We start from the raw sequence: 69,216 nt of genomic DNA, 5'->3' as shown, positions 1-69,216 counted from the left end.
ATAAAAAAACTCAAGGTACCAGGGGTACCAAAAAGAAGTACAGTAACAGCAGCAGAAGAGAAAAAGCAAACAAAGCAAAGCAAAAAAAACAGAAAGGGAAATAGCCCAGCAGATCCAACTTCCAGTTCCGATAAGTCCCAAAACTCCAAAACCTTGAAACAAGTCAGAAAAAAAGGAAGGCCACTCGACAGGAAGCCTAGCTCAAGCAGCGTCTAGATGATCAAAACATCAGCAAACACCACAGCAAGATTCATGTAAAAAATACTATATTTGTCTTATAAGAGCATATCCATAGCGGGGCACTTTGCGCCGCATTGAGCCCTGCTGCTAGAGCCTCACTCCCGCGAAGGCTCGTACCGAGCTCCTTTCTTCACGCCGCTTGAGTAGAAAGAAAGAAGAAGAAATATGGTGGGTTAGGCAAAATTTTCAGAGAAGAAGACAAAGAAGAAGAAATAAAATGAAAGAAGGAAGAAGATGATGAGATGGGATTTGGGGGCGATAGGGAGTTCAAAATTTTTAATTAGTCCATTAGTCACTGTCATCACTTTTTCTACCATCATCTTTTATAATTTGTGGGATCATCAAATGTACAACTAACTTTTATAAAAAATTATCCACTGCCGTCGAACTCCATTTCTAGTTCTTAAGTGGCCCCCCCACTCGCTCCGAGCCACCGGGCTTTGCAGCGGTAAGGGGAACCTCCGTGCCCGACTCGCTATTGCTTATTCGGCGGTGTATGCACGCACATGAGAGTTGGAAACCTTCGCACCCAGCTCTTTTTTGCGAGCTCCTCCTCGAGCCTGGGGCCTCTGCAATGCATGGGGTCTTGCTGGCTCGGGCTCGTGCCAGCTATTCGAGCTTCGATGTGGATGGAAGATGTTTGAGGGATGGAGGGAATAAAATAAATTCATTGACCAGAGATATACATTATTCTTTTGCACTTTTCATCTCCCCCGCGGCCCGCGCCCTTTCTCTTCACTGACGCATTCTTCATTGTCCAATTCATCTCTCTTTCTCTCTATTTTCTCTGTCTCACTCTCACACAAATACTTTTGTCATCTTCCAAACCATTTGATTTCATCATTAAACATTGAAAAGTTTGATCATCAGCAATGGCTTTTGCTGCTCTTGTTTCAGTAGCACAAGTCGTAGACCAAATTCTGAATCATGATCAATAATATCCCATTTCTATTCCTTCGATTTAAGAAACTAGCAGTAAGAACGTGCGATGCACGTTTAACACTTGTGATTTTATATTATGAAAATAAAATACATATATAGATATTATTATATAGTTTTGAATATTAATATTATTAATTGTATTTATTAAATTGATTTATTCATTTGATTATAATTGTAATTTAAAAAAAGAATCAATGAAACTAATAATGAATTAATTTTAATATAAGAAAGTAATATTCATAATATACCTTTAAATAAAAATGCAAAAAGATCTATGAAAAAAATCCTAAATTATCTAAGTACGGAACAAGATAAATTTTAAATATTTTCTTGTTTGATTTTGACGATTGGGGATCTTACTTCTTGTTTTTAGTTTGCGACAGAATGTTGTTTAGCGCCAAATCGTTGTCACTGGTAATTTCAAGCATTATCTCTGCGTTAATGACATTGCCCTTGAAGTCTTTGCACATCATTCTTGTGCCATTACACAGATCATTTGATGGATCGATCTAAATTCTTTAAAAGAATTATTGGACAATTTTTCTTCAAGACCAACTTATGTAGAGGTAATCCATTTGGAGTTAAAGAGTTTTAAAAATTGACTTCATAGTTTACGTTTGTATGGTCAATAGCTTCATCAAAACTGTTGAAAATTTGTTCTTCTCCAAGAAATATGGATATCAACTTATCATTCAGCTTATCCACATGCTCATTTTTTGGCATTAATATTGCTCGATTCGTACTCTACCGAAATTGCATTCCTTCCTAAACTCGGAAAAATGATTGTGATAAGTCTTTTCAAATAATTTTCTTCATTGTCATACTCAATTACCATATAATCTGAAAATATTGATACACTATCATGTCCCTCAGGGGCGTAGCCGGGGAGCTGAAGCCCCCTCCCAAATTTTGAGTTTTTTTTAAAAATATATATAGATATATGTTTATATTATAAAAGAAATTTGTTTTATAGAAAAGTTGATTAGCTTGTTATATTCTTCCATTTATAATTAATTTAAGGATAATTGTGTTATTTAAAACTATATATAATCTATAAAAATATTATACATTATTCCTGGTACCATTGAGTTTTTTGAATAAAATTCTATTGATCAAAAAAAATATATATATATTATACATTATTATCACTATTATGCTTGTCTTTTAATAGAAAATTCCTAAAATGGATGGAATGCCCAAAAAAAATTTGTTTGCTATTATTACTATGCTTGTCTTTTATTATTATTGATTCTAGCTTGTAATTTATTGAAAATATATAATTTATAAAAATATTGTTCGTTATTATTGTTATTATGCTTGTCTATTAATAAAAAATGCCTAAAATGTACGAAATGACAAAAAAAAAAAAAAAGTTTGTAATGTATTGAAATTAATTTGTAATATATTAAAACTATATAGGATATGAAAATGTTGTTCTTTATAATTACTATTATGCTCGTCTTTTAATAAAAAATGCTTTAAAAATACAGAATGTCCCAAAAAAATTGTAATGTATTGAAACTAATTTGTTATATATTTAAATTATATAATCTATGAAAATGTTGTTCTTTATTATTACTATTATGCTTGTCTTTTAATAAAATAATGCCTTAAATATACGGAATGTCCAAAAAAAAAATTCTCCGGGGCCGTGTAAGTTCAGCCCCCTTCCAAATTAATTCCTGGCTCCGCCACTGATGTCCCTTATAGATATATTTGTACAAATACTTAACAGCGCTCTGATCCAGAGCATACCTCGACATTAATATGACAATTGTATCTGAACAATTACATGGTCTAAGTCTGCATTCCGAACACGTACAATTGATCCATTTTTTCTTCTTCTACAAATTGGATATCCATCTTTACCTTGTTGTGTGCTTTTCACAATATGGTCGTGGATAATGACATTTGCATTTTCCTTTCACCATATAAGGATTATTTAGATTTTTCTCTCCACAAGGTCCATGCATCATATGTTTTTTCATAAATTCAAATAATTCGGAACTATTTTCTTGATCGGGAAGTTCGATACTTACAAAACTTATCTATTTCACTTGTCGTATTCAACTTATACTCAGACTTGAAATTATCAGCACGTGCACATGTGGTAACTGATGTGTGTATTTTAGTTACTTAGTTTAGTATGTGTTTTGCCATGATTTTATATGATTTTACATGGTTTGTGATATTTTGGATGTAGGAATTGAGCGAAAAGTGGAGATGGATGCTCGTGGATGGAAGAAGCTGGTGGAAGTCGAGTATTTGTTGAAGATGGCGTGTTTTTTGAAGAGGAATTAAAGATTGGGCTTAGAATTAATTATTCTAGATTTAATGAAGCCTTAAACTCTTGTTTTATTATTTACTAGTATTTTCCCTCGTGCGAAGCACGAAAATAATTTTGTATATATATATAATAAGATATATATATATACTATATATATATATATATATTAAATAGTAAATCAATTATAATAGTTATAAATATTTGAAAAATTACAAGTACAAATACTTTTTATAATTAAAATATTTGTAGTAGAATATATGATAAAATATGTAATTTTCACAACGCTAGTTTTTATATTTTGTAGAGTATTTTCATATAAATGTTAAACCAAACATTAAAAGAATAAAAATTAATTGTAAGCTAATAAACATACCACCTAGATTTTGCATACCGAAAAAGTTTATTTCCCCATCAACTATTATACAAAAATACATTCAATTGCATGTTATAAAAAAAAGAGCAATTAAAAAATAAATATCATACTGATTTTGATATTTATGTCGAAGAACAAATTACTCTCCTACGACTCCTCCAATGTTGAATCAACATTTCGGTCGATATAATTTATTTCTTTAAAAATGAGTGGGCAAATTGTGCATCTAACATTACTATGTATAGTGTATCCAACTAACCATCATTACATTTTTTTTTAATATAATATGTATGTCAGTTAATGCATCAGCTAGCATCTAAAACATGCAGATTAATTACTCATTTCCCATTAATTTTCAAGATTAGTGTTAAAAATGGATTAACAAATTCAAGTAAAAATATATAAAAAAAGAATTTTTGTAATGTTTATGCAATACCTTTGCTAGGCATTTCTTCAATATTTAAATCAATAAGTCCACCATCTTCGAACAATTCACCATTTGTTGAAGAAAAGTTTTTATCCACTAATTCGGCATTTGCTTGAATTAATATCAAATAATTGTGTTCATTTAATCTCACAGAGCAAATTATGATGATAATTGATAATTGATTAATTAAAAAATATCATGGCCAACAAACTTATGAATAAAATTATCATCTCAGTTACAATATAATAAATTTTATATGAAACAAATCATATATAAAAATCAATAAATTAACATAAGAACTAAAGCAAATAAATTATTTCAAATTATTTGTGTAATCACCTGCCAACTAAGAATAGTGTCCATAATCATTTCTTTGATCTAATTTACCATTCCATTTAAATTCGTTTGATTTTTTTCTTGGTAGAAAAATATTTCAAATTTCATATAATACACATTAAATTTATAATTATGGTAATAAAAAAAATGAAATACATTTGAATTGTCTTTTATGCATAAACTTATGATGAATGAGGTTATTCCGAGAAAAATGAATGTTCTAAGTTAGATCGTCAAATTCTAATATGAATTATGTGATAATTTTCACCATAAAAAATATTATATCTAAAGCATTTTCATTGAATATGCATTATATATATATATATATATATATATATATATATAAGTGAATTACGGTAATACAAGTGCCCATCTTTTTGATATACAGTAAAATACTTCTTCGAATATACAATCTAATTTTTCTACCTAATTATCTATAGCATGTGCATTATTTAGAGTATCAATTTGAATTTATAATTTGTGAATATGGATATACATATAAAATTAAATAAAAGACCATTCAAATATAGTTTTAGTAATTGATCGTTAGTTTTTATAATATATTAGTGGATTTATTTGAATTTTTTGAATGGGTTAATGTGTAAGTGAGATAGTGGGGTGAGTGGGATATAATTTATTTGTAACCTTCATGTTGAATATATTTTCAAAATTGCCATTCAAATCAATTTCAAATTGATTTGAAATCAATTTCTAATTGAAAACTGCTGTTTTAATATAGTATAGATTTTGGGCTTAAGTTTTGATAAGGGCCGAAACCCATTTATGGGAGAGGATTCGGTCACTTAAGGGAATATTTAATCCCTTGGTTTTGTAATTCCTCCATATAGCCGCATAGATAGGATAGATATATGAGGTTTTAATTTCTAATTACAAGGAGCCGCAAGTTTCTTTTTGGTTTTATGAGAGTTGACTTTTGAATGGGACATTTGCAAAAATGCCCACATCCTTATAAAAACTTGTAAAATTGCCTACTTTCATAAATAAAAGTGGGCAATTTTACAAGTTTTTATAAGAAGGGGGCATTTTTCCCTATTAACACCTTTTGAATTATACAATTCCTTTAGCTTAGAATTAATTAGTTGCTTTTTGCTTTGGATTTGTGGGAGGTTGGCGGCTGGAGTTTATTTGTGGCAGAAGTTGCAATTCAATTGTGGTTTTATTTTACTATAATTTTCGTTATTTTCTTTACGTGCAATTATTTCATTTATTTTATGTTTGCTTCAATTCCTTTGCTTGTTCTGAATTTTATTATGAGTAGCTAATTTCTTAATTCGGCGAGAATAAAGAAGCACTAATTTATTAATCTGTGAGACCTAATTGAGCATAAAATTGGTTCCTATTGATTTCGATTTATTCCTAGGGTTTAAAGATAATTCTGATTTTATTTAAGCCTGATCAACTTAGATTAAATTGGATTACAGTCAATTAGCACCTCCAATCCGTAATTGTTGGAATAAGGCTGATTAGTGATAAAACTATCATGTTCGTAGTATGAATAAATTGATGGGTTAATTATTACTAGCATATCTAGGATAATTGGTCTAAATTGGGTTCCTTCATCTTAATGCTATTAGAATATTAAATCTAGGTCTGGCGTCTCCAGCTACGTTATATTTTAATAAGAGAAATAAGCAGGTCTGGCGTCTCCAGCAGTTTATCGACACAGTAAGTAGGAATTGGAGTACGTCCGTTGCGTTTCACGGTATCCTATAACTGGTTGGTTGATAGGGATTAATTAATTATTGCGTCAATGATCAGAGTTTGAATTAGAGTGGATTTATTTGAGCCGAATTACCCTTTTTATTGATTTAATTCAAGAGTATTTTATTTGATTAATTTTGTTTCCTTAGTTTAATTAATATTTTCTCCCAAGTTAAGGCGTGGTGGCATCACCAAAATTTTATAGATTTAGGGAATTGAATGATTTTATCTGCTCTCTGTGGGATCGACCCTGCTTATCACGATACTAATTTATTTTGATAATTCTGCAGGAATTATTTGGTGGTATACGACGTCCACCAGTAACCCTCTTTTTTGAAATTCAACTACATCAACATGTGCAGTTACATGTCCAAAAATTTCCCTCTTAAATAATTGATCTTAGTTACATGTCCAAAAATTTCCCTCTTAAATAATTGATCTTTCAAGTCTTGCAATTTTGCTCGAAATACTCGTGTAGTTAAAGTTTGGACGATTTTGAGTTGTTTGACCATCATATAATGCTTCTTGTATTTCTTTCCACTCTAGATTGCAAGTCATTGTAATGAATAGATCAGGTTTCTCAAATTTTTGTGCTAATGTCAATGCATCAAGATATCTACGACGCATATCTCTTGGTTCTCCTATAAATGTTACTGGTAGAACAATTATTTTGCCAACTTCATTCCCTCTTAATTCTCCATCAAAGACATTATCCACAATTTCTTGATACAATTATGCTCTCATACTTGATTGGTTTTGACGAAAAAAATCAAGTATTGTTGTCTCCAATTTTATATACATATCCATGATATATTACTGGAATAATCTTCCAACTAATAAGAGTATGGATTGTCTTGCATTTTTTATTTGTATCTTATAGAAAATATATTCTTTGTACGATACATTCTTAACGTTTTGTCTTCTAACACCTATAAATATAGAAAAATACAACATAAAAATAATAAAAGTTATATTATAGTGATTAGTGAAATAAAATAAAATATAGCAATATAAAAAATAAATAATTGTGTCAACAATTCCTTAATTATATAAAAGAATCTCAAACCAATTAACAACCAAAAGATTTTCCATTCAAATTATGTTTAGAAATTTAATTAAATGTATTCATTATCACTTAAACACTCTAAATACAAATCAACGTTTTATCAATTCAGGTCATTCATGTACCGATAGTTAGTGGTAAGAGCAGGAAGACTTCAAAGTATATTTTTATTTTTTTCACATGCTTAAATCCTAAAGTTTAATACTACAATTTATCAAATTATTAAAATAAATTATAAACATTATAAAACTATAAAATATGATAACTATTTAACTAATTTAATCATCAATCAATTATAAAAAGTTAATAGAGATACCTTGTTCTTCATTGGAGATAATATCGCAGTTATGGTTCTTGCTAATAAAGTAGAAGTAGAAACAAAATTTCTGTTACGATTTGAAGAACATGGGATCAATCTTTTTAATGTTTTGATATGTCAACCTATTTCGCCAATTGGAAAAAAAAGTGGATATTGCAATGGATCATAACAATCTCTTTCAATATTTATTCAGTTCTTGATACATATATGAGGTGTGCACCATTAAATAAATTCTCTATGTAAGGAGAGCTATGAAACTCAAAATCTACAATAATTGTATAGTTGAAAGAGAAAAAACAGAAAACAATAAAAAAAAATATAAAAATGCAAACGAAAATTAAAACATGAAAGTAATTATCAAAAATGTGAAAAAATATAGACAATACAAATCAGCTTACATAAAAAAATAAAAAAATAATAAATAAATAAAACATCTTATTTACTTGATTGACTTAATGACAGCTGATGCATTTAAACATAATTGAATATTTCGAATTTTCAATGCAATAAATTTTCTCTCTATCATATCATTCTAAGCCACGATCTCATGCAATTCTATTTTGTTTTGTCCTCGTTACCTCCATTCTTCTTCAATTTAATCGAAAATTTCATTCTAATCCAGCTCGTTGTTTGTGTTTCTTATGTTCAAAATCGTTCAGGTTTGAGACATCGATATGAATCCGAATAATATTTTATTTTAAATTAAATTGTAATATTATAAAGAGAAAAAAGGGATTAGAAGTCTAGTAATTCTTGTGTCTTGTGTCCATATGTCATGAAACATCTTTCTTTTAATTAGAAAATAGATTATAACTATATATAATATAAAATATGTAGAGGGGTAAAATAGGCAATCAACAAGTTGTCCCATAGAATCCTTAGGCTCTTTTTCTATTAGTATAGATTGTATCAATCCATTTCCACACTATTTTATTTCAATAGCTGCTCGATCATTTTTCAACAGATTGGAATACTATCGAGCTGAAAACTTTCCATCAATTTTGGGATCGATCGCGTCAACTGTCAGACTGCCAAAATTAAGTTGAGTTGAGTCAAGTCAAGTGTTGGACAGTCATGCGATCGAGTGGTTCTCCCGCTGCTACTACAACATCAATACTTGCTCCGACGGGAAGAATTGATGCGGTTGGTCTTGATCGCGATGTTGAGGCAATATCGCCTCTGTCGACATGTGGCAATCTTAAAGGTTCAAGATTGCCCAACTTTAGGGTATATATTTTCATTAAATAAACCCTAACATATCAATCATCTATAAATGTAAGATGTGATCACATTATAATGCAAAAAAAGATCTGAATTGATTGTTGAGAGGCCTACTTTGCCACAATGACATCCACACATACACTCAACTTTGAGAAATACATGATAACATAGTATACGGCATTCAGATTTATTTTAAACTAGCTAGCTTGCAAAAAAGGAGCTTATCAACTACTCATGGTTAAACAAACATCACCAACCATTTCACTTTTAACTCCCTGCTTCTTTCATCAGTCGAGAATATCTGATAAGTTGGCTAGCTCCATCAATACTCTGCACTTGAAAACGAAAAACATGGCTGCTAAAAATGGTGTCAAATCATTCAACTTTTATAAATTTCTTTTACATCATACGAAGCACGGAGTCAAGTTTGAAAGATCATATCAAAAATGCTTCAAACTAACTTGTAGGCAATCCCGTTTCGCTTTTATATCTGTGGCCGAGTACAAAAGAGATTGGTTATGATCATGGATCTCAATCAGTTCAAGTGTTGGAATCTTTCCAATATCAACTGGGATCTCAGGCAAATATGGACAGCGATGAAGCATTAGGCGCTGGAGCCTCGGAAAGTGGCTACTTTCAGTTGTCCAGTTCTGCAGATTTGATTCATCAATATGCAAAAGTCTCAGTTTCACAAATCCTCCCTCGATAGTTTTCCAGAGTTCCCCACTGCAAGCATAGTTCTTTAGTTTCAACACCTGAAGAGAAGGCAACCGGCCAAAAACCATCATATATGTCCAAGGAAGCCGCCATCCACTCAATTCCAACTTTTTCAGCGATCCAGGAAAATTAAATTTGGGACACGGTTGAAATGAACAATGCGTCTCCAATTTCAACTTCTCCAGTCGACTTAGCAAACCAAGACTACCAAAATCAAAGTAGTTTGGACGAAACTTCTCCTCTAACGAGTAGCATATTTCCAACTTTCCGCACCATACTAGAACTAAATACAAAGTTTGTTGCCAGAGAAAGTGTTTGGAAGTTTCTTAGAGAAGACTTTGCTGGATCTTTTGGATCGGGTAAAGGAAGAAATGAAAAGGCGATAAGATGCCTTAATTGCTCCAGCTTCCAAATCTCCTCAGGCAACCTAACCTCCGATCTATAAATAATTAAAGTCTGAAGATTATGAAGCTTTGATATAGCTGGAGGAACAATATTGCTAGGAATTTTGGAAGCAAGGTAAGTGAGATGAATCAAATCAAACACTTGACCTAACTCCTAAATTGCATGATCATTTCTACGTAAAACATGAAGGACTTTAAGTGACTTAAAATTCTCTATAGAGCCTTTGGGCCTATACCCTCTCTGTGAAATACATATAATAGAATGGGTGCATGGGCTATGCGTAGAGTCCTTAAGATGAAGATCATACCAACTAACACTTATGCGTTGATGATTTTGTAGCACTTGTGGAAGAAAATGCCTTCTCACGATAGGATTAGGAAAGTAATCCATAATAGGTAGAAGGAACTTCTCTTCCCCAGCCTGTCTTGAACAAAAGTCCCGAACCACACTATGAAGCTTGCACCTTTTGATTTTGCCATCACTCTTCTTGCTAGTAACCAAAACTAGACTTTGCTTGACCAGCACCTCCAAAACATCTTCCGCCACCTCTTCCAACGTTTTAGATTCATCTCGACCTTCCAAAAAGCCCTCAGCTACCCAAAGTTTGATGAGTTCTGAGACACGGATCTCATAATCTTCAGGGAAGCCTGCCATATACAAGAAACACTCCCTCAAATGTCGGGGCAAGTGTTTGTAACTCAAAGATAATAATATTGTTTCCAACTGTCCATCATTTGCCCCAATTCGCTTCCACAACTTTGGAGTTCTATCAATCTTGGATAAAAGTCCTGCCACAGTAACAATTGAAAGGGGCAGTCCTTCGCAACGTTTTACATATTTTTTCCCAATATCTTGTAGCTCAACAGGACAATCTTGATCTCCGAAGACCTTCTTCTGGAACAAACGCCAACTTTGTTGGTCATCCAAGAAACGCATCATATGGATTGGGCTCGAAGAGTTAGCATAAGCAGCCACATTCTTTAGCCTTGTGGTTAATATGATTCGGCTTCCATTATTATCATCAGGTAATAGCCTCTGTATGTGATCCCAAGCTTCCGAACTCCAAATGTCGTCCACTACTATGAGATACCTCCTACCTTTTAAGTATTTGTAAATTTCAGACTCCTTCTTCTTGCATTGTAAATCATTCTCTGCTTGGATTCCCTTTCCTTTCATCCAAGCAAGCAGATTTGAAAGAATGATTTCTACATTGTAATCTTTCGATATTGTGACCCAAGCGTGAAAATCAAAATGATAGGTAATGAATGTATCATCATAAACAATTTTAGCGAGTGTGGACTTACCAATGCCTCCCATTCCCACAATAGGGAGGACTTGCAGCTCGGATGAATAGCTTGTAAGCCATGACATTATCTGCAACCTATCTTCATCAAAACCAACCACGACATCCTTGCTTGTCGGTAAAGATCTTGATGATGAACCAACAGCAGTCCACTTAATTCTCTCCGCTAATCTCCCCAACCGGTTTGGAATGCTGACAGTCCACTCTGTTGCTACAGAGAGATCTTCATCAAAATCTTCACTCTTGAGTGCAGATCTTGATGATGAACCAACAGCTGGAGAATCACTCAGCCGTCTTACGTTGCTAACTGAGTCTTCAGCAGCTGACATAATTCTCTCCGCTAATCTCTCCAACCGGTTTGAAATGCTGTCAATCAGCTCTGTTGCAACAGCTGGAGAATCATTCAGTCGTCCTACGCTGTCAACTGAGTCTTTAGCAGTTGACATATATCTCTTGGCTAATCTCCCCAACCGGTGTGAAATGTCGAAAGTCTGCAGTCTCACTGAATTCAGATCTTCATTAAAACCATCAAAATCTTCACTCTTGAAACCAACACCGGCAGAATCAACTGAGGACCTAATTCTCTCCGCTAAACTCAGCAACCGGATTGAAATGCTGACAGTCAGCTCTGTCGCTACTCTCAGATCTTTTACATCAAAATCCTCCAGATCATCAACACGGAGAGAATAGTCGACTAAATCTCTAGCAGTCGACAAAATTCTCTCCACTCTCACCAACAGGTATAAAAGGCTGACATCCAGCTTTATTGCAGATCTTGATGATGAGTCACTCCGCCTTGGTACGTTGTTGACTAGTTCGTCGAGACTCTTGCAGTAAACCACCACATCTCCGGCAGTTGAGGCGAGCTCCTCTACCAATTCCCCCAACTGATTTGAAAGTCTCACACTCGCCTCTATCGACCCACAATCTGAAACATTCTCTGGGGAGAAAATATACTCAATAATCTCTTGTGTTGTATTTACTGCCTCCGTAATTGCTTCCTTTTTTGGGAAATGTTTGAGGTTCAATTGCAAGAGCACAGCTTTGTCGTGGATGGATATAATTCGTAGTTTTACACGAAGAGTGGTGAGATCATCCTTACGTCTAAGGATTTGGCGTAAAATTTGTAGCAGGGAATCGAGAGCTTCAGAAGCCATATCAGGTGTACGCAAACAATAATTGTCAAACTGAATGCTTATCGGTTTGGATTGGAATTGCCAATCCTTCCTCTGATTTGCATACAAAACGTCCAAATTTTTAAAATGGCGGAGAAAGAGTGAAGAATGTTTCAATTGAGGGGCCCGCGGAAGGAGTCTCTCTTTGTTTTGATTTTGGCTTCTCTCATCTGAATCCGTTGGTTATATAGTTCTTTTTAGCCGTTTTTCTTGTAGTTGTCTATTTTGTCAAAACCTTTGCTTGTTGGTTTGTTTTTTATTTTATTTTTTGTTATTTTGCTTTTTTTTTTTTTTCCTTCTGAGTATTTTTTTCTCCTTTTATTGTTGTTTATTTTCGTCTCTCAAAGATTTTATGTTTTTTTTTTCTTTTATAAAATCTCTATTTCACATAAGAATGAGTCACTCTGGATATTTTTCATTTTCGCTTAATTTTTATTTTTTTATTTAATTGTAGTTTGTTATAATGTTCAGATAATTAAAAAAGTACTCACTCTGTGTCTCTGTGCCGATGAGGCCTAGCTCAAGTAGTAAAGTTGAGGCACCTAGAGACTCTCCTTTGTGAGAGATCTTAGGTTCAATCTCGTCTGCGTGCGGATAGTTTTCCAACTGTTGTGTGGGTAGTGTTTTCCATATTTGTGTGTGAGTAGTGTTCCGTATGCGTGCGGTTGTTTTTCTACCTTTGTGTATTGTAAAGATCCTGCCTGCGTGCGAGTTGCTTATTTGATTATATATTAGATACCTGTTGTAATTCTTAACTTAGTGTTTTCCACATTTGTATGTGGGTAGTGTTCCGCCTGCGTGCGGATGTTTTCTCGCCTTTAAAAGAGTACTCACCCCTAGTGATAATCTTGCGTTCATAGTGACTGAGGGGCTCGAAGACCAAGAAGTGAGTTATTTATACCAAGCATTCTTCTTACGGCTAGATCCAATCTCCTGGTCCCTACGGAATGGAAAAAGAATTTCACGCTCTTCCTTTCGGGAAGGGAGGATTAGGGAAATCCTATTGATTGTTGTTTTTTCCAGACCTCCGGGAATAACATGTTAAAAAAACGGCTCGAATGGTACGATCCCTCCATCACCCCAAATGAAGGGGTGATCTCGTAATTCTTAGTCTGTGAAGATGCGTTGTAGGTGCTACATTTTCTTTTTCCATCGAGGCCAAACCTAAACATGTGCTCGAGAGATAGCTGTCCATACACTGATAAGGGATGTATGGATTCTTGAGAAAAAAAGAGTCGTGGTGATCCCCCCCAAACCGCCCAGATCCCACAAGTGAATCAAAAGTTGGATCTACATTGTATCTCACCCGAATCGCCCCATCTATCCTGGGGGAGTATTAAATTAATTCAATTAAAATTTTATATTTGTTTTTAAAATAATAAACTATTAAGGTTAATTAATTTTAAGTTAGAATATATAAAATTTTAAGATTTTAATTTTTTACTATAGATATTAATTAAATTTAATTATACTCCACATGTCCCACATATTTATGCATATCTTCCATTTTTGGTATGTCTTTCAAATTTATGCATATTCTATTTTTGGACACTACCCCACACATAATTTTTACAATTTACCCTTCTAACTTATACTATTTACCCACAATTTATTTAACAATACCCTCAATATGAGACAATTTCTCCACTATCAATAATTTAAACAACTTTTATTAAAACCCGTGTCATGATCAACCATGCATATTTATAGGGGATGAAGGGAGTATAATACTAATATTTTTATTTTTATTATAATTATTAATAAAATAGTAAAATTAATAATGTCACACACACTTTGACACAATAAATTTTAATTGTTGTGGAGTGTGTGTGTTGGCCTAGGGGTAGGAGATTAATTTCAGACACTCCCTTCATCAACAAAAAAGAATTTCACTTGCCTTTTTTTTTGCCTAAAAGGAGTTGTATTTCAATTTTTAAACTATCACATCTCACCTTCTCCCCTATATATATTTAACTATAAATTATATTTTATTTTATTTTTAACTAATAATATAGCTTTATTTTACTCCCTCCGTCCCGCGAAGCGTGACCCACTTTCCTTTTTGGGTTGTCCCACGAAGCTTGACCTGTTTCTAAAAATAGTAAAAAATTTACTCTTTATTCACCTTTTCACTTTTTCACCTACCACACTTAATACACAAAATACCAATTTCTTAATTCTCGTGCCGAAAAGAAATGGATCACACTTCATGGGACGGAGGGAGTATTTTTTATATTAATAATATCCCTATAAATTGTACTTTTATTTAATTGCAACCATTTTATTAAAAGTGTGTTCAACATGATGTTTTTCGTGGACAGAGCGATTAAAATAAGTTAATTGATCACATATACATTATTCTTTTGCTCAGGACCTCAGCTCACTATTTGCTCTTTTCGTCTCCCCCTATGCCTTTTCTCTTCACATAGACACATTTTTCATCGTCCAATTCATCTCTCTCTCTCACACACACAGTACTTTTGTCATCTTCCAAACCATTTGATTTCATCATTAAACCTTGGTCGAAAAGTTTGATCTTCAGCAATGGCTTTTGCTGCTCTTGTTTCGGTAGCACAAGTCAGAGACCAAATTCTGACTCATGACCAAAAATATCCCATTCCTATTCCTTCAGTTTAAGAAATTGTATCAATCCATTTCCACACTACTTTCTCTCAATCACTGCTCTATCGTTTTTCAACAGATTGGAACACTATCGAGCTGAAAACTTTCCATCAATTTTGGGATCGATCGAGTCAACTGTGTTGAGTCCAATCATCAAGTCAACTGTTGGACAATCATGCGATCGAATGATTCTCCAGCTGCTGCTCCAACATCAACACTTGCACCGACGGGAAGAATTGATGCGGTTGGTCTTGATCGCGATGTTGAGGCAATACTCAGTCGCCTCCGTCGAGATGCTGACGAACTCCAAATCATTCCGATAGCTGGCGCAGGAGGAATCGGTAAAACAACTCTGGCTCGAAATGTTTATCATGATCCATATCTCATAGACAAGTTTGACATTCGTGCTTGGGTTACAGTATCTCAGGATTATAATTTTGGTAACATTTTCAAAAATTTGCTTGTTTCCATGAAAGTCTTTGTCAAAGAAGATATAACTGGATTGAGCAAAGAGGAAATGGCTTTAAAAGTGCACCAAACCTTAACCGATAGGATGTATTTGATCGTAATAGATGATATGTGGAGTACCAAGGCTTGGGATGAAATAAGGTCCTATTTTCCCAACAACTCCAATAGAAGCAGGATCATATTGGCGACGAGGCTAAAGGATGTGGCTGCTTACGTTGATTCTTCGGAGAAATTCCATGAGATGCAATACTTGGATGATGTTCAAAGTTTGAATCTACTTAAGAAGGAATTATGCAAAGGAGAATGCCGCCTTCCTATGTTGGAAGCGATGGAGAATATAGCAACAAAGATTGCGAGAAGCTGTGGAGGGCTGCCCCTTGCAATTGTGGTGACTGCAGGGCTTCTCTCTGAAGTCAGCGAGACTGAAGCCGACTGGGAGCAGATCGCGGACAACATAAATTTGGTCATCACAGCAGATGAGGAGAAGTATGCTGCAATATTAGATTTGAGTTATACCAATTTGCCTCATCATTTGAGGCCCTGTTTCTTATACATGGGAGCCTTTCCAGAAGATTATGAGATTCGAGCCTCAAAATTGGTGAAATTTTGGATAGCTGAGGATTTGGTTGAATCAACTGCAACCAAAACCCCTGAGGAAGTAGCAGAAGGGTGTCTGGAGGATCTGGTCAAGAGAAATCTTGTTTTGGTTACTAAGAGGAAGTCTAATGGCCGAATCAAGAGCTGTGGCCTTCATGATCTGCTGCGCGACTTGTGCCTAATGAGATCATTGGAAGAGAATTTTCTTCTAACTTTTATGGGTTCGTTTTTTCTTCCTGAAATCTTCGCAATGCAGCTCCGTATTAGTATATCTCATTCCATTATTCTTGCACACATTGATGGCTCAACCATCCATACTATTATATGCTACAGTCATAGTTCAGTAGACTCTTTGGAAAAATTTAGGAAGCTCAAGATATTGGATATGCTAAACACCAGTGTCCCAGCTCAAGTGTTTGAGCTTCGTGATCTTAGATTTCTTGCTTTCAGCTACCCCAATGCAATTCTTGAATCCACATTAAACCTTCGGAATCTCCAAACCTTGATTATTTATCCAGACGGCCCATCTATATTGGTTCATTTTCCAGTTGAAATATGGAAGATGCCACGGTTAAGACATCTCATCTCCCCCTCCGTTCATCCCTTACCCCATCCCGATGGAGCAACTTCTCCTTTAGAAAACTTACAAACACTTTCACTTGCAACCAACTTCGAATGTAGTGAAAGGATGTTGAAAATGATACCTAATGTTAAGAAGTTGGGCATATGTTACTCTGAAGAGAAGGTTGATGGGGACTATCATCTAGAAAACCTTCAACGTTTGTTAAAACTTGAGAAATTGAAAATGGAGATATGTGGTGATTTCTGTCTGAGGCCAAGTCTGAATCCTGTTTTTCCTAAGTCGTTGAAAAAGTTAACCTTGAGTGGTGGGCGGCGTCCTTGGGAAGATTTGAGTATTGTTGGTTCATTGCCTAATCTTCAAGTGCTCAAACTGAGAAACTATGTTTGTGATGGCAGCATTTGGGAAACAAGTGATGGAGAATTCGAGGAATTGGAATTTCTTCTAATTGATGAATCAAATCTTGAGAAATGGTGGACGGATAGCAGCCACTTTCCGAAGCTCAGGAGTCTAGTACTTCAACGCTGTCCTTCTCTTATGGAGATTCCAGATGATATTGGATACATTCCGACACTTGAACTGATTGAGATTGATGGACGGAACAAATCTCTCGTGGAGTCGGCCAAAAGCATACAAAAGGAACAAGAAACTGACTATGACAATTACACCATTCAAGTTCGTTATTGATATGCTCTTTCGACTGATGAGGTTAGCGATTATGTTTGTCTTTCTTTCCTATCTTAATTCAATTAAAAATTAGTGCTCTGCTATTGATTTTATTTATTGTAGATTTTACCATTCGATCTTACATTTACTCTCTGCGTCCCATAAGAATGTACATGATTGTTGGTGCCACCGATTTGAATAAATATTAGGTGAGTGTGTTATTAGTGGAAAAAGAAGTCCAGGGAGTATTTATTTTATTTTGTTTTATTTGGAGAAATAAAAAAGTTGCCTTAATAATTTTTTTTGATATTTTGTTGCCTAATCTTCAAGTTGCCTTAATAACACAACATTTATTCTAGTTAATAACTCATACATCACGAATGTATTACATAAAAATAAATTTTTTATTTCAATACACCTCCTTAATTTGAAATTTAGTTCATGACGTCAAGCAAATTTCTCAATCTTCGAAAGTTTACAAATTTCAATGACTGAAAATATCTGCATCTTGATCATGAGTCTTCAAATAATTAAGTTTCATTTCTTTATTGGATATGAGATCTGAAATAAAATGATAGTTGTATGAATGTATTTGCATCTATCACGGAACATTAATTCTTGGCCAATGTTATGGCGGACTTATTATCAATGTATATCCGTTGAACCTTCTTATGGCAAGTTGAGTTCTTGGAACAAATTTGTTAACCACGTAGCATAACATACACAAGAGGTAGCTGCAATAAGCTCCGCTTCACATGTAGACAATCACAATATGTTGTATTTCTTTGAATTCCAAGTAAACGTCGAATTTTCCCTAAAAAATATGAATCTGAAAGTACTCTTTCGACTTTTAATATCACCGACTCAATCACTATTAGGGGTGGAATGAATACTCGATATCTGAATATTCTATTCGAACCAAATCAAAATTTCTTTGATTCGGAAAGATATATACTTCATTCAACCCTCTTCTACCTCTCAGATAAATAGTCAATCATCAAAGAACTTATAACTCGTGAAACACCCAATAGCAAAGAGTTAGCCGTCGAGCCTTTAGCACATGCCTTAATTAGAGCATCTCCAATGCATTGGATCTTAGAGTGGGTCTTAGATCCCTATTTCCACAAAATTCACATTTCTACATTTTTATTTTTAAATTCTAAATTTCATTAAAATTAAAATTCAACATTACAATAATTAAACTAAAATTAAAGACATAATTAAAATACGATAATTAAAAATTACATAATTTAAACTAAAGAAAAAAAAAACTACATAAATTAAAATCCTACTCTAGATAAGTCCACGACGCTTGAACACTTCTTGGACCACGTGGTTGTGCAATATCCTTTGTGCATCCGTCATGTGCGTAGTATCAGTGCTGAGGAGCTTCATATCGAACTCCTCCCTTTTCAACTCGGCTTGCTTGTTTCTGGCTTCGACGATTTGCCCCGTTTGGAGAGCATGCTCCTTCATGCTTTCAGCGACCTTCTCAAGGGCGTCGGAGTACGCCGAGTTTCCCGAAGACTCTTCTCCCTTCTTCCTCTTGCTCTTGTCTCGCTTTGCCGCTTTTTGGCCTTAGGGCCTCGTTGTGATACTCGGCTCCGAAGAAGTGGTGGTTGCTTGGCCATCGGAGCCCTTCGACTTCTTTGCGGAGTGGACATCCCCGACTTGCGACATGAATCTTTCACACTCGCGCAGGACTTTCCAAGCTTTGATGTAGGAGAATTGCTTCTTGAAATTCGTCTCGAACATCGTCTGGGCTTGTTGGGTGATTTGGTCGTCACTCATACCGCTGCCCCAATTGTCCTTGGAAGTGTTGTAGAAGCCCTCGAAATATTTCGTGTCCTTTTGGACACGTGCGAAGTGGGATTTGAGATGATCCGGCTTACGCTTCGGCGCTCCTGGCGGTTTAAGCGCGTTGAACTTCTCCGCGATTGCTCCTTAATATTGGAGCAACTTTAGGAAGGTTCCCAAAATAGGATTGTGGGTAGCCTCCGCCCACAAGATTGCCACGAGCTTGATAGCGAATATTGGGCGCGGGTTCCCTTGGCTTTCGACTTCTCCACCTCCGGCACTTCTTGGACGTTGGTGGGCGTGAGAAGATTTCTCGTAGCCAAGACATTGGAGGCTTGCGAAAACGGAGCAAACCCCATCATCGGGAGATGAGGAGGGACGCTTTCACCTCCGGCGTGCTGTTGAAGATATTCGTCGAACTCGCAATCCATTGCAAAAAAAAATTTGAAGGGAGAACTGTAGTTGAGATAATGAAAAAGTAGTGAATTTGAGATTGGGGAAGTGTGGAATTTATAGAAGGGAAAGAAAAGAAAAGAAAATTAAAATTCAAACTAGCCGTTTGAATTAGAAACGGTCGAATTTAAAAGAAAAAAAAATCAAACGGTAAAAATTTGAAAAAAATCGAATTTTACATTTTTTTTTTTAATATGGCGCGTCCCGCGGACGCGCCAAACACCTCCCCCCATCGCCCCGATTCTCCCCTTCGCCATGGCTTCGAATCAAGCCGTGTCTCCAGCACGGCCGACGCGTCTCCAGCGACCAACGCTGGAGATGCTCTTACAATCACAAATAGAAAGTACAAATCTGTCCCCTGTGACCAAACAAGAAAAGAGAAACGAAAGAGTTGACACACTTAGAGCACTCCCAGCAGAAATCTCAAAATTATGCTCCTATAATCCTCCCTAAAGCTTCCCTATTTAATTTTAGGATCTCGATTTTATAAATGCATACACCAGATCTCCTATTTTCTACATAAAAATAATAATTATATGTGGGCCCTACTAATTATAAGCTTAAAATAAATTTAGGGTGGGTGTAAATTTAAGATTGAATTTAGGTGGGTGTAAAATTTTTTGTGGGCCCCATCCAATTTAGGGGATCTGCTGGATGCATTTTTTATCTCATTTTCAATTGTTTTAGCCTAAATTTAGAGTTAGTGATGCATTTAGGTGATCTGCTGGGAGTGCTCTTACAAGGTCCGGCATGCTACCAACTAACAAATGTTTCAAAAGATGCTTAGCTATTAGGCCAAGTGTGCATTTCATGCTACTGACATTGATATATAAAACTACGGCTGCTATATGAAAAGAAGATATCAAATCATTCAACTTTTATAAATTCCTCACCTGATATGAGGCACAAAGTCGAATTTGAAAGAGTATATCAAGAACGCTTCGTACGAACATGAAGGCCATCACCAAAATTCGATTCATGTTTCCCTTGTATGTTTCTGGCACAGTATAAAAGAGATTTGTTACTATCATCAACCTCTATCAGTTCAAGCGTTGGAATGTATCCAAGAGCAACTGGAATCTCAGACAAATCTGGACAACGAAGAAGCATTAGGCACTTGAGCCGTGGGAAGTGGCGACTTTTAGGTCTCCAATGCTGCAAATTTGATTCATCAATGAGCAAAAGCCTCAGATTAACAAATTCTCTCTTAGAAGTTTCCCAGCGTTTCCCATTGCAAGCATACTTCCTTAGTTTCAACTCTTGAAGATTAGGCAACAAACCAACAATCTTCATATCTCTCCAAGGAAGCTTCCAGCCACTCAGTGTTAACTTCTTCAGCGATAGAGGAAAAGCAAGATTCAGGCTCCCGGAAAATGACCTATGTCTCTCCAATTTCAATTTCTCAAGTCGAAAGAGATTGCGAAGATGATAGCCTTCACCAAACTTCTCTTCAGAGTAGCATAATCCCAACTTTCGAATGTTTGGAATCATTTCAACACATACAAAGTTTGTTGCCAGCGAAAATGTTTGTAAGTTTGCTAGAGGAATAGCTTCTACTTCAGGATGGGGTAAAGGATGAAATGAAAAGGCAATAAGATGTCTCAATTGGCTCAGCCTCCAAATCTCCACTGGTAAACGAACCTCAGATCTATAAATAATCAAAGTCTGAAGATTATGAAGCTTTGATATGGTTGGAGGAACTATACTAGAGGGAATGTTGGCAGCAAGGTAAGTTAGATGAATCAGATCAAACACTTGACTCGGCTCCCATTCCCAGTAATCATTTCTACGTAGAACATGAAGAACCTTAAGCAAACTAAAATTCAATAAAGAACCTTTAGGCCTATACCCCTTCTGCGGGATGCATATAATAGAATGTGTGCATGAGCTATGCATAGAGTCCTTGAGATCTAGATCATACCAACTAACACTTATACGCTTATAATTCTTCATGACCAGTGGAAGAAAATGCCTTCTAAGAATAGGACTTGGTAAGTAATCCATAGCAGGAAGAAGTAAGTTTTCTTGTCGGCCCTGTCTTATGCAAAATTCCCGCATGATATCCAGGGCCGGCCCTTGTGTGTATCAAGTGGGGCAATGGCCTAGGGCCCCAAATTTTTGGGGGCCCCAAAATATAGATCCAATACTAATGTTATACCTTAATTAAAAAAAAAAAAGTCTTTCACTACCTATAGGTCAGCAATCAACAGCAAGATAAAAAAAAAAATTATATTCCAAATTCCTATCATGCTAGTGACCAAAACCAGACCTCTATCAACTAGATCCTCCAAACAATCTTCCGCCTCATCTTCTAGGCTTTTAGATCCGTTTGGATGTAAAAAGCCTTCAGCTGCCCAAAGCTTGATAAGTTCTGAGACACGGATCTGGTGATCTTCTGGGAAACCTCCCATATATAAGAAACACGACTTTAGATGACGAGGCAAGTGGATGTAATTCAAGGAAATTATGTTTTCAAGCTGCCCATCATTCTCCTCCGCTATTTGCCTCCAAGCATCAACAGTTTGGTCAATCTTGGATAGAAGTCCTGCCACTACTACAATGTAAAAAGGCAATCCTCTACATTGTGCTGCAATTTCTCTTCCAACACTTTCCAATTTGCACCATCCATAATAACCAAACAACCTTTTTTGAAGCAATTCCCAACTAGCTTCTTGACTCAAGGGACGCATCATATGAAAGGAATTAGAAGGATCAGCATATGCAGCCACATCTTGTAGGCTTGTGGTTAGAATAATCCTACTTCCGTTATAGTAGTCATCAGGAAATAGGTTTTTCATATCATCCCAAGCTTTCTTACTCCACACGTCGTCCACTACAATAAGATACCTTTTATTCCTTAAGCATTTGTGAATTTCGTCCTCCCCGGAGATCTTGCTCTGTACATCTCTCCCTGCTTGTATTCCTTTCATCGAAGCTAGCAGATTTGAAACAATATTACTTACACTATAATCTTGCGATATTGTCACCCAACCTCGAATTTCAAAATGCTCCATAATCAATTTATCACTATAAACAAGTTTAGCAAGTGTAGTTTTACCAATCCCTCCTATTCCGACAATTGGGAGGACTTGTAGTCCGAGTGAAGGACGAGTAAGCAGTCCCTTTAGTTTGGACAGATCTCGTTGAATACCAACCACGTCATCTCTGCTTGTGAGTTCACGTCTTGATGATGAACCAACAGCAGTTGAAGAATCAGTCAGTCGTTGTACGCTGTTGACTGGATGGTTGCAGTCTACAGCTCCAGCAGTTGACTTTAACTTCTGAGCTATTTTCAACGAGCGCTCCCACCAAAAATTGGACTCTCCGAGCTGGTTTTTAAGAGAGAGAATATATTCGATAACATCTTCTGATGTATAGATTTGGCGTTTCAAACCGTTGTGTATATATGGGAAGCCCTCGAGAAGTGATTTGACATGAACGACCTGGTGGGCGAGTGATCTGATAAATTCTTGATTTACAAGAGGAGTGTAATGAAAGATATTATGGACTAGATTAGGATATATTTGATATATTCTAATACTAATTAAGACAATTCAAGTGTGAATTCCTTAGTCGTAATTGTTGACTCAAGTGTGAATTCCTTAGTCGTAATTGTTGACTAAGGAAGACAAGACAATTTAGAATTGTCTTCTTCGCTTATAAATAAGGGAGCTTGGTCTTACGAATCGATATATGAAAATATACGAAAACATTAGAAGCTTTTGCTTGTGAAACACCTAGAGAGTACTATGGTTTCAATCGGAGATTTCCTAGCTGTCGAAGATTGAAACATGCACTGGGAATTGTTCCTGCATCGAATCGACATACACGTGGATACCTCTAGTGGTGGATTCAATTCGCAGGAATCGAGATGCACGTTTACCACATAACAAGTAAGTTATTCTTATTGTTGTGTGCCTATCTCTACACATGATGCATTTGTAAATCTAGATCTAATCCTTGACTGTTATTTCCGCTGCGTATCATTAGATGATGTCAAGGATATCCAACAGTGGTATCAGAGCCCGGGGCTCGATTTATAATTGTAATTGTGTTCTAATTAATTATGGGTTAATTAAAATTTTGATTTTAGAAATCTGTTTACAAAAATTAAATTGAGAATTTGATTTTGGAATTGAATTTTGGAATTGGGACTTTTGTTGCTGGGTCCTTCACCGGATCTTGGCCGACCGCCTTCTTGGACAGAACGGCGACGGTGGCTCGGGGCTCGCCGGTGTGCAGCGCCCGACCACCAGCCGGCAGCTGCGTCGTGGCTTCAAACCGACGCGCCGCTGCATCTCTATGGCAGTCCCGCCATTTCGGGCTTGGAGTCCGGCGGTGGAAGGCGAAAGCGTGATGGTGGTGTTGGCGGCGAGACAAACGACGTCCGGCCGTCATGTTTCCTCAGACGAGGCGGTGACAGACGGATCGAGGCTTGCCGTCGTGCTGTGCTCGACTGTTTGCTGCCGTTGGTGTCGCGTCGCGGCTTCGAGCCGGCGCACCTCTGTTCCTTCGAAACTATACCTCACCGCAAAAGCTTGAATGCCGGGGTGTGGGGAATGGTGGCTGAATGGCAGCGGCGCGCGACGGGAGGACGATTGCCGATGGAGTTCTTGCGAGGCGGAGCTGCTCTGCCGCGGCGAGAACTCTTCTGCTTCCTCCTGTGCAGACGTCTTTCCTCGACGCTAGCTTGGACGCCAACGCATCGGCGACCGGTGGAAACCATCCGGTAGGACGCGATGTAGTCGGCGTCGCAGATGCAAGCAGCGGCGGCGTGGCTCCGGGGCTCCGGGCGTGGCGACGGGAAGGAGAAGGAGGCAGCCGCTGTTGCTGCAAACTCCTTTTTCCAAACCCTAGCTACTAAGATTGGGTTTTGGGCCGCTGGATGTTTGGGCCCGATCTGGGCCTGATTTCTGGTGGGCTGCGAAATGCTTTGATAAAAGGGGCTGGGCTTTCTTTTATTCTAATGTCCTAATTGGGCTTTAACTAAAAAAAAAAAAAACTGTTATTAATTTAGAATTAATAATATTAATCCCAATTTCAGAATTAAGTTTATTAATTAGATTAATAAATCTTGATTACTATTATTTTAGAAATAATAATAATCATTGTGTGTTTATATTAATTTGGAATTAATATAAATTAGGTTAATGAATTTTATTTAGTATTATTATTTTGAAATAATAATATTGAATGTATATTTATATTAATTTGGAATTGATATAAATTGACTAATTCATTAATTTGATTTATAAATCATGAATTATTATTATTTTTGAAATAATAATATTTGATGAGTTTTTATATTAATTTTGAATTAATATATGAAATTATTGTTTTTGAAATAATAATGTTGGAGTATTAATTTGGAATTAATACAAACTAATTAACCCATATTTTAATTGGAGAATAAAATTTTAATTAGATTAATGGATTTTATTCGTAGAGATTCTATGTTGTTTTGTGATAAGCATGCTATTTGATTTTATGCTTATTTTTAACTATAGTAGTTAGAGACCGCTTTAATGCTTGGGTAGGCGGCACCCTATATATGTAGTCCGCGTTACTATGTATGGGTAGGCGGCACCCAATACGTGTGGTCCGCATTTCGTATGCCTGGGTAGGCGGCACCCAGTAATTGTTTTGCTATTTAATATTGGATATTAAATATAAGCAATTAATATCACATGCTAAATCCCCATTAAATATAAGTCTTTGTGTGAGCACAAAACGCGTCGTCCATCATAATTGTCTGAGCAACCCATCCTTTTCGATCAAAGAGTATTTACATAAAATTGTATGCTCTAATCTACAAGGCCAAGGCTCATTCATAGGTTGGCACCGTGTGATGGGGTTGACTTACTTAAATTATTTTGGAACGCAAAGCGACCAAGAATGATTTAAGGACGCAGATTAATTGGATTAATCAACCAAGAGTTGCAAAATTGTTGTTGCAATTGGCTTAGAGGCCTACTATGTGATATTATTGTAGTCATCAGCAAAGCAGAGGCTGCATAATATTGACTTGGATCTTGGACCACTAAGATTTATATTGATTATAAATCCGTATTTTATGTTGGGGGCATAAGATATGTTAAAATTAGTGGGAGCTAATCAAAACAAAATGCCTTGTTTGATTAGTAAAATAAATGTGACTTTTTGATTTGATTCATTTTACTGTTTTCTTTTATCTCTGTTTTATCTGCAACTGTTTTGTTATGTTTGTTGGATACGGTAAATTGACTAGGTCAAACTTTCTGGATTGACCGCGTAATTTGCGTTTGGTGCTAAGGCTAGATAGGATTGATTATGTCTTAGAGAAATCAATCCACATCATCTTGAATGTGACTTTAGAAACTTTCAAAATGTTTGACATTGAAAGTTATAAGAAACATATGGATGATGTAACTTCTGCTAAATGTGTCATGTTTGTGTCAATGAGTTTAGAACTACATAAACAACATAATCACATGTTACGATTGAGATGTTGATGCACCTGAAGAGTGTTAATGCTTTAGAAGCTAAGACCATAAAGTATGAGATACTCATGGATCTCTTCAGGATTAATCTACATGGAGTAGACAAGGTCTCTATGGATGTCTTGAAAAAGATTGAGTTAATTGAGAGGATGGCCACGATTGGAACGAGACTATTCGATATTTGTCTCAATCAACTTAATCTTGCAGTAATGATCTGTCTCATTTGTGAACTTCATAGTGAATTCAAAATGAACAATAGGACAGTGACACTGCCATGAGTTTCATGACATGTTAAGAACAATTTTGAATCGTCTTCCACTAAGGACAAATAAGTTCTTATGATTAATGCTTCTGCCAATTCTAACACAAAAGAAAAGGTAGAAGAAGGATCAAAGAACTAAATTTTGCATCCTAAGGTGGAAACCAAAATAAGCAGAAGTTACCCAAAGATGAATTACCTTTTGTCAAGAAAAGGACACTGGAAGGGATACTGCTTGATGTTCAAAACATTGGATGTTTTGATAGCAGAATTTGGTATATTTTTCATTGAGGTGAACATGTAACAACTCATACTCCTGGGTATTAGATACGAGTTATAGTTCACACATTTATTAAAATGTGTGTTGTCTAACTAAAACAGGAGAGTGGGACCAAGGAAATTTGACTTACGCATTTGTTTTGAGCAATAGTTGTTGCTAAATGCATAAGGTCTTACGGATTTGATCTATCTTTGGGTTTGTGGACATGTTAGATTGTTATTTTGTTCTTGGAATTACGAGGAATATAATTTCCATTCTCGTGTTAGACATTGAAGTTTTTCATTCCATTTTGCGAATAGAATTTATTCTACTTTGCTTAATGGAGATGAAAATATTTCACTTGAGAATGCTTTATATTTGCTCAATGCGAACAAAATATCCTCAATGTGTAAAATAAACTATCACAAGCAATGCGAATAGTCCGACTTAACTTTGGCATGTAGGCTTGGTCACTTAATGAGAAATGATTAACAAGATCGAGAAAGTTAGACTATCTCACACTTTTTGACGTAAAGTCTTAAAGTGCTTGTGAAATCACATCTCAAGGTTAAAATGACCAACGAGCCACTTTCTAGGAAAAGAATACAAGCTAAAGTACTTGAGTTGATTCACATAGTGATATGTGGACTGTTTCCAACTTAAGCACAAAGTGGATATTCATACTTCACAACTTTCACAGACGATTTCTTAAGGTATAGAAATGTGTATCTTATGAAACACAAATCAGAAACTTTGAGAAATCTATGGAGTTTAAGTTAGAAGTCAAGAAACAACTTGGAGAAGTATTTAATCTCTAAGATTAGATCGAGAAAGAAGTACTTAAACCATGTGTTCGTCGATTGCTTGAAGTCATATGGAATCCATCCACAATGGACTCCTCTAGGGATACCTTATTTGAGTTGGGCATCCAAAAGGAGAAATCGAACATCATTAGATATGATTCGATCCATAATGAGCTTCTCAAAAACTTCTGGTGTATCTTTGGGACCATGCCTTGTTTACTATTGCTTATATTCTGAACCAAGTTCCACTTGAATTAGTTGAGTAAATATCATATCATATGATTGTGGTATTGAAGTTTTACACATGTGTGAACCTTGGGTTACACTACATATGTAAAGAAAATGCTCACTGATTAGTTGGAATCAAAAGTAGAAGTCTTACTTTGTGGGATATCCGAAGAAAACATGAGAACACTACTATTTTCTTGGAAAATATAAGTTCACGGTTTTAGGATTGCGATGTTTCTTGAAAAGACTTGGTCTATAGAGAACAAGATCGTTATGACTTAGATCTTGACAAGATTTGAGAGCCACAAAGTCAACATTGAGGAAGAAAACTTGTTAGATGGTCTAAACAAGGATTTAGTGGGAGTTGTTCATGATCTTATTGGTACTGATGCACTACTTAGAGCGTCAGACACATCCAATAAAAGCAGTATTGAAGATTATGCAGAAATGCAAGATTCTTCAATACGGGGGGGAGATGTGACATTGGATGTCGAAGATTCTTCATCATGATATAACATACCAACTTCCTCAAGTTCAGAATCACGAAGAGCCTGCACAAATGCAAAACTCAGCGTTGTACATAAGTACTAGAGAATGTTAACCAACTAAAGAATGTATCTATTGATCTAGGATCAAGATGATAAAGAATTTGGAATTGGTGATGAACTTAGAACTTATGCAAAACTATGATAGTCATAGGTTCCATGATGGTCATATATTCTTAGAAGTGGCAAAAAGCCATAAAATCTAAAATGGATTGGTTAGACCTTAACTGAGTCATCATCTGGGGTAATATCCATTTGATGCTAATGACAATGTGCAAACCTGCAAGGCGAGGTTAGTGGCAAAAGGTTATATAATCACTGTGAGAGCATTGATTATGATGAAATCTTTTCACTAATTGCTAAAGTCAAGTCCATTGAGATTTTGCTTGTTGATATGAACTAAAACAAGCTTCTAGAATATGGAACAAATGTTTTGACAAAGAAATCAAATCGTTTGATTTTGGTCAAAAGCAAATAAAGTATTGTGTTTATAGGAAACACAAGAATGAGAACACAATTTTCATCATCATTTATGTATGACATATTGAAAATGAAAATTATTGTACTCATGATGCAATCCATGAAAGACTAGTTGTAAATTTCCTTCATGGTGAAGGATTTGAGTAAAGCCTATTATATCCTTGGGATCAAGATCTATTGAGTTTGAGCTAATAGATTGTTAGGCTATCAAAATCCACTTACATAGGCAAGATGTAAGGCGATACTCCATGAATAAGTTCGAAAGGACATCTACCGATGGAATATAGCATCTATTTTTAAAGAAAGGATTGTCCTTCTAATGATAATGAGATTTAACGCACAAAGGATGATCCTAACGCTAGGGCAATAGGATGGTCATGAATGTCATGATTTTCACTACACAAGGTGTAGTCTGTGTGCTTAACATCATTGACAGATTTTAAGAGATATTAGAAACAAAAGATTATGTTAATTAGATCAAGTTCCCACATAAGAGGACATAGCTAATCCTTTTGACCAGTTGTTATGCATTATGAATCATAACAAGCACTTTGAGTGTTTGGGCATTGTATATCTTTGAGACTGGCTTTAGTCAGTGGGAGTAAAAAGTAATATGTCTAGAAATAATCTGTGTTGAGACTTATTACTTGATCACATTTATGACATTTGATGTCACTAATGGCATTATGCATTTATTTGATTGATTACTTTGATTATTTGTTTTCATTCAATTAAATGTTCCCATGAGTTTATATTGTTGCTAATTTAGTGGGAGGTTAGCAATAGAGTATAACTCTTAAAGAGCCCCAACTAAGGATCATCAAGATTGGGATATTGATGATATGTTATAAGTTGGCATGCGATCTGTATCACATTCTTAGAGAATATAGTTGTTCCCACGACTATGAGATATTAGATACTCGTGATAGATGCATGGATACTTTAGAGAGTATTGGCATACCCAACCAATATATCATTTGTTTTGGTGTCTATGATTATTGGTGTGTGGAGTTTGTGACAGTCCTTTGACTTGAGGGCAATGCTTATCTTACTTATTGAATGGTATACTTTGACCAAGTACAATGCTTGCACTCCAACCAAAGGGGTAGATACGGCTTGTGTTGGGTATATCGGGATATAAGGGAAGGTGGTAGTTGTGCCAAGATGGGATTCATTCCTCGATTTACATTTCGAGAAGAACACTCAGTTTCTCTATATTACTTGACCGTTAAGTCACTGGCCAGTGCAATTGATATGTTCGAACTTTAAAAGTTGAACATGATCGATGGAGGTCATTTAATAAAGATGAGATAAATTGATAGAGCTATTAGAAAGACACAATGGCAAATTCTAGGCTCTATCGAGTGGTTCGTGAATGAAAGGATGTTACTATATCTTCGCATAAAGGTTTTGTTTACAGAATCCACGTAAACGTTCTTCATATATCGAGTTCGCTACACAACGCAGTCTAGGAGTTTTGTGTAGACTTTAATTTGATTATCGACGATAATGGAGGCCTATTGGGTCACACTTTATGTGTATTGTTGATTCGCTCAAGAGTGCAAAGTTAGTGCTTGGTGTTTAATCTAATGCTAGTCCAAGTGGGAGATTGAAAGATATTATGGACTAGATTAGGATATATTTGATATATTCTAATACTAAGTAAGACAATTCAAGTGTGAATTCCTTAGTCGTAATTGTTGACTCAAGTGTGAATTCCTTAGTCGTAATTGTTGACTAAGGAAGACAAGACAATTTAGAATTGTCTTCTTCGCTTATAAATAAGGGAGCTTGGTCTTACGAATCGATATATGAAAATATACGAAAACATTAGAAGCTTTTGCTTGTGAAACACCTAGAGAGTACTATGGTTTCAATCGGAGATTTCCTAGCTGTCGAAGATTGAAACATGCACTGGGAATTGTTCCTGCATCGAATCGACATACACGTGGATACCTCTAGTGGTGGATTCAATTCGCAGGAATCGAGATGCACGTTTACTACACAACGAGTAAGTTAATTTTATTGTTGTGTACGTTTGTAATCTCTACACATGAATCAATTGTAAATCTAGATCTAATCCTTGAATGTATATTCCGCTGCGTATCATTAGATGATGTCAAGGATAACCAACATGTAGTAGTTGGCCTTGGTTACAACGACGCAAGTGTTCTGCACCAGCGCTTTGAAGACACGGAGGGTGAGTATAAGACAACTACCACTTTTTCCATACAATTTTTACTGTTAATTGCCACTATAACATAACCACGACTTAGTTGAATAACACTTTTAATAAGTTGCAATTACAATGTTCTATTTTTGTTTTTTCCTAAATTGAAATACAAATGAGAAAGCTTCATAAATTAATAGGTGTATAATTGCTGTGAAATATCCAAACTTTCACCCGATTTTTATTTTGTACATGAATTAAAAAGATATAGTAGTAATTATAAACACTGTTATTAAAATATTTTTTATTTTATTTTAAAATTATACATGAAAATTTTGAATAACTAAGCATTTCAATAAGTTGCAATTACAATGTTTTATTTTGATTGTTTTTCCTAAATTTATAGTACTATATAAAAAGCAAATATTTCAATTTGAACCCAATTTCAAATTGATGGTAATTTTGCAGTTGTAATAAAATTAAAGGTTTATTTGTAAAAATTATATATATTTTTTTATTTCCTTTTTCTATATCTTCTTAATTTCTTGTTCATTTCTTTCTAAAATTGTGAAATTCGACTAATTATAAGATATTTAATATGCATATCAAATTAAAGATCACAATAAAAGATTTAACTCGACATATTTTATGTAAATATTTGATTTAAAATGTAAAAGATATATTTATTTAGAGATTAATTTTTTTTTAAAAAATCTCTCCCATCTCTCATCTTTTATTGAAATAAATTCTTTTTTCAATTTTTTAATTTTAATTTTTAAGTTCATTTTTTAACTTTGATTTTTCACCTTTTCATAATATCAATTTATTATTTTAAATTCTTATTTATTTTATTTGTTTCAATATTCAACTCAAATATATTAAGTTAATTTATATATATATATATAAATATGATAATTGAATTGGTATCAATTTATATAAATATAAAATATTTTTTCTGCATTGCACATGGTGCAAATGCTAATTGAAATTCAAATAAGAAAGCATTGTTCTGAAATTCGCTTTTTTTTTTGAAGATTATTCTGAAATATCCAAACTTTCAACTATTCTAATTTTACATAAATAAAAAGGAGGTAAATATTAAAATAACTATTTAACTTAAGTAAAAGTTAATTATTACCATAAAAATAAAATATATTAATTATAACACTATTTTATTATATATCATATTAATATCATGTTTGGTACGCGGTACGTGATAAGGTGTGATATATTTGATTGGAATGTCTTTTACTATACGTCATATTAATACTCCATCCGTCCTAACGAAAGCAGTGCGCTTCTTTTCGGCACGAAATCTATATATATATATAAAAGCAATATAAACTCTATCCTACGTGGCATCGTATAATCACTTTATTCTAATTTTCCTCAATTCTCATTCATTCTTAATTTTTTTAAAATTTTAATCAACAAATTTCTATATGTAATAAATAATATATATTTCTTCTTTTTGAGATATTCGATATCTAATAAATAATAGATAGAGTATTTCTCTTGATTGTAAAATGGAGAGTATTAGATAAACTCGATATCTTCGAATTTTAATCAACAAATTTATATAGATAGACTAAATATCTAATAAATAATACTCAAATCTAGATTGAGCCAATTTTTCAAATTATTTTTTCAAATCTAGAATGAGCCAATTCTTTCGATAACATATACGAAAAATAGAAAGTATGTGTAGGCTTATAATTAGTAAGTAGCTTATAGGTTTTAATCAATTTTTATATCTAAAATAGATTCGTCAATGTCAAACAATATGTGGTCTCTATATATACGTATTCTTCGTATTATTAAAAAAAAATCTATTTAATTCTTGCTCCATAATTTGAAAGATATAATGGTGACTAATAATTTAAATATTATTTTAGGTGTAACCAAAGTTTCCACAATGAAGCATGCAACCAGATTTTTTATCAGCTCTGATATTCAAGAAGTTAAAGATTTTATATTAAGGTTTGTATAAATATATATTTAAAAATACATTTTGATATAAGATTTATTCATGCATCATACAAGTGTTAATCACATGTTTCTCACATATTCAAGTTTAAAATAATTTCAGGTGCGGTCTTACTGAAGATTCCAACAATAACACCACAGCTGATATTTCCAACGTTAGCCGAGAAGTAAAAAGTGAAGAATGGTTGAAACCTGCTTTAGTGAAAACAATTAAAGAGATTAAAAACTCTGAGGTAATTTTTAATTTGCTATACATATTTTAAAATATTTTCATAATTAGAAAATAATTATCTTTCAATTTATAGAGTGGAACTATATCTGCAAAGGCGCAATAATTGATTTTCACCCTAAAGAAAAACAGAGGTTGTTGCTGGTCAACTTTAATCATAACTGGAATTATTGCCATGTGCAAATTACGATAAAATCAAAAGTTAATGTATTGTGGGGCTATTTTTTAAGGTCATGTACGAAATACAAATTTGGACAAACTTCGTGTATTTTACGACCATTAACCCTAAAATATAATATGAGATAATTTTATGAAAATGTCATATTCAAAATTCAAATGCGTAATTTTGATATTTAATATTCGAAAGATTTTTATTTAATATTTTCCTCATTCTACAAATATAATTGTAAGAGAGATTGGTATAAATTTTTATAATTGTAATTTAATATATCGTGATTGGATAAAAATGGTTTATAATAGGAGTAGTGTTAACAACAAATGAGTAAACAATTGATAAAAGTATAGTGTTAACAACAAATGAGTAAACAATTGATAAAAGTATATTTTTGTTTCAGGCAAATGCTTCTGGTTCGAATGCAGAAGAAACCAAAGAATTTGTAGAATTGATACTAAAATAGATGACGGTACAGCCGGACAAAGTCTTGCTGATGGAGAATTTGTTGTGGTATTATCAAAAGATATCCTTATACATGATGCAACAAATCCTATTGCAGCTATAGTGGAATAATGCATTTGATCTAGAAATGTTTAAGAATAGAGCTATCTTGGCCCCCGCCAATGAGATGGCTGATACGATCAATGATTACGTCATGTCTCTATATCTACCAAGGAAAGAGTTTACCTAAGTTCAGACAGTATTTGCAAAGAAGATGGACATGGACCTCGATGAACAAGTATTATCGGTTGAATATCTCAACACAATCAAGTGTTCAGGATTGCCGAGTCATGAAATTAAATTGAAAGATTGATGCATAATCATGCTTCTCATAAATATTGATCCATCTAATGAGCTTTGCAATGGCACTACGCTAATAGTAACTCAGCTTGGGGAACGCGCAATTGAAGGCAAACTCATTTCAGGAAAAAATGCGGGCAATAAGTTTCCCATAGCTAGAATGATTATGAGTCCATCAGATTTCACTAGATTTTCAATTCATTTTCAAAGAAGGCAATTCCTTGTGAGTATTTGTTTTGCTATGACAATAAATAAAAGTCAGGGACAATTTCTGTCAAATGTAGGATTATACCTACCAAAATTTTTTTTTAGTCATGGGCAACTCTACGTGGCGATCTCAAGAGTCACTAGAAAAACAGGTCTAAAGATTTTAGTATGTGATGAGAGTGGTCATATGCAAGACAAAACAACTAACGTGGTGTATGATAAAATTTTCGATAGATTATGAGGTAATTGCAAATTTAATATTTTATTCAATCTTTAAAAGTTAAGTCATTAACGATATTATTTAAAATAATTTTTTTCTTATTTTTTATTTGGCTGATTTGATATGTGCTTATTGATACTGCAGAGGTTGGTACAACATTTGAAACTGGAGTGAAAATAAGCAAAAGAATTAGGATGAGACCTCTAGAGTACTGGAAATGAGAGAGTTTCTTATACAGACGAGTTGAAGACAGTGGGTATACCTCTAGAGTACTGGAAATGAGAGAGTTTCTTATACAGACGAGTTGAAAACAGTGGGTATATTTTTTTTTTGTCTCTCAGTCTTTTGTTGGAATTTAACATTTGATATCTTGGTATGTGATAGGCCTAATTTATGACTTCAAATCATGTTTCAAATCATTGTTGCAACTTCTCTTCTAATATTTTTTGAATCAAAATTTTGCTTATATAGACATTTAATTTATGTTGATTTCAAATAAATATTACATCTTTTACTTTAGAACAAATTTATTAAATACTATATCTTATTGAAAAAAAATCATCAAATAAAAAATATATTGAATAATTACAAATATTTGTATTTTAATAGATCCCCGTCGATTTTCGACGGGTTACCAACTAGTTTAAGGAGAATAAGATTGTAGTGTAAATGTGTGTACAACCACATTATTTGTAGTGTAAAATTATTACCAAAAAAGGAAATGCACAACTTTCGTTGGGACGATTAAAAAAGAAATACGCATTGCTTTCGTTGGACGGAGAAGTATCATGTTAGGTAGAAAATATTAAAATATCTGTAAAATATAATATGTTGTTTGGTATGATGTATTAAGATTATACAAAGTTAATTACAATTATAATTAAAATTTGTATTAGGTGGTATATAGAATCCCTCAAATCAATATAATATTTTCGGACTTTTAATTTATAAAGGACCGTGTGTTTCGTATTACTTATTATCAAACAAAATATTAGAGTGTCATATGTATATTATACACCCTAATCACTCGTACCAAACGAGCCCAGTAATACATAATTTTAAATTTTGAAATTTTAAATTTAAAATTATAAAAATTGATATCTAAAAAAAATCAAATGAAAAAATTTCAAAAAAAGGCTCACCCAATTAGCCTGTCGCCTCTCCCATCCAGTCCCCCACCACCTTCTACTATCCAAACCTTGCGCTGCCTTCATCAGCCGTCGCCGCCTGCATCGCCACCGCCGACACTCACCAACTGTCTGCGATTCCCGTGCAACACACCCGAGTAATAGAACTCAAATCAGAGCTATGACAATGTAATCATCATTCAAATTGAGAATTATAAACCCATTATTACTAAGAATCGATCGCATAAGCAAATTCGATGTGCTTAACACATAACTTTTCATCAATTCTAGTAGAAGGGTTTACGTATAATTGGGGGTGGAGGTGGGTTCGTCTACATCTTTTAATTTTCTATGCACGACTATTAATAAAACTTAGTTGTGAATTTAATGAATGGAAAATTGGTATCGCAAATTAGAAAAAAATGATGAAAGAAAAATGATGGTGACTAAATAGACCAATTAAAATAAAAAGAAGTGGATTTATTAGTGAAAATGTGTGTAAATATGTGAAATTGTGAATGTAATAATTAGTTAAATGTTATAAACTAGAGAGAAGCGAGAGAATAGAGTATAGAATCCAAATGAAGTGTTTCTGAAGCTCACAACACACTCATATTTATAGGTGTTAAACCAAGTGTGAACGGAAGGTGTGAACGGCCGGTGTGAACGGAAGGTGTGAACAGAAGGTGTGAACGGAAGGTGTGAACGGACGGCAGTCAACTCCAGCGGCTGCGGTAGGTGGCCGCAATCGTTGAATCTTGAAGATGTCAAGTGTTATTTTCCCTCTAGGTTTCTTGGTCAACATACATAAGATATATCTTATATATATATTTACAACACTTCCCCTTGATTGACCAATCCCTAAAACAAAATATGTTGCCTCATTAAAACCTTGCTAGGAAAACCCAATGGGACAAAACCTAGTCGAAGGAAAAAGAGTACAACTGCTTCCCCTGAACTTGAGATCATTGAATATCTTTGAGTCGACGCATGCCGATCTCGTGTACCAACTTTCTGAATGTCGATGTTGGTAATGCCTTGGTGAATAAGTCCGCCAGATTTTCACTTGAGCGAATTTGTTGCACGTCGATATCGCCACCCTTTTGAAGGTCGTGTGTGTAGAAGAGCTTGGGAGAAATATGCTTCGTCCTATCTCCTTTGATGTATCCTTCCTTGAGTTGCGCGATGCAAGCAGCATTATCTTCATATAAAACAGTTGGTTTGGCTTTTGATGAAGCTAACCCGCACGACTCTTGGATATGATTCGTCACATTTCTCAACCATACACATTCTCGACTTGTTTCGTGGATTGCAATGATTTCAGAATGATTTGAGGATGTTGCAGTCAAGGTTTGTTTCACAGACTTCCATGATATAGCAGTTCCACCACATGTGAAAATATATCCAGTTTGTGACTTAGCTTCATGTGGATCGGATAAAAATTCTGCATCCGAATACCCCACTAGAGTATTATCAGAATTTTCTTGATAATATAATCCAAGGTCAATGGTACCCTTTAGATAACGTAGAATGTGCTTAACACCATTCCAATGTCTCAAAGTGGGTGCAGAGCTAAATCTTGCTAGAAGATTAACAGAAAAAGCTATATCCGGTCTAGTATTATTAGCCAGATAAGTCAACGCTCCAATTGCACTTAGATATGGTACTTCAGGACCAAGTATCGTTTCACCCTCTACAATTGGTCGAAATGGATCTTTCTTAGTATCAAGAGATCTAACGACCATTGGTGATGTTAATGGATGTGCATTATCCATATAGAAGCGTTTTAACACTTTTTCTGTATATGTGGATTGATGGATAAACGTTCCTCCACGGATACGTTCCATTTGTAAACCAAGACAAAACTTTGTCTTTCCCAAATCTTTCATCTCAAATTCTTTCTTCAAATATTCAGCAGTTTTATTGAGCTCTTCAGGAGTCCCAATTAAATTTAAATCATCAACATAAACTGCTATGATTGCAAATCCACTTTCGGTTTTCTTAATGAAAACACAAGGGTAGATATCATCATTCTTGTATCCTTCTTTCAAAAGATACTCGCTCAGTCTATTGTACCACATACGACTAGACTGTTTCAACCCATACAACGATTTTTGCAGTTTAATTGAATACATGCTTTTGGGTTTTGACTGCAATCCTTCAGGCATTTTAAATCCTTCGGAAATTTTCATATATATGTCATTATCTAATGACCCATATAGATAAGCAGTCACTACATCCATAAGGCGCATATCAAGCCTTTGTGACACAGCCAGACTAATCAAAAATCTAAAAGTAATAGCGTCCATTACTGGAGAGTATGTTTCCTCATAATCAATTCCTGGTTTTTGTGAGAAACCTTGTGCTATGAGTCTTGCTCTATATCTCGTAACTTCATTTTTCTCGTTTCTATTTCTAACAAAAATCCATCTATATCCAACAGGGATTTTAGATTCCGGAGTTAAGGCTATAGGCCCAAATACTTTCCGGTTATCACAGGAATTTAATTCCCTTTCTATAGCTTCTTTCCACTTTGGCCAATCAAGTCTCTGTTTGCATTGTACAACAGATTTTGGTTCAGGATCCTCATATAAAACTTGAAGAGTTATATGAAAGGCAAATATATCATCAACGATGATATTTTCTCTCTCTAGTATCTGATTTGAATGTAAATAATTTATTGAGATCTCATGATTTTCAGCTACTTGTAATTCTTCAGGAATTACATCACTTTCATTTGATTGATTAGTCGTTTTCGTCATTGTTTGGTTTCCATCTTGCCCATTTCTTTTTCTAGGCATAGAATCTTTGGAACCAACTGGTCGACCACGTTTTTGACGAATTTTGGACTCATTTGCTGCCAAAGCTATTTGTCATTCAGGGACATCAATTTTAGCTGGAGTATTTGCAGCATGTATGTGAGATTGTGTCACTTTTCTTGTATCTACAAAAGCATCAGGAATTTGATTTGCAATATTTTGCAAATGAATGATTTTTTCAATTTCTTGTTCACATTGATTTGTTCTAGAATCAAAATGTGATAAGTTTTTCTCATTCCAAGAGATTTCATTGTGCTTTTCTGGATGTATATTTATTCCTCCTAATGTTGGAAATGTCATTTCATCAAAATGACAATCTGCAAAACGTGCAGTAAATAAATCACCTGTTAAAGGTTCTAGATACGTTATAATTGATGGTGAATCAAATCCAACATATATCCCAAGTCTTCGTTGGGACCCATTTTTGTTCGTTGTGGGGGTGCAATTGGGACTTGAACCGCGCAACCACAAATTCGTAAGTGAGAAACATCAGGTTCTCGGCCAAAAATAATCTGCATTGGGGAGTATTCATGATTGGCTGATGGCCTTAGTCGAATTAATGTTGCAGCATGTAATATGGCATGACCCCAAGTAGTAGTTGGGAGTTTTGATTTCATAAGTAATGGTCTAGCAATAATTTGAAGACGTTTAATAAATGATTCCGCTAAACTATTTTGAGTATGGACATGAGCTACTAGATGTTCAATCTCAATTCCAATAGCCATACAATAGTTATCAAATGCTTGAGATGTAAACTCACCAGCATTATCAAGACGAATTCTTTTAATTGAATTGTTTGGGAATTGAGCTCTTAATTTTATGATTTGAGCAAGTAGTCTAGCAAATGCTGCATTTCTAGTAGAAAGCAAGCATACATGTGACCATCTAGAAGAAGCATCAATCAATACCATAAAGTATCGAAAAGGTCCACAAGGTGGATGTATAGGTCCACAAATGTCTCCTTGAATTTTTTCTAGGAAAGATGGAGATTCAGTATTAACCTTCGTATATGAAGGTCTAATAACTAAGTTGCCTTGGGCACAAGCATCACATGAGAATTCCTTTGTAGAAAGAATCTTTTGATTCTTTATGTTATGCCCATATGAATTATTGATTATTCGGCGCATCATAGTCGCTCCAGGATGTCCAAACCTGTCATGCCAAAGCTTAAAGCTTTTTGTATCATTGAACTATACGTTCATGACATGGTTTGTCTCAATTGCTTTTATGAATGTGTAATACATTCCAGAAGGTAGTGTTGCTAATTTTTCTTTTGTCAGCTTATAGCCTGAAACAAAAGAATTTATGTAAAGATATTCATTGCTACCTTCTGCAATTGTCTCTATGTGGTATCCATTATTGCGGATATCCTTGAAACTTAGTAAGTTCCTTTTAGACTTACTAGAGTACAGGGCATTTTCAATATCTAATTTAGTATCATTTGGCAAAATGATACAAGCTCTTCCGGAGCCTTCAATGATGTTTGATGCACCTGATATTGTGTTGACATTATCCTCGGCTAATGTCAACTTAAGGAAATACTTCTTCTTTTGAAGAATAGGGAAAATAACACTTGACATTTTCAACATTCAACGATTGCGGCCACCTACCGCAGCCAGCCGGAGTTGACTGCCGTCCGTTCATACCTTCTGTTCACACCTTCCATTCACACCGGCCGTTCACACCTTCCGTTCACACTTGATTTAACACCTATAAATATGGGTGTGTTGTGAGCTTCAGAGATACTTCATTTGTATTCTCTACTATATTCTCTCGCTTCTCTATAGTTTATAACACGTTATCAGCACGATAGTTCTAGTTCTCTCATCATCTCCCTTCGATCGTAAAAGGTAATTTTATTTTAATCTTTGTATCGATTTTATGTGAATCATATAAGAGTGTAGTTAATTAAATACCTCCATCTCTATTTAATTTCACAAAATTTTCGAATTCATCTTCGATCTGTTTTTTTTTTGTGCAAATATTGCTATCTCTTGTTTTATTAAAGTATTATGTGTATGGTGCTTAATCAAATCCCTAGTGCCCGAATCTTAAGAATAGTACACCATAATTATTCAACTGCATGTTTGTATGTGTAAATTCAGATTATATAAGAGATCGTGTTTGTGTGTGTGAACTTTGATTATGGTTTGCGTGTGAACAAATCCCTAGTATATATTTATCCATATACTAATTATCTCCAGTAGATTAAACAAGACTTGTATATTAAATCGATCCAACACAGTATGTAATATATTAAGAACACATGTCCAATTACACGTATATATAAGTAATACTATGTTCTTAATGTTTTAAATAAATCATATTAATCAAATTGTTTACCGTGAAAATTATTATTATCAATTTTCATGTCAATTTCCATTTTTTTTGTGCTTTTATTATATTATGAAATATATTATATATATTATATATATTTTTTTCAAAATAATCTTGAAAAAAACTAATTGATGTTATTCAAATAGCACAAGTAGTATTCCTGAAGAATATTACATTCAAGATCTTAAATTGATGCTATTAAAGTAGCACAAGTAATATTCCTGAAGAATATTATATGCTCTATGAGCAAGAAAATTAAACATTTGGATAACATATCCTTGATTATTTTGTGCAGAATTGCACTGATGGCAAACATAGCCAAACTTGAGTTCATCGCCCTTGACATCTCGGGCAAGAATTACATGTCATGGACTCTTGATGCTGATATTCACTTGATCTCAAGGGGTCTAGGAGAAACTATAAAAGAAGGAAACAAAGCGTCCGACCAGGATCGCGCTAAGGCACTAATATTCCTTCGTCATCACCTTCATGATGACCTTAAGACAGAGTATCTGACTGTCAAAGATCCACAAGAATTGTGGATGAACCTCAAAGAAAGGTTTGATCATCAAAAGACTGTCGTCCTTCCTAAAGCTCGTTACGAGTGGATGCATCTAAGACTGCAAGACTTTAAGTCTGTGCGTGCTTATAATTCTGAATTATTTAGAATTGTTTCTAAATTGAAACTTTGTGGAGTGAAAATCAGTGATACTGATATGCTTGATAAAACATTCTCCACTTTTCATGCTTCTGATGTGCTGTTACAACAACAATATAGAGAGCGTGGTTTCAAAAAGTATTCAGAATTAATAGCTTGTTTGTTGGTTGCCGAGCAAAATAATGAATTGCTCTTGAAAAATCACGAACTCCGCCCCACCGGTTCCGCTGCATTGCCAATTTTCAACCATGATAATGGACGTGGTCGTGGGAACCAACGTGGACGTGGGCGTGGACGTGGTCGTGGACGCGGTAAACCACATGATGCAACCTCTAGCAACAAAAAGCATAAAGCATCCAACGAGCACAATTCATACAAAAAGGAAGGTGAATGCCAAAGGTGTGGTATGACAGGACATTGGACACGTACTTGCCGAACAGCAAAACACCTTGCAGATCTATATCAAGATTCAATCAAGGGAAAAGGCAAGAAGGAGTCCAATAATGTTGACTTTGACGGTCCAATTGATACTACTCATTTAGATGTCTCCGACTTCTTTGATGACCCAAAAGGAGATAATATAGATCAGTTGATCGGTGGTGGTGTGCTTGAGGATAATAATATGGACACTGTTTAGTCCTTAATTTTTTCTTTTCTAGTTGTTAAGATGACATTACTTATTTCTACCTTTTAATTTCAAGATGTTGTTTTTTTTATTTTTTATTACAATATTTGCTTATTTCTTTATCTTGAAATGCTTACTCCATAATAATTGATTTTTTTTCAAAAATATCTCAGCAAATCAAATGAAATCTTGTGATATTTGTCTTGCCGATATTGCCACCACACACACTATTCTTCAAAAGAAGAAGTATTTCCTTAAGTTGACATTAGCCGATGATAATGTCAACACAATATCAGGTGCATCAAATATCATTGAAGGCTCCGGAAGAGTTTGTATCATTTTGCCAAATGATACTAAATTAGATATTGAAGGTAGCAATGAATATCTTTACATAAATTCTTTTGTTTCAAGCTATAAGCTGACAAAAGAAAAATTAGCAACACTACCTTCTGGAATGTATTACACATTCATAAAAGCAATTGAGACAAACTATGTCATGAACGTAAAGTTCAATGATACAAAAAGCTTTAAGCTTTGGCATGATAGGTTTAGACATCCTAGAGCGACTATGATGCGCCGAATAATCAATAATTCATATGGGCACAGCATAAAGAATCAAAAGATTCTTTCTACAAAGGAATTCCCATGTGATGCTTGTGCGCAAGGCAAGTTAGTTATTAGACTTTCATATACGAAGGTTAATACTGAATCTCCATCTTTCCTAGAAAGAATTAAAGGAGACATTTTTGTGTGTGGTGACACTATCGGCAAGACAAATATCACAAGATTTCATTTTATTTTCTAAGATATTTTTGAAAAAAAATCAATTATTATTGACTAAGCATTTCAAGATAAAGAAATAAGCAAATGTTGTAATAAAAAATAAAAACAACATCTTGAAATTAAAAGGTAGAAATAAGCAATGTCATCTTAACAACTAGAAAAGAAAAAATTAAGGACTAAACAGTGTCCATATTATTATCTTCAAGCACACCACCACCGATCAACTGATCTATATTATCTCCTTTCGGGTCATCAAAGAAGTTGGAGACATCTAAATGAGTAGTATCAATTAGACCGTCAAAGTCAACATTATTGGACTACTTCTTGCCTTTTCCCTTGATTGAATCTTGATATAGATCTGCAAGGTGTTTTGCTGTTCGGCAAGTACGTGCCCAATGTCCTGTCATACCACACCTTTGGCATTCACCTTCCTTTTTGTATGAATTGTGCTCGTTGGATGCTTTATGCTTTTTGTTGCTAGAGGTTGCATCATGTGGTTTACCGCGTTCACGACCACGACCATATCCACGTCCACGTCCACGTCCACGCCCACGTCCACGTTGGTTCCCACGACCACGTCCATTATCATGGTTGAAAGTTGCATTGGCTTCAGGCAATGCAGCGGAACCGGTGGGGCGGAGTTCGTGATTTTTCAAGAGCAATTCATTATTTTGCTCGGCAACCAACAAACAAGCTATTAATTCTGAATACTTTTTGAAACCACGCTATCTATATTGTTGCTGTAACAGCACATTAGAAGGATGAAAAGTGGAGAATGTTTTCTCAAGCATATCAGTATCACTGATTTTATCTCCACAAAGTTTCAATTTAGAGACAATTCTAAATAATTCAGAATTATAAGCACTCACAGACTTAAAGTCTTGCAGTCTTAGATGCATCCACTCGTAACGAGCTTTAGGAAGGACGACAGTCTTTTGATGATCAAACCTTTCTTTGAGGTTCATCCACAATTCTTGTGGATCTTTGACAGTCAGATACTCTGTCTTAAGGTCATCATGAAGGTGATGACGAAGGAATATTAGTGCCTTAGCGCGATCCTGGTTGGACGCTTTGTTTCTTTCTTTGATAGTTTCTCTTAGACCCCTTGAGATCAGGTGAATATCAGCATCAAGAGTCCATGACATGTAATTCTTGCCCGAGATGTCAAGGGCGATGAACTCAAGTTTGGCTATGTTTGTCATCAGTGCAATTCTTTTACGATCGAAGGGAGATGATGAGAGAACTAGAACTATCGTGCTGATAATGTGTTATAAACTAGAGAGAAGCGAGAGAATAGAGTAGAGAATCCAAATGAAGTGTTTCTGAAGCTCACAACACACCCATATTTATAGGTGTTAAACCAGGTGTGAACGGACGGCAGTCAACTCCGGCGGCTGCGGTAGGTGGCCGCAATCGTTGAATCTTGAAGATGTCAAGTGTTATTTTCCCTCTAGGTTTCTTGGTCAACATACATAAGATATATCTTATATATATATTTACAACATTAAATTATTTTCAAAAATAAATTGAAAATATTTTTTTGAGACGAGCGCAAAAAAAAAAAAGATATTTCAACGACAGATAAGAGAGTATTTTATTACAATTTCATTAAAGGTAAAATGGTCTTTTTCCACAAAAATTGATTAGAATTAATATATTTTTATTTCCATGTATAATATATTAATCTTTTGTTAAGTAAAATATACTTAAATGTTATTTAGAGATATTAACACAATTAAAATTATGTATTTTTAGTTGTTTTGATTTTTTACATTATTTTATTGACAAATTACCAATGTAGATATTGAACTCCATTAATTGTTAGGTACATCGTTCGTTTACCTAAATATTAATTTGAGGAAGAATTTTGAGTTCACGAACAAAATAAAAATTTGGAGAAATTTTATGTATTTAAGCACACTTACCCAAAGTTAATAAAAGAGGGAATAGCATCTAACTCAAATTGGGGGGAAAAATTACGATACCAAAGAGATAAATAAGGGTGACCTTTTTCTCCATAGCCTTGATGATGAGAAAGAGGTCGACTTCATCTTCCACCTCATTAACGGCATCGCGAATGTTCTGATCTCTTGTCCGCCTCTTGACCGAGTCGTTGAGGAGGCGGAGATCCTTCTGCAGACACTCGATCTGATTACTGGTGTCGGTGAATAGATGAGAGTGGCCCAGAAAAACCTTGAGGCTTTTAACCAGGAACTCCACTCCTATATCCGCCATCGATCATCATACGCTTTTATTGACTCCAGTAGTCACAACGGATTTTAATCCAAATTGGGAACTTATGGAATGGTCTGAATAGATCGAAGATAATGATTCTCTATTACGGAAAGAGCCGAGCTCGATTGGATTGATAGGCTATGAAAAAAATTCGACCTGATTGATTCAAAGAACTGACTTGGGTTTAATTGACTCGAGTTTTGTCTTTGCTTAATTTGGTCAGAGACGTGACTCTAATCAGTCAGTTTTTGTTTTGTTTTATGTAGTTATTATTAGTGGTCCTTCCTTTGTCGGCCACTAGCTCACGTAGGGAAAATTCTTGGCTGCAGTGCGTTTCACCTTTATATGCCAAGTGTATAACCAACAATCATCCAACAATCTTTAATACTTTATCCGTTCCAAACGAAATGTTCTATTTTTTTTCGACACGGAGATTAAAAAATGTGTATAAAGTAGATAAAGTAAGTTGGTGGAAATTATTTAAATATTAAGTATAGAGAGAATGTGTATTACAAAAAAAAACATGACATTTTGTTTGGGATAACCCAAAAAGGAAAACAAGACATTTCGTTTGGGACGGAGGGAGTATTTAATTAACTTTTTTTTTACATCACCAATATTCATCTCAACCCAATCACTTCTATTTTTATTGATTTATCAATAACCACCCAACCATCCAACCACAACATTATATATAATTATTTTGCTATAATTTTTAATCATTATAATTTTAGTAATATTAAATATAAATTAAAATATTACAGAAAATTTTTCAGAGGTTTGGTGATATTCAAAAATAGCAGAATCAGTTGAATTATGCGAGAATCCTGAATTCATAACATAATCAAATTCTGAAAATTCATTGGAACTTGGAATATCAGCAAAATTTAGATAATAGTCTTGGGAGGGGTTGAAAATTTGAAAGTTGAAGAAAGAATTATTGCATCAATCCATTAAAAAATAGAGAAAAAAACACTAAATGTTATATGTAGATAAGGGAAATGGAAGAATTTGAAGGTGTGTTGAAATATAGCAAGAATGGTTTCTATTTAAAGAGAACGAAAAAATATAAATTTTGGTATATTTTTTGGTTTTTTTAATATTTTATATAAAAGATATGATGATTTTTATCAATTATTTAAATAAATTCTACTGAACCAAGTATATGTCAACAATTGTCACTACATGAATGGATAAGATATTAGGAGAGAGAGAGACCAAGAGTGGTCCGTTTTTACTTGTGGTCGATGTTCGCTATTATTTTTACCACGCAGCAAGTATACGGTATAGTTGCAACATAGGGAAGCAAGGTCGTATTCCACAAGGATTAGCAGTCAAATTCTAGTGATTACCTTAAGTCATTATGCAAGAGCTATTTAGACTAAACAATGAGGTGAGTGGTTTGGTTATCTAAACAATTATCTAGCAAATTCAAAGACAAATAAGATCAAATAAGCAAGTGGATTAAGAAGTGATGAAGGTGGTTTAAGGATTAGGCGTCGATGGATTAGTAATGGACTTCAATTTAGCTCAATATTAGTCTTGATATTCCTATTTATCTAGACTGATCTCCCAACTAGTTCTAGCCCCCTCCCGGACAACTAAAACGGTAGATTACGGGTCATAGTTGTCGTCACCAGTCAACTTCTAACCTATAACTCCCAAAAGCACAATAAGATCAATAAACTCTCACCCAACTCTCAACCTCCCGGTTTATTGAGTCAATATGTTTCAAGCTCATAATCTATTATGATTATCATCTCCCGATTCAAATCACAAATGAGAAATGCATAGAAAGTGGCCAACAATCCATACAAGAAAGAATACTAGGGCTTGAAAAGATAATGACAAGGAAGTAATCAAGACATATATTAAGCAAAATAATCAATCCATTACATAATCTACTAGCCTAATCTCAAAACAATGGGGGTTTTAGCCTACCATGTTCACAAACAATATACTTAAATCAAAGAAATACATATATGAAAGAGAGAGTAATAAGTGACAAATTCTATTAATGGCCTTTCTTGAATCTTCTCTTTTCTTCAATGCTTCTTCAAAAGGTAGGTGTGAGCATTAATGGAGGTTAGGGTTTGTCTGGAGGATTGGGGAAGATGGAATGGGTGTGTGTAATGAATGATGTGAAAAAAAGAGGGGGGAAAGAGGTGTTTTAGCTCAAAATCGCGTCTGGGCCCACCAAAAGGCGGATCCCCGCCTTTTCCCGGCGGTCGTGGTGACCACCGCGGCCGGATGGAGGAAAGCCCGCGGTCGAAGCCCGCAGCCGCGGCTCGGACCGTGGGTGCTTGCCAAAAACGTTCTGGACTGCTTTGGAGCAGAGGCCCGCGGTCTGGCCCGCGGCCGCGGCCCGGACCGCGGCTTACTGGGCAATTTTGGAGCCGAGGCCCGCGGTCGGGCCCGTGGCCGCAGCCCGGACCGCGAGGTCCTGGGCTTTATGCGCAGTCCGCTTGTTCGGCTGCGTTCTCCCTCGTCCGAACTTCGATTTGGTCGCCGTTTGCGCTCACGGATTCCTCTCGAGATGAACTTCAATCTCGTATTTTCAAAACTCTCTAATTTATCTTTGATTTTCCCTGAAATCACTTCAAAAGCTACACCAAGCATCAAAACTCAAAATTGGGATACAAACACATATTAGCAATTAATTCATGGGGAAAAATGACAACAATTCATGCGATATTGAGGTACGAAAACCATGTTTGTCAACTCCCCAAACTTAAAGCTTTGTTCGTCCCCAAACGACAAAAAGAATATAAATAAAAGTAAGCAAACATGTGAACATGAATTGGTGTTATTTCAAGTGGCTTCAAATTTTCAAGATTATTTCACAAATGTATCACAAGTAGACATGCACTTCAAGAGATCACAAGTGATGAAGAGTTCAACATTATAGTCTCCAAGCTTGAATCCTCACAAAGGTGGATATTTCAATGATGCACTCATTTCTCAAGTGTTTAGATTGGAAGTGTTTGCACTTAAATTGAATCATGTATGCAATCTTCCATAAGATTGCCATTTATCATAACTCTCTATACTTCAACGTGTTATAAATAAAGATCAAAAAGGGCTTCATTGGGTTATAATGAGGGCTAGGTGAGTAGTTTTTTAGGCAAAGTGATTAATCCCACAATCTATCAATCACAATGAACAAATCAACTTCACCATTTCTCTTATCAATCAAAAACCAAAATCCCTACATTTTTTCTTTTCATCCTTGATGATATCTTTCATGGCTATGATTCAAAAGGCAAATCACTCTCCTTTATACTCTTTTATTCACATTCATTTTCTTTTCTTTTTCTTTTTAAGCTCATAGGGGACTAGTGATTTTCACTCAATCAAAGCTTGATAAACAACTTCAATCATTTCCTAAACATTTTCATCAAAGCAACCACTAACACTCTAAGTTCTACCCCTTTATCATTGGTTCATTCAAAGAAATGCTACGAGGCACAAATGGGGTAAACTAGGATCATATGAGAATTTGGACACAATTTGAGTTAAGTGGCTAACAAAGATGGCCTTAAATCACTTCAATATTAACAACACATCTACTTTTATTTTCAAGAGATGATTCATGGCAATTTCTAGAGATCAACACACATGCTCAAATGATTTACACTCAAGAACAAAATGAGATTGTAAATGTATGACAATCAAAGGCTCAATTCTCACAAGCTCATTTCTTTTTCAAGTTCTTGGAGGTACAACATTTAACTCATTGTCACAAGTTCAACCTCTACATGCAAAATCAACACGTGATACACAACAACTTTTTTCAAAAACAACAATCATAAGCCCAAAAATCAATCAATTCATCATCACAATATTTGCTACAATTATCCCAAGCAAAAGAAAAACAAAAATATCAACCCAAAACTCTCAAGCTTTCATTTATTCAACAATAACAAAAATAAGACAAAAAAACTAAAACAAACAAAAACAAGTAAAGCAAAAGATAGATGAGACAACTAATCCATCTTCCCCCCCAAACTTATTTCACACAAAGTGAAAATAAGTTTAGAGGAAAAGAGAAGGAGAAGTTGTCTCAGGCTCACAAAAAAAATTAACATATAAAAACAATAAAAAAAAATAAACCACACACACATATAAATATATACATAGATGATTATATAAATACCTATGTATGTGTGTGCTTATTGAACTAGCAAAATTAAAAGATACCTTATTGGGGTGCTTCCCAACTAGCGCTTAGTTTAACGCCGTGAGCTCGACGTCTTCATGATGGTGTCATGGCTCGGGGATGGTGCCAACGAACACTTCAACTTTTGATTTCAAGGGCAAAAACGTCTTGATTCTTTCATTCTCAACCACAAAGGTTCTTCCATCCTTCTTTCTCAATTCAATTTCTCCTTTGTTGAAAACATTGTTGATTTTGAGAGGACCCGACCATTTTGATCTTGGCTTTTTTGGGGGTAGTAAGTGATGGAAGGTGAGGAGAAGGACTTCGGGTGCAAACTCCCATTTGTGCATCATCTCGTCATTAGCACTTGTTGTCCTCTCCTTGTAGAGGCTTGACTTCTCAAATGCGTGATACTCATCTAACTCATTGAGTTGGAGTACACGGTCTTGCCCAGTTGGATGTATCTCATTCTCACCAAAGAATGCATACTTCAAGTGTGTGGGGAGAAGCTTCAACTCCAAGCTTGGAGCTTTCTCCTCTCCCTTTTCTTTCTTCAATTTTTCCTTCAAGTTGATGCAAGGTTCGATCACTTGCATCATTTTACATTCCTGCATTTTCATTCTTTCTTCCCCATCTTTGTGCTTGGGAGCTTTGTGGATTGAGAAGTTAACACTCTCATCATTCACTCTCAATGTGAGCTTTCCCTTTGCAACATCAATTAGGGCTCTCCCCGTTGCCAAGAATGGACGTCCAAGAATCAAAGGCACGTCTTTGTCCTCCACCATGTCCAACACTATAAAGTCCACCGGAAAAATAAAGTTGTCAACCTTCACCAAAACGTCCTCCACTATCTCCTTCGGATATGAAACGGAACGGTCCGCCATTTGTAGAGCAATTGTGGTTGGCTTAATGGTTCCAATTTCAAGCTTGTTGAAAATTGAGAGAGGCATCAAGTTTATGCTTGTTCCCAAGTCACACAAGGCCTTACCACAACGGCCATTACCAACATCACATGGGATGGTAAAGCTATCGGGATCCTTGATCTTGATGGGTAGCTTCTTTTGAAGAACGGCACAACATTCTTCGGTGAGATTGACCGTCTCAAATTCTTCCAATTTCTTCTTCTTGGATAGAACTTCCTTGACAAATTTTGCATACTTGGGCATTTGTTGCAAAGATTCAACAAGAGGGATGTTGATGTTCACCTTCCGAAAGATTTCAAGGAATTTGGAGAACTCATTCTCCACATTCTTCTTGGGAAGCCTTTGAGGAAAGAGGATTGGTGGGCAATAAGGAGGTGGAGCTTTGTACACTTCCTTCTTCTTTTCCTTATCATTTTATATTTTTGAAGAAATGCCTCAATCATTGCTCTTCTCTATTTCAACCATGTCCTCCTCTCCCAAGCACATCTTGGACTCTTCAAAGGTTGTCTCACCTAGTATATTAATAGCTTTGCAATGCTCCTTAGGGTTTACAATGGTGTTGCTTGGAAATTGCCCTTGTTGGCGTTGATTGCTTAAGGATTCGATAATTTTCCCCACTTTCATCTCAAACATTTTCAATTGGGTCGCTTGAGCCTCCAACCTTTCATCGGTTCTCTTCATATGGGTGGTGGTAGTGGTGCATTCCTTTGAGCCTCTTGCTCATTGATTCGCTCTTGCATAGCCTCCAATTGTCTTTGGAGTTGGATGATCAATTCTTGATTTTTCGTCATGTTTTCCTCCATTTCTTTCTCTCTTCTTGCTCTTGCTTTGTTGTGTCGGCAAAATGCTTCAACCTCAAGGTCAATGGGTATAAGAGGTGCACCCTTAGACCTTGTGTTCAAACACTATCTACCAACCAAAAAGAAACAAAGAGTCAAGACAAATCTTAAAATTGAAAACAAAAATAAAGCAAGTAAAATGTCTAAAGTAGTTAAGCAAAATGAATCAAAATATCACAAGCAATCAAACTAGACTAATCCCCGGCTACGGCGCCAATAACTTGTTCGCTATTATTTTCACCACGCCGCAAATATACGGTGTAGTTGCAACATAGGAAAGCAATGTCGTATTTCACAAGGATTAGTAGTCAAATTCTAGTGATTACCTTAAGTCATTATACTAGAGCTATTTAGACTAAAAAATGAGGTGAGTGGTTTGGTTATCTAAACAATTATCTAACAAATTCAAAGACAAATAAGATCAAATAAGCAAGTGGATTAAGAAGTGATGAAGGTGGTTTAAGGATTAGGCGTCGATGGATTAGCAATGGACTTCAATTTAGCTCAATATTAGTCTTGATATTCATATTTATCTAGAGTGATCTCCCAATTAGTTTTAGCCCCTCCCGGATGACTAAAACGGTAGATTATGGGTCATAGTTGCCGTCCCCGGTCAACTTCTAACCTATAACTCCCAAAAGCACAATAAGATCAATAAACTCTCACCCAACTCTTAACCTCCCTGTTTATTGAGTCAATATGTTTCAAGCTCCTAATCTATTATGATTATCCTCTCCCGATTCAAATCACAAATGAGAAGTGCATAGAAAGTGGCCAACAATTCATGCAAGAAAGAATACTAGGGCTTGAAAAGATAATGACAAGGAAGTAATCAAGACATATATTAAGCAAAATAATCAATCCATTACATAATCTACTAGCTTAACCTCTAAACCAATGGGGGTTTTAGCCTACCATGTTCACAAACAACATACTTAATCAAAGAATACATATATGAAAGAGAGAGTAATGAGTGACAAATCCTATTAATGGCCTTTCTTGAATCTTCTCTTTTCTTCAATGCTTCTTCAAAAGGTAGGTGTGAGCATTAATGGAGGTTAGGGTTTGTGTGGAGGATTGGGGAAGATGGAATGGGTGTGTGTAATGAATGATGTGAAAAAAGAGGGGGAAAGAGGTGTTTTAGCTCAAAATCGCGTCTGGGCCCACCAAAGGGCGGATCCCCGCCTTTTCCCGCGGTCGTGGTGACCACCGCGGCCGGATGGAGGAAAGCCCGCGGTCGAAGCACGCGGCCGCGGCTCGGACCGCGGGTGCTTGCCAAAAACGTTCTGGACTGCTTTGGAGCAAAGGCCCGCGGTCGGGCCCGCGACCGCGTTTCTGGAAAATTTTGGAGCAGAGGCCCGCGGTCAGGCCCGTGGCCGCGGCCCGGACCGCGGGGTCCTTGGCTTTATGCGCAGTCCGCTTGTTCGGCTTCGTTCTCCCTCGTCCGAATTCCGATTTGGTCGCCGTTTGCGCTCACGGATTCCTCTCGAGATGAACTTCAACCTCATTTTTTCAAAACTCTCTAATTTATCTTTGATTTTCCCTGAAATAACCCGAAACGCTACACCAAGCATCAAAACTCAACAAAACTCAAAATTGGGATACAAACACATATTAGCAATCAATTCATGGGGGAAAATGACAACAATTCATGCGATATTGAGGTAAGAAAATCATGTTTGTCAGTCGACCACTAGAAGTCCTCTCACTTTTAATTGTTATTTTTTTTCGTAGTAATGAGGTGGCGGTAGGCCTGGTCTCCTGAATTTAGACCGATAAACTTGGTCTTACATAATTTCAGAATTTATTTAAATTTAAATTGAAATAATTAAGAGTGTGTTAACTTTTATTTCGTTTATGATGCATGACGAGTATCAAAATTGAACGATATTTTAAATAAATAAATATTAAATAATATCAAAATATATGCAAATGTGAATTATTTTTTAAAAATAATTTACACCAATTACTCAATGAATAATCTGAAACTAAAATTATTTTTCAACTTCAATAAAACTGAGATTATCTATACTAATAAAAAAATAGGTTTGAGCACAATTTGTGGATTGCATATTTTACTCCTATTACATATATTTTATATTATATCTATTTGAATATCCAACATAAAATTGAATTATGTACGATATATCTATTTGAATATTCAACATAAAATTAAATCAGTCGTACATAATATATTTAGCTGGAATTTGGATGAACATGGAAACCATTAAATTATTAATTATTTACAAGCTCTAATTTATCTATATTGGTAACACATTTAATTATCTTCGCTTTCCTTCGACAATATGTTCGAAGAATTCTTCCCCTGCCTAAATCAAAATCCTCTTCAGCAGCCCTCTTTGATCTTCGGCCAACAATCAAATCCTGAGCATTCTCCACGCAACATCATATTCTCTGCTCGTTGGCGATTCGCAAGCATCCATATTTGTGTTGCGTGCCACCTTCCTCACCGACCTCCCTGGCGGCGTTCTGAAGTTCGTCCACAATCGTCCGTCACCGTGTTCTGGTCTGTATTTCTCTTTTTTGCTTTATCTATGTACTAATTTCATGCCATGCTATTTTATATCTGGTGTGTGCATCGGCACGTTCTCTATTTAGTTCACTTCATTGGCTTTTCGAAGTAGATGAATGGTTGCATTGTAGATAATCTTACACTAATAATTCCATCATCCTCTCATCTTTTATTCATGATTATGTTACCATCTTGAGGAATTGAAGATAGAACTGATGCTTATTCCATTACTTATCTCATATAAAAGAAGTTCTCAAGGTAAACTATATGTGTGATTTTTGGATGTCTTTAAAACGTATAAGGGCTAAGAATAGCAAGAAGTTATATAGTTTCATTGCTGGTAGAGCCTCGAGAAATACATAAATAAATACATGCTTTAAGAGATCCTCAATCGTCAAAATCAAACAAGAAAAGATTTTAAATTCGTCTTGTTCCGTATTTAGATAATTTAGGACCTTTTTCATATATCTTTTTGCATTTTTTATTTAGATATAATATTATGAATATAACTTTGTTACATTTAAATTTATTCATTAATAGTTTCATTGATTTCTTTTTAAAATTTAAATTATAGCCAAATGAATAACTCAATTTATTGATTGCAATTAATTAATAAAAATATTCAAAACTATATAATAATATCTATATATTTTATTTTCATAGTATAAAATTACATGTGTTAAACGTGCATCGCATGTTCTTACTACTAGTATATAAAAAAGAGAAAAAAAGCCTAAAAATAAACCCTTGAATGTACATAGACGCAAACTAAGGGCCGAGCCTCGTTAAAACCACTTTAAGGAAAATTCAATGGGAAAAACCTTAAAGAGATAAAAAGATTACTCGTCTAACAACGAGAAAGAAAGAAGGAAGGCAAGCAGAGAGGGCTCCTTCAGAAGCTCCGGTCTAACCATCGCCCCTAAGGAGCCCCAGCTTACACAACCCCATGGCCATAAGAAAACCAAACAAAAACCAAAAGACGTCACGCCAACACAAACAAAAACTAAGTAAAAAACCGCCGACCGCAGCCCCCAATATGGAAACAAGCTGTCGGAAGCACCAAACAACAAGCGCGAAATGAAGAAGCTCGACGTCGTCCATGGCGTGGACACGGAGACACCAAAGAGGTCCGACTCTTCGAGACCCAGCTGTGAGCACACCCACAAGCTATAAAAAAGTCCGGAGAACACCTCGCCCAGAAACGCCCCAAAACACTCCACCCCACAACCAAAAAATGAAAGAAAAAATGGAAACACGCTTCCAGTACCCGGAAAAATGCCAACAAAACAACACGATTTAAAAAGAGAGCCCAAGACAGTGGACCGAAGAAGAACCCACCAGAGGCTGAACTCGACGCCGTCCAAGATGTGGATGCGAAGACACCAAAGAGGTTCGTCTCCCTCGAATCCCAGCTGCGAGGTCACCCACAAGCTATAAAAGATTATGGGGAACACCCCACCCAACAATGCCTAAAAATGCACCGCCCGACGATCAAAAGGCAATAGCCAAGCCAAGAATAGACTTGGCGAGTGTAACTATGGGTAGACAAGTCGGAGGCCACAACATGGCTAATCTCATCAATAGCACGAGGCCACCAACCTTCCTGTCGAGAAGGGTGGGCCATAATATCCGTCATGGCATTCCATTCATGAAAATAAGGGAGACACGAAACGTGAAATCCTTGAGACGGGAAAGGGTATCTTTCCAGTAAGCACGAAATTGCCAAGGAACATCCATGGATCGCTTATGCAAAAGCTCTACAACATACGAAGAGTCCGCTTCCAGCCAGAGATAAAACCAACCACGGGAATGCGCAATCGCAATAGCCATGATTCTCAAGTAATTTAGCCTCAAAAGTAAAATACGAGCCTCTTTTAATATGAAAGGAACCACGAACTGATGCCCTATTATCATGAAAAACACCAGCAGCAGCAGCGATGACACTTGGAGCAGCCAAAGCCGACCCGTCAGTATTGACCTGGATCCAGTTAGTCCCAAGAGGCCACCAGTAAACCGAAATATACTCAGGAGCAGAAGCATAACGAAAAGAAACACCAAGATTGCGCAGAATAATGTAGTCACTCCACTTGTTAAACATGTAACCCAGCTTTTTAAATAAATCATCGGTTTCCTTGAAAGTAATTTTCAGGAATTTAATAACAGTACTCGGATCAAAAGTACAATCATCAAACACAACATGGTTACGGAAAGTCCAAACCATCCAAAGCAGGCCAATAATACCAATCTTCCATAAACGCTAAAGAAGAGAACTAAAGGTAGAGTTCCAAGCCTGAACCAAAAAACTGTGAATATCCGAGCAATCATTAAGATGAGACATGTCAAACCAACCCAGAAAAGTTGCCCAAATCTATTTCACACGAATGACTAATAGACTCAGCATTAGCAAAGCAAAGAGGACAAAAATTCGGAGTGTTGAGCCCCTGCAAATAAGACAATCCGAAGTCGGGAGCTAGGGGTGAGCATCGGTTTGGTTCGGTGCAAAACCGAACCAAAAATCCAAAATCGAAAATCGAACCGATGGTTAAAAATGAAACCGAACCGCACCAATTAGGGGTTCAAAATCGAACCGATAAAACCGACTGTTTCGATTTGGTGACGATGATTTTTTTATTTTTTTTTTCAAAAAAATAATTAAAAATTATAAAATACACAAATTTCAAATACCAGATTTCCACAACATGAACATAATAATAGCGACATCACAAAAATACAAATTCAAATACCAAATTCCCACAACATGAACATAATAATAGCAACATCACAAAAACACAAATTCAAGTTTCAAAGTTTAACAAATAGCAGCATAACATGTTTTAGTTCAAAAAAAATACTCCCTCCGTCCCAAACGAAATGGCCTATTTCTTTTCGGCACGGAGATTAAGAAATATGTATAAAGTAGATAAAGTGGGTTGGTGGAAATTATTTAAATCTTAAGTATAGAGAGAGAGTGTATTGCCAAAAAAGGAATCAGGACATTTCGTTTGCGACGGAGGGAGTACATAACAAGTCAAGAACATGTCTTCAATTCTTCTTCCTTCAAACTTTCTTTTGCTTCAAACCTTCAAGTCTCTATTTCATCATCATCGACTTCACAAATTCCAAGACTTATCAAAGCTACAAAATAAAGAGAATAAAAATCAAAGAATGATATATTAAACAATTTACTTAATAAATAATTGACAAATAAAACGTACATTCTTCATGTTTTCGAATGTCCTCCAAATCTTATTCAATTGAGATGGGTTGCTTTGACTTTCTCAACCAATCTTGAGTACAAATGAGGCTTTCAACAATCCTATCACTTAGTGAACTTCTAAATGGATCAAGAACCCTTCCTCTGGTGCTAAAAGCCGACTCGGATGCAACCGTTGAAATGGGCACAGAAAGGATATCTCAAGCAAGATGGGCAAGAATAGGCAACCTATGTTGGTTAACCTTCCACCAAGCTAATATGTTGAAAGCCGTTGAATCATCAACCCCTCTTTCTTTCTCGGCTAGGTAGAGATCCAAATCATTAGACAAATCATTATCTATGGCACGTTTTTGCTTCTTGAACTTGTCAACCAATAGATAATGAGATGAACTAGTAGTTTCCAACGCTTGTGACTTTGAAGCATGATCTTTCTCTTGTGTTGTTGTAGGAGTTGAAGTTTGATTAATATGGAAAGACTTGTAAGTATCTAATAATTCATAAAGTTCATCTTTTACACTCTTTGCAATTGCTTCCCCAACATCATTTCCATACACTTCAACAAGTAAGAATTCAAGAAACTCAAACTTGTATCTAGGATCAACAACCACACTAAAAAAGATATGCTTGTTCATCTTCTTGGGGTCACCCCAATACTTGTCAAATTTTTCCTTCATCTTCACCCTCATACCCCTCACATCTAAAGATGAATGCAACACCCACTCCTTCAACAAACAATACATATTGGTAATCTCATGCAAAAAAATATTTGAGGTTACATATAAAGACCCAGAAATCATAATTGTCAACTCATAGAATATTTTCAACACCAAACTCAACTTTTTTGCATTCTCCCAATCCACAGTTTCAGGCACACCTTCACCTTTGTCAAGATCATTCTTATAAAATGGATCTTTAGCTTCAAAGAGTTCAAAAGCCTTTTCAAATTTGCGTGCAAGATCTAACATCAAGTAAGTTGCATTCCATCTAGTAGGTACATCCAAACACAAACTACTTTTGCAATCAATGTTTTCTTCTTTGCAACATTTTTGAAACCTTTCAATTCTAGCAGGAGAATGCCTAATAAATCTTACCGCCTCCCTAATCCTTGTCACAGACACTGGAACTCATCTTTCACAACCAAATTAACAATATGAGCCACACACCGCATATGAAGAAATTTACCACCCATCACACTACAATTACGAGCAACCAATTTATTTCTCAAAGCCAAAAGACAAGTATCATTCGAAGAAGAATTATCAACAGTGACTGAGAAGACTTTCTTAATTCCCCACTCACGCAAACAACCATCAATTTGCCTACCAATGCTATCACCCTTATGACTCTCTAAAGTGCAAAAGTTGATGATTTTTTTATGCAAAACCCAATCCTCATCAATCCAATGAACAGTAATGCACATATAATTAACCTTTTGCAAAAATGTCCAAGTATCAATAGTAATGCAAACACTTGTCTCAGATTTTTTAAAATAATCCATCAACTTTATTTTCTCATCCAAAAACATCTTATAAACATCACATGAAATAGTCCATCGAGAAGGTATTCTAAACTTAGGTTGTAAACAGCAACAAACTCCCTAAATCCTTCACCCTCCACAATTTTAAAAGCAAGATCATCTTTGATTATCATTTGAACCAATTTCAACCTACAAAAATCATGATCAAACCGCCAACTACTCAAATGACTAGAAACAACAGACTCATCTCCCCCTTCCTCATGTATTTTTTGTAAAGACAACTGAGACTGTTTCAAATTAATACTACCATGAAACTTCTTGCATCTACCCATGTGATTATTAAGCGAGGTCGTACCATTTTTTTTGGAGTCGCAGGCATAGGGAATACCACAATAGTTGCACCTCGCTTTGCTCTTGCCACTTTCATCAACAAACTTTGTGAAATGAACCCATGCATCAGATTGTTTTATGTCTTTCCGTGTTGATGTTACTTCGCCATGTGTCGAGGGAGGTGCCATGGACCCGTCTTTTGTGCTCGGTGCACTAGACTGTCCCGTATCTCCATCTTTTCATTTTTCAACCATAAATCTGCATTAATAACAGTAAATAATCAATTTTCAGCCATAAATCTTCACTAACAACAGTAAATAATAAATTTTCAGCCATAATTCTTCACTAACAACACTAAATAATCTATTTTCAGCCATAAATCTTCACTAACATCACTAAATAATCTATTGTCAGCCATAAATCTTCAATAGCATCACTAAATAATTTATTTTCAGCAATAAATCTTCAATAACGCCACTAAATAATCCATTTTCAGATTTTCAGATTTGTGAATAATGATATAGTGTAAATTAAGTATAAATTCAACTATAATTGAAGGCTAAATTAACAGATATGCAATAACAATTTTGAAGCTAAAAATGGGAAGTCAATAAACTTATGGTGAGGGTTAGGCTGCGCTAGAAGGAGAAGCTAGAAACTGGAAGCCGGAAGCAGCGCAGGGGGCTGCTGCTGGAGGCCGAGTCTGGGCTGTTGGCGACGCGGACTGGAGTGGCGGACGACAGGCGAGTCGCTCAGTCGCGGTTGCGGAAGGGGTGAGTCGCCGTCTGGGCCTGGGCTGTCGCGGCGGGCGACACCGACTTTTGGTCTTGGAGTCGCAAGCGAGTCGTCATCGACGAGCCGATGACCACCGGCGGAGCCGCGAAAGGCAGAAGAGTGGAGGCGGCGTTAGGCGAGTGAAGAGAGCCTGGAAGGGAGAGGAGCGGCGGGTAGGAAGGGGACGAAGGGTTGAGTTCAGATTTTTTGAATTAGGGCTTTTACTTTTTAGGTTACAACTTAGAAAAATAATTATATATTATAAAATATTAATGTGTATCGGTTCGGTTCGGCTTAAAACCGAACCAAAAAATGCAAATCGACACCAAATAGAAAATTTTAAATTTTTACTTTTAAAAACCGAACCAAAAACCGAACCAATAGAATTGGATCTGAACCGCACCAATACGGTTCGGTTCAGTTCGATTTTCAGTGTCCATTCGGTTTCTGCTCACCCCTATCGAGAGCCTATTATGAAGAATATGCCAACAAACAAGCGAACGGAAATCCGGGATCGCAGAGTCCCAGATCCAAGAACCCCACGAAATAGTAGGGAAGCTCTGACTATGACTGGTGAAGGCCAAAGTAGAAGTAACATTCCTACAGAGGGAAGATTTCCAAAACCGAGCATCAGGGTTTGTCCCGATGGAGGACAAGACAAGAATATCACAAATAATATCCCAATAAGTCGAGACAAAATCTGCCGAAAAGTGTCAGTGTCCCTCAAAGAAATAATCCGCAAAAGCATAGTGCAAGTAGTCATAGATGTAATGAAGAATAGCGAGACGATCACAAATCTTGTACCTAAGCCAATCATCTGTCACCGAAGAATTTGCCACTGAGGTCTTCGCATACCCATGGTCGGTCAGATATCTAGAACGCAATAGCCGATGAGTGAAAGCATCGCCCTTGATCAAGTTCCAGGCCATCTTCATAAGATAGCTTTTGTTCATTAAAGAGAAAGAACGCACTCCTAAACCTCCTTCAGCTTTAGTGGCGCAACAACAATTCCATTTGACTGCACAAGATGGCTTTTGATCCGTCTTACCCGTCCATATGAAATTTCGACATTTACGAGATCAAGCTCATGAAGGAGAGGTTTCAGCCAGCGAAAGACCATCATCAAATGAATAATGGAGCTTTGCATCATAGATTTGACGAGGCACAAACGACCAGCCATAGAAAGATGTATCCCAGCCCATCTCGAGAACTTTTGCATGATATAATTTTTGATACCCATAAAATAAGATGCCCTGGGCCTGCCCACAAAAAGAGGCTCACCCAAATAAGTAACAGGGGCACAGCCTTGCGTGAAACCCAATACCTGATTAATCCCCCTGCGTATAAGCGTCATCACACCTCTCACAAAATAGACACGAGATTTCTCCAAACAGCAGAGTTGTCCAGAAAGAGTACCATAGTAATCCAAGATATGTCTAATCTTCTTCACGTTCCTCACAGAAGCCTTGCAAAAAATGAGGATGTCATCCGCATATAATAAATGCGTCGGAAAATCCATAGCGCGACTGAAACTCATGAGAATCAAATGCCTAGAAGCCACACAATTATGGAATAGGTGGCTGAGCATGTCTTTGGCGATGCCAAACATAATAGGGAAAGGGGGTCTTCTTGGCACACCCCTCTAGAGCACGCAAAATAACCGCTAAGACGACCATTGTACAAAATAAAGATCCGAGCCGAGCTGAAGATAATAGAGATCCAGCTGATGAATGTCTCGTGATAACACGTGATTTAGCTGAGGGAGGTGATGGCAGAGCTGCTGTCGGAGGCGTTGGGGCTCTGCAGCGACTACCTTTCGAGCATGGAGTGCATGAAAAACGAGGCGCTGGCGTGTTTGTATTATCCTAAATGTCCGGAGCCGCACAAGACCTTCAGAAACAAGCCGCATTCCGACACCACTTTCTTAACCTTACTGATGCAAGACACCATCGGCCTATTTTGCTGTAGGGGGTTGGTTCACAGGTACAACCTTTGTAACTTCATGGTATACCCATGGATTGGCGAGTTCCTATTTGGAAGGCTGTAATTTCTTAACAGCCGCAGTTTCTACTCCTGCTAATAGTTTAGCGCATTCTTTATTGTTACTCTGGGGTCCTGAAGCACAAGGAGATTTTACTCGTTAATTTATATCAAACTGAACCTAAATGCTTGGATGGGATCCTCTGTCCCATTTCTGTGTACCACTCTTAATTTATCTATTTTATAATTATTTTTTATAAAAATAAAAAACATTATTATATTATGAACTCCAATTAATATTTATAACTAAAAATTGAAATTTTAAAAAATTATATACCCCAAATTTGAATTAATGAACCCAAATAATCAATTATTAACTCAAATAAATATAAAAAAATAGTTATAAACTCTAATTGGATGAGTGAACCCTTGTTAATTATCTTTTTATAATATTAAAGCATAATAAATTAAGATTAAAGAAAATATAATTAAAAATTATAATAAATAAAAAATGGTACACGATGGTACACACAAAATAGTGGGACAGAGGATCCCAGGTGCTAAATGCTACCTTCATTTTTAGATTTTGGCGCATCGATTTGTTAGGTGGGCATAAATGGGTTGTATAAATTTAAAATTGTGAAGATCCATTGATATAAAATTAAAATATTTTTTGTTATTTAATTGAAGGAAAATGTCCTATAGTAGAGTGTTGTCATAAAATGTCATGAAGAAACGAATTCAGGTGAGGCGAGATTATTTCATTTATTATCGTATCTCAAGCTTTTTAAATCATTCTATTTATGCCGATATGCTATATGAGAAAATAAAAATACAGGTTACATAGAATATGTGTTCACGATGCTCAGGTTCATTATTTCATTTATTGATTTGCTTAAAAGGAAGTGAGTCTCAGGATCACCTTTTCTGGAATTGTGAGCGTGTGAAGAATATTTGGGCTACGTTTCTTGGGTGGTTTAATTTCACGCAAGGGTTGCAAGAGAATGATATTCATAGTTTTTTGGTGGCAGCTTGGCAGTATAAACTTAGTCCCCTCACCGGTAATTTCTGGAAAGCGGGTATCATCACGGTCATCTGGGCCATCTGGATGCAGAGAAACAATTGTATCGTTGATAATCAAAAGTTCGAAGCAAGCCGTGTCATCCACACTGTGAAAGTTGCTTTCAAAGAGATGGATGATAACTTTGCTAAATTAGGCTACATGTGGAATTCTTGGTCGGATTATCTGATTCTCAGGGCAGTGGGTGTTACTACAAGGAGTGCTCCTCCTCCGGAGTTTGTGGAGGTGCATTGGTGGCCACCGGTGGCGCCGTGGATCAAAGTGAATACTGATGGCTCGGCGCTGGGAGCTCCGGGCACTATTGCTGCAGGTGGGGTGTTTAGAGATAACTGGAATGTGGTGCGTGGTTGTTTTCACTTCAAAGGTGTCTCGGGTTTTGCCTTTGAAGCGGAACTACTGGCTGTTATCTCGGCGATTCAAATTGCTCACAATCGTGGTTGGCACAAGCTTTGGATTGAAGCCGATTCCAACTACGTCATATCCATTCTTAATTCTCGTTCTTTGAATGTGCCTTGGCGTTTTAAGGCGGCGTGGAATAAGATTTTAAAGATGTTAGATGCTTTCTCGCTGCAGGTTACTCACATCTTTAGATAAGGAAACAAGGCGGCAGATTTAATGGCTAACCAACAACGTACGGAAGGGTGGTGGCCGCACGAGATTGAGGAGATTAGGGCTGCGGTTCGCCTTGACATGGCTTCGCATAGCCATCTGCGTCAGAAACGGTAGTTGGGGCTGATGGGTGGTTGTTTGGTTCGGTTTTTTCTTGGTTTTGTTGACGTGTGTTTGGGGAGATCTTGGTTTGAGTTTTTCTTCTAACAATTGGCAAGCGTTTGGATTAAGATGGGTGCTCTTGACGCTCAGTTGGTTCTTGCGCTGATGGAGGCGTGGGTTTTGAAGCGGTGGATGGAGTTGAGCTTGTGCTGCCCTGGTTTGGTGAGGGATGGAGTGTCGGTAGAGTCCTTCCGGGTTTGGGTGCGCTCGGCTCGGGGACGCTACTGGTCGGATTCCGTTGGTTTTTGTCTCTGTTTTTCGGGGACGTTTTCTTTAGGGGTTTCAGTTGTTTTTTTCGTTGATTTTCTGAATCTCGGAGTTGTATCTCCTTCCGCTCTTCCCTACTTTCGTCTTGTGTTTAGACGAGTACTCTTTTTCCTTTTCACGGTTTTTCCCACTGGGTTTTCAGTGAAAAGGTTTTTATGAGGCTCGGCCCTTAGTCTGCTCCTTCTGTGCTTTCAAGGGTTTTTTTTTGTTTTTTCTTTTCTTTTTTATATAAAATCGTCATTTAAAAAAAAAATGTGTTCACGATGCTCAATGGGCCTTCCATATATGTATATATGGAAAAACTAAAATAAGTACACTTGTTAAGATATAAAATAAGAATTATTTTCAGCCCCTTAATTAGATCATCAAGATCTATGGTTGATTCATCATCCTGTTGGATGAATTTATGGTCCTGAGTTCGAATCCCAAAGATAGCAAAAATTTATTTTTCGCAATTCATACCTTTATACAGTGAATTCATAAAATTCATACATTTTTTCTAGTTCTTATTTCTTAATTTAAGAGGTGCTCTCATGGTAGCCCTTCCCTATATATATATATATATATATATATATAATACTCTATAATAATAAGAAACAATAGGGCCGAATGGCCCTATTCAACATACAACATCAAATTTTGTCCACCATTTGAAAAAACATAAATTTTGGCCATTTTTTGTATGTCATGACTATTCTACCCTTCTCTCTCTTTCCTCTCTCTTTCTCATCTCCCACTCTCTCTCTCCAGCGGCTCCTCTCTCTGCTCCAGCGGTTCCTATCTCTCTCCAGCGGATCCTCTCTCTGCTCCAGCGGTTTCTCTCTCTCTCTCTCTCTCTCTCCAGCGGCTGCGCGGCAGCGACGCCGAGCTTGGAGAATTCGTCGGAGCTCTCGCGGCGGTGGTGGAGGAGATCCTCCCTCTCTCTCTCTCCAACGGCTGCTGTTCTCTCGTCTCTCTTTCTCATCTTCCTCTCTCTCTCTCTCTCTCCAGCGCGCCGCCTGGGCAGAATTCGTCGGAGGATGAGGCAGCGGCGGCAGATCTGGTCTGATGAGGCGGCGGCGGTGGATCTGATCTGATTGTTGCGCCGCCTCCTTCATCGGCGCATGATCACTAAATTATTAGCAACAAATTACCACTTCCCCACACTTAAAGCATGCCATGTCCTTAGGGCATAAAAGAAATACGAAAAGTGTAGAAAACGTCCCTGATTATCGGCAATGAAAAGCTGAACCATCGTGAGAGGTGGTGAAGAGGTTTGTGGCCTTGGGCAGAGTAGAGAGTGGCTGCGCTGGACATGAAGACCTCCAGAAACCTAACAGAGAAACACATGCCCACGGCGGTGGCATGAACAAAGCGCGAGTTCTCGCAACTTCCAAGCTCAACACCGCACTAAAAACCCACACAAAACAAAGAAACAAAAAGAAACAAAACGAAGCAAAACGAAACTGAAAGAAAGGAAAAACAAAACAAAAACGGTTGGGTTACCTCCCAACAAGTGCTTAATTTAACGTCTAGAGCTCGACGATACCTCTAACTCATGGGTCATTGAATTTGACAACTTCAAGACCACGATCCATGTTTGACTTGATGTATGGTTTGAGACGATGACCATTGACAGTGAAGGTAGTGCCATCAGCGGCAACCAACTCATACGTCCCATTCCAATTGCTCTTATGCACCACATATGGCCCTGTCCATCTTGATTGCAGCTTGCCAGGAAACAAACGTAATTTCGAATTGTATAAAAATACCTCATCTCCTGGCTTGATTTCCTTGGTGCGGATGCTCAAATCATGGAATTTCTTGGCCCTCTCTTTGTAGATGCGGGAACTCTCATAGGCCTCATTCCTCCATTCATCTAACTCCGTCAATAAATCACGCTTTGTATGACCAGCCTCCTTGAACTCCAAATTGATTCTCCTCGTCGCCCAATATGCCTTGTGCTCAATCTCAACAGGTAAATGACATGACTTGCCGAAGACAAGTTGATAGGGAGACATACCAATTGGAGTCTTGTAGGCAGTGCGATACGCCCAAAGAGCATCATCCAAGTGCTTTGCCCAATCTTTCTTGTTGGCGACGCTCTTCTCCAAAATCTGCTTGATCTCTCGATTTGCCAACTCTGCTTGTCCATTAGCTTGAGGATGATATGGAGTCGTCACCTTGTGCTTTACTCCATACTTCGCCAATACACTTGCTAGTAACTTGTTGTTGAAGTGCGATCCCCCATCACTAAGCAACGCTCTTGGTGCTCCGAACCGAGTCAAAATATTCTTTTGCAAGAATTTAATGACTACCTTGGAATCGTTGGTGGCAGTGGGAATCGTCTCCACCCATCTAGAAACATATTCCACCGCAAGCAAAATATAGGAAAAACCACAAGACGTAGGGAAAGGACACATGAAGTCAATTCCCCAAACATCAAATAGCTCTACCTCGACAATGATGTTCTGTGGCATCTCATCCCACTTGGTAATGTTGCCCATGCGCTGGCATCGATCACAAGACTTCACAAAAGCATGGCAATCTGCGAAAATTGAAGGCCAATAGAATCCACTATGATTTACCTTCATGGCAGTGCGGTTGGCAGCAAAGTGGCCTCCACTAGGTGAGCTATGGCACTCTTCAATGATCTTTGGCTATTCATGCTCTCTAACACATCGCCGAATAAAGCCATCGGCGCACCTCCGGTATAAGTAAGGATCCTCACAATAATAAAACTTGACATCATGGAGGAACTTCTTCTTTTGATAGTGCGACAACCCCTTGGGAAGAGCTCCAATAACCAAGTAATTGCTATACTTTGCATACCAAGGATCCTTAAATAGCACCGCCCAAATCTGCTCATCGGAAAAAGACTCATTGATGGCCATCTTCGGATCATCCCCCTCGATTAGATTCTCCAAACGAGACAAGTGGTCAGCTACCACATTCTCACATCCCTTTCGATCACGGATCTCCATATCAAACTCTTGCAGCAATAAGATCCAACGAATCAATCGGGGTTTGGAGTCCTTCTTCGTGAACAAGTAGCGGATGACGGCATGATCAGTGTAGACAATTGAATGAGTTCCAATCAAATAAAAATGGAACTTATCAAAAGCATGCACCACATCTAGCAGCTCCTTCTCCGTGGTTGTGTAATTCCTCTGAGCAGAATCCAACGTTTTACTAGTGTAGTAAATTACTTTGAATAACTTATGTCTCTTTTGCCCCAACACAGCTCCCACGGCCCAATCGCTAGCATCGCACATCAACTCAAACGGAGCACTCCAATCCGGCGTGATCAACACTGGCGTAGAGATCAGCGCGGCTTTCAACTTCTCAAAGAAAACGCGGCATTCATCGGTGAAGGCAAACTTCACATCCTTCTCTAGTAAAGCACAAAGTGGCTTGGACAGCTTGGAGAAGTCTTTGATGAAGCGCCTATAAAATCCTGCATGCCCAAGAAAGCTCCGCACTGATTTTCAATGGCCACGATCTTAGCACGATCCACCTCCAAACCTTGGGCAGAGACCCTATGCCCCAAAACAATGCCCTCACGAACCATGAAGTGGCACTTTTCCCAATTGAGCACGAGTGCCGTCTCCTCACAACGCTGCAACACTTGAGCAAGATTGTCCAGACAATTATCAAAGGAGGAGCCAAAGACAGAGAAATCGTCCATAAATACCTCCATGATATTTTCAATCAACCCATGGAAAATCGCCATCATGCAGCCCTGGAAAGTGGCAGGAGCGTTGCAAAGACCAAAAGAAATCCTCCTAAAAGCAAAGATGCCATAGGGACAAGTAAACGCGGTCTTATGCTGATCCTCCGGGGCTATCATGATTTGATTGTAGCCCGAGTACCCATCCAAGAAACAGCAGTACTCATATCCTGCCAAACGGTCAAGCATCTGATCAATAAATGGCAAAGGAAAGTGATCCTTACGTGTGGCTGCATTCAACGCTCGGTAATCAATGCGCACACGCCATCCTGTGGCCAGCCTCGTAGCTATGAGCTCATCTCTCTCATCCTTAACCACAGTCATGCCTCCCTTCTTAGAGACAACTTGCGTCGGGCTCACCCACTCACTATCAGAGATGGCATAAATGATTCCTGCATCCAACCACTTGAGCACCTCCTTTCTCACAACTTCTTGCATCGCCGGATTCAAATGTCGCTGCGGCTGCACCTTAGGCTTGTATTCCTGCTCCAATAAAATACGATGCACGCAAATAGAAGGACTAATTCCTTTGATGTCGGAAATAGACCATCCTATAGCAGACTTGTATTTCCTTAAAACTCGCATCAACTTTTCCAACTCCAACGGAGATAAATAGGCAGAAACAATAACATGAAAAGTTTCATTGTCACCCAAAAATTGGTACTTCAGATGCTCAGGAAGCGGTTTCAGCTCAATTTTGGGTGCGGCTGCAGCTCTGGATGATTCCGATGGACTGGCTGATTCCGCTGGCCTGGCTGATTCCGCTGGCCCAGGGAATTCTTTTTCTTTTTCTTTTTCCACCGACTTGCTTCCCCCATCAATAGGTTTGTGAATATCCATGTAAGGCACAGGATCGATGGGATGTCTCTCTACGGCCTCCAGCTCTGCAATATAATCTAAGATCTCATCACATGCCTCGTCTAGATTGGAATAAGGGTATAATGATTGTGTGATGCACTCCTCCAAAGGATCCTTCACGGCTGCAGGGGAATCCACTACAGACTCAATTGAGTTGCAATCCTCGATTTGTGGCTCAGCTGGCTTCTTCATCGCATCATAAATGGATAACGTCATCTTTTCATCATTGACGCGGAAAGTCAGATCTCCCTCTTGCACATCTATCAACGCACGTCCCGTAGCTAGAAACGGACGTCCTAAGATCAATGGAGTATTCTTGTCCTCTGGCATGTCCAAGTTTACGAAATCTGCAGGAAAAATATACTGCTCCACCTGCACTAGAACATCCTCCACAACTCCCTTGGGATATGTGATGGAACGATCTGCCATCTGCACTGCAATAGAGGTAAGCTTGATATCTCCAATCTCCAACCGGTTGAAAATAGAGAGAGGCATCAAATTGATGCTTGCCCCTAAGTCACAAAGAACGCGGGAGAAGTTCTGCCCTCCAATCACACAAGCGATAGTAAAGCTGCCAGGATCCTTTTGCTTCAATGGTAGCTTCCTTTGTAGCACTGCACTGCATTCCTCGGAAAGATTAATCGTCTCATATTTCCCCAACTTCCTCTTGTTGGAGACTGCATCCTTGAGGAACTTGGCATAGCCTGGCATATCTCTCAAAGCATCAAGTAAAGGAATGTTGATGTGAAGCTTTGAAAACATCTCCATGAACTTGGCTAACTTCTGATCCATCTTCGGCTTTGCCAGGCTATTCGGGAAGGGTGCTACAGGCTTGTACTCTGGCCTGGGAAACGTAGGAGTAGGAATAGGCTTCTTAACATCAAGTAAATGAATGTGTTTTGTTGATTTATGCTTAATTTACTCTATTTTTAAGGGTTTGTTTGTGCGTGTTTTAAGATAATCTTCTGGAAATTGATGCGTTTTATGGTGTATTTTATGCTTTACAGGAGATTTAGGCTTTCAAGATGGAAGAATGCAGTTTTGGAGAATTTTGGATGAATTTGGCGTTTTCTAGGTGTTTTGGTCTCCAGAGCAGAGGAACCGACATCTCCTGAGCAGAGAAATCACCATTCCTCTGGAGTCAGAGAAATCGAAGACCAGAG

At 36.6% G+C, this 69,216-nt stretch overlaps 4 protein-coding genes across 5 annotated transcripts; 1 reads left to right on the top strand and 3 right to left on the bottom strand.

The window, feature by feature from the left end:
- Positions 1-9,370: 9,370 nt before the first annotated feature.
- On the bottom strand, positions 9,371-12,512 carry LOC131018463 (putative late blight resistance protein homolog R1B-16). Its single transcript, XM_057947182.1, has 3 exons — positions 10,516-12,512; positions 9,894-10,086; positions 9,371-9,685 (listed from the first exon to the last, which is right to left on the bottom strand). The coding sequence occupies exons 1-3, from the start codon at positions 12,510-12,512 to the stop codon at positions 9,371-9,373; spliced, it is 2,505 nt and encodes an 834-aa protein (XP_057803165.1).
- A 2,815-nt stretch (positions 12,513-15,327) lies between these two features.
- LOC131018462 (putative late blight resistance protein homolog R1B-16) lies at positions 15,328-17,484 on the top strand. Its single transcript, XM_057947181.1, has one exon. The coding sequence runs from the start codon at positions 15,328-15,330 to the stop codon at positions 17,482-17,484; it is 2,157 nt and encodes a 718-aa protein (XP_057803164.1).
- A 3,159-nt stretch (positions 17,485-20,643) lies between these two features.
- LOC131018460 (putative late blight resistance protein homolog R1A-10) lies at positions 20,644-22,511 on the bottom strand. The gene is made up of 2 exons (XM_057947180.1): positions 21,983-22,511; positions 20,644-21,623 (listed from the first exon to the last, which is right to left on the bottom strand). The coding sequence occupies exons 1-2, from the start codon at positions 22,509-22,511 to the stop codon at positions 20,644-20,646; spliced, it is 1,509 nt and encodes a 502-aa protein (XP_057803163.1).
- On the bottom strand, positions 21,943-45,377 carry LOC131017864 (uncharacterized). Of its 2 annotated transcripts, none has more exons than XM_057946612.1 (3): positions 44,911-45,376; positions 35,697-35,813; positions 21,943-22,648 (listed from the first exon to the last, which is right to left on the bottom strand). In XM_057946612.1, the coding sequence occupies exons 1-3, from the start codon at positions 45,136-45,138 to the stop codon at positions 22,640-22,642; spliced, it is 354 nt and encodes a 117-aa protein (XP_057802595.1). In that variant the 5' UTR covers positions 45,139-45,376; the 3' UTR covers positions 21,943-22,639. The 2 variants fall into 2 exon arrangements, with proteins under 2 accessions (XP_057802595.1, XP_057802594.1); XM_057946611.1 differs by lacking the exon at positions 21,943-22,648 and adding an exon at positions 30,902-30,949 and having other exon boundaries at positions 44,911-45,377.
- Between the last annotated feature and the right edge of the window lie 23,839 nt (positions 45,378-69,216).

This window comes from Salvia miltiorrhiza, chromosome 3 (genome assembly GCF_028751815.1).
Source record: "Salvia miltiorrhiza cultivar Shanhuang (shh) chromosome 3, IMPLAD_Smil_shh, whole genome shotgun sequence".
Lineage (NCBI taxonomy): Eukaryota > Viridiplantae > Streptophyta > Magnoliopsida > Lamiales > Lamiaceae > Salvia > Salvia miltiorrhiza.
Note: the sequence above shows the minus strand (reverse complement) of the source record. Positions and strands in the feature narration are given on the sequence as shown.

Excerpts from the sequence above, each read along its gene's own strand:
- LOC131018462 (XM_057947181.1), top strand. The coding sequence starts at position 15,328 with ATGCGATCGAATGATTCTCCAGCTGCTGCTCCAACATCAACACTTGCA.
- LOC131018463 (XM_057947182.1), bottom strand. The coding sequence starts at position 12,512 with ATGGCTTCTGAAGCTCTCGATTCCCTGCTACAAATTTTACGCCAAATC. Across the intron at positions 10,087-10,515 it reads AGTGATGGCAAAATCAAAAG|ATCGGAGGTTAGGTTGCCTG; the intron begins GTGCAAGCTTCA and ends AATTATTTATAG. Across the intron at positions 9,686-9,893 it reads AAGTTGGAAATATGCTACTC|GTGTTGAAACTAAAGAACTA; the intron begins GTTAGAGGAGAA and ends CCTTCTCTTCAG.
- LOC131018460 (XM_057947180.1), bottom strand. The coding sequence starts at position 22,511 with ATGAAAAACCTATTTCCTGATGACTACTATAACGGAAGTAGGATTATT. Across the intron at positions 21,624-21,982 it reads GGAGGATCTAGTTGATAGAG|ATCTCAAGGACTCTATGCAT; the intron begins GTCTGGTTTTGG and ends GGTATGATCTAG.
- LOC131017864 (XM_057946611.1), bottom strand. The coding sequence starts at position 45,138 with ATGGCGGATATAGGAGTGGAGTTCCTGGTTAAAAGCCTCAAGGTTTTT. Across the intron at positions 35,814-44,910 it reads TCAAGGCTATGGAGAAAAAG|ACAGTTGGTGAGTGTCGGCG; the intron begins GTCACCCTTATT and ends CGGGAATCGCAG. Across the intron at positions 30,950-35,696 it reads AGAGGCGACAGGCTAATTGG|CGCTGGTGCAGAACACTTGC; the intron begins GTGAGCCTTTTT and ends GTGTCTTCAAAG.